The sequence below is a fragment of the Camponotus floridanus genome, unplaced genomic scaffold (genome assembly GCF_003227725.1).
Source record: "Camponotus floridanus strain SB8 unplaced genomic scaffold, Cflo_v7.5 scaffold30, whole genome shotgun sequence".
NCBI classification, from domain to species: Eukaryota; Metazoa; Arthropoda; class Insecta; order Hymenoptera; family Formicidae; genus Camponotus; species Camponotus floridanus.
In genome coordinates this window covers 1,201,007-1,273,095 of record NW_020229437.1, presented here as the reverse complement: position 1 = coordinate 1,273,095, position 72,089 = coordinate 1,201,007, and the positions used below count along the sequence as shown (strand labels likewise).

Below are 72,089 nucleotides of genomic sequence, written 5' to 3'. Positions count from 1 at the left end.
TCATTGCCGACTGATGTCATGACTCTATGCATCATCCTTTCACCATGCCTTTGGATGCACCGCTGCATCTTTCGCATTTAAGAATTGCATTTCCGCGACTTCGCTAACGCCTTCTTGCCTTCTTGCATTCTGGACATTTTTGTCACGATCGATAAAGTCACAAAAGTTCGCGAAATGTATTTTATTCCTGCATTCTTTATTGTGCGATGGTATTTTTATTCTCAATTCAAATAAAGTTAAAAAACTTGAGGAAAATAGATGAAATATGTATTTATTCAAGATCAATATTATAAAAATGCCTGTATTAATAATCTTTCAGAATTTCATGTATTAAAGTTTAAATAATATTAAATCAAAAAATTTAAATAAAATCATATTAAATATTTTTTAATATATATTTTTATATAATATAATATATAGAATATATTAAAAGAATATGCATACACGAATACTTGTTAAAGAAATCCATTCTGAAAATTTTCTCACACGATGTGAACTCCAATATCTCTCATTTTCTCGATGCATGACATAAAGAAGCGCGCCCATAAATTTTCTATGTGCATAAACTCGGAAAATTACCGTTCATACGCAATATGTTTCTTGTTAGCAAGAATCTAGCATATGTCTACGCGTCAGATATACTAAGAAAATCTCGATCTTAAAAGAGGAAACCTTTCCTCGATGATCGTAATGTCAATTTCGCATTCAATCTCCTTTCGATTTTTAGATGATTTTACAAAAGAGAAAATATCTCGTTTAACAAAATGACGGAAATGCGTCGCTTCACCTGGCAATAAATGATTCTCTCCAACCACGAAATATATATTTTTTTTTCCATAATCTGATTCGCGCGCGATTAATCACAATTGCACGCGCAGCGGATTCGATCAAAGAGAAAACGTCGACGTTATTAAAGTGCTATTTCAGTCGGTTTCAGGAATTCGTTGCGGCATGCTTAATACGGATTTGTCGTTTCCCTTTGGCGATGCACGTTTGTAGCAGGAATTATGTCGCTACATACCTACGTATGGATGCGCGAAGATCCGTGAACGTTTGCTTCGCAGATTACGTTCGGCGATTGCGAGTAGTTTCGCGCTTTCTCGCGCGAATAATGTGGGACAACAGGAGTGACGCTTTGAAATTTAAATCGCCGATGGCGAATGATAAAACTGCATATATCTCGCCCGGTATATCCTGCAGAAATAGTCGACGCGACAAAAAGATCAACTACGCGACAAACACGTATTTATTAATCAATTCCAATGCACGCGCCGCGGGCTATTAATTCTTGAAACATTTTAACGAGACATTGTCTCTATAGTATTTTTTCAAAGAATACAATCTCAATATTTATAAAATCTTGCTTTCCGATAAATTATGGTACCTTCGGTAAATTGTACTTTACGTTTTATCAAAGTTTAAAAATGTAAAGAAATTTTAAAAATGGTAATTGTACTTAAATATCAATTAGTATTTATTAATATAACATTTATTGTTTTTTAATTGAGCTTTCTCTGTCTGTTTCTAATTTAATCGCATATCATAATTTATAAAAAATACTTTGTTTTATAAATTTAATATATTTCACAGCTCTACAGCATATTTTTCCACAATATTCGTTTAATTTTACGTAAAGTGTATTATTTAATTTTTAATCCTGAGGTACGCTATGACGATAATTTAGACTAATATGAATATCAAATTTCGATTTTGGGAAAAGATTACTTCAAAGGTGAATAATTACAGCTTTCACCCTACATTTATTAATTAATCGATCGTGCAATGGACAGGCAGAATAGATAAATAAGATAAATAGCTTCACTCTCTCTTTTTCGCGCTATTTCGAGAGACTACGTTACGTTAGTTCATATAAGTTAGTTATTATTAGATTTGCGTCCAATTAGCGAGAAAATCTCCCATTGTACAAATCACATAATGCCGCGATGCATTACGAATAATTAATAAATCGAGAGCACAATCACTACGACGATGAATAAATTACGGCGCAATCAGCGCCGATTCCCTCCGATTCGCTCTATCCATTCTTTAGCTACTTCCGCAACTGCAGACTTGTCGATATTTTATATTGGATATAGTGTAAAAAATCAATAGTAAAAGAACACCTCGCAAAATTAACGCTTTTCTCGTCGACGATAATTTTCAGGCTCGGAATAAAATCGCATGTCGAGATAAATTATGCGCCGTAGAATACCGAATCGAAATAAATTACATGTATGTATGTAAAATGAATCACGCGAAAACAGCCAGGTGTACATATCTCTTTCCTTCGACTGAATAAAAAAATTAGACGGAAAGAATTAAGTGGCTTGATAAAATTTAATTTTATAACTCTTCTTATAATTATTTACACAATTACAAAAATCTGCATTTTCTTTCAAAATGTTGCAATTTTCTTTAATCCTTCATGTATTTCATTTTATTTATAAGACAATTTTAATCAATATTAAAAAAAACCAATATTAGAAAAAAAAATTTTAAATAGAAGAAAATATGTTATATTTAATGAGTTCAATATAATATATAATATATTCGAGAATCGGAATATAATATATTCAATAAGTTTCAAGAAATCTGCATAAATAATTAAAAGCGAACAAAAATTAATAGTGCATTCTCAATACATATTTCATGTATGTACATAATAAAAATAATTTTTTTACATCGTATAAGAAATTAAGAGGGAAATATTAAAAATGAAAACAAACTTGACAATTTTGCTCTAAAATTGAAATGATTCGAAGCGAAAAAGCGTTCAATTTATAATTGAGTTTACACGTGTTATATTGAATGCATTTCATCTGTCACATGACATACCAGTATAGTATCGCAGACGGATTAAACGCATATTTTTCCTGTATACAAATTTCATCATCCGTACATTTACATCTCACATCTCGTTTTTTCGTTTTTGTCGATAGAAAGTAAACGTTTTAGTCACATTTACGAACACGTGAATTTTTTCCGCCGTCAGTTCTCATTGTTTTTTTTCCTATCCATTATATAGTGTGCAGCTGAAAAGCTGTCAAAAGCGGTTGCGAGGTAGATTTTAAAAAGCGCATGCTTGCGGATATTTTCGGCAAATTTTATCCTTTCGGATTTTCTTTTAATTTCATGCGTTAGTAATCATTTATATGTTAATTCTACTTGACATAAAAAAGATGGAAATATTCGCGGGAAAACATTTTTCTTCGAAAAAAGAGGTCACTAAAAATTTAAAGCCATTTCTACTATTCTCAAAACATTTATGTGCACTGTACAGTAAAAATAAGTAAAAAAAAGTTTTGTATTTTCTCTAAATAAATAAAATATTATTTAGAAAACGAATTTTTTAAATTTATTTTTTATTTATTTAGATTTTTATTTATTTAGTATTTAAACATTTAACGTGGAAGCTACACAAATGTTAATTGTACTTTTAATTATTTAGCTTTTTAAATACTAATGTATTCATTTTATCATTTTAAATCAAGCCATATGGCTTGGATCGATAAAACAACGATTTTAAATAAAATCTTTCCTTTGAAAGAATTAAATCCAACCATCATTATCGTTGAATCCCAGAAAATGACGCGTAATTTTATTTTAACCGTGTGTGTGATAAAAAATAGTTTCTATCGCGTTTAATTACCCATCTGGACGAAAGACAGTTTCGCCAACGTAATTACAGTATAAACGTGGACACACTATGACTTACTTTCGTTTACTCTCGCTGCAAAATGCAGAGAAACTACCATAAAATTATTATCGAGTATTGTCATTTTCATAAGACAGATCTCCCTATGAAATAAATTGTTTATACTTTAAATTCTGATATTAATATTTAATATTAATTTGTTATATTTCAATATATTGTAAAATATATTGTAAATCGAATCAATTTTATATTCATAAAGGAATTTCACAATATTATACAGGATCTCATATTCAATGATTTTGAGAATAATCCGAGGTATTTTCTCCTAGTTGATCCAAATTAAGGGAGAAACGAGATTTCTGACACAGCGTACTTTGTAGCGTAGAATTACACATGCAATTAAACGCTAAATGTTGTGAGAATGGATTTAGAATAAGAGAAAATGAAGTCAAGTGTAATATTACATTGAATTTTGACAGAATTATATGAATTACTGTTGTAATGATATATGAAAAACAAATGTTTGCATGCGTCCTGTTATATTAATACGAAGCAAATTGGATATTACGTTAATTTGTACAAAATACATACGGAAAGAATTTGATTAGTTTGAAAAAGTAGATTACGTTACACGAACCAAATGAAATATGAGATTAAATTAGAAATAGATAATGTCACACATGAAATAAATACAATGTGTAATTAAATTATGCCATAATAAATTTATTTCAACCGGCAAAAGAAAAAATTAGCTACAGGATCGGTTTAATGATTTGTTAATATCTCTGTATTGTGTTTTGTGTAATATGAATTAAAAAATTTATAACGCAGTCATCAATATTCTTGTTTCGCCCATCGAGAATAATTTAAATTAATATATATGCGTTAATACGTATTACATTTGCGTGCATAATGCACGATTAATTCTTTTGTTAAAATAGAATAATTAAAAAATTGTAATAGTGACTTTATCTCAAAATATCTTAATTAAAAATATATTTTTAAAATAATTAATGCTATGAAATGATAAAAAGATTATTTAGACCGTGAGATTGATGAAAAACACATAAAGAAATTAATATTAATATTATAATCTCCATTTTATAAAATCGCTTTCTTTGTAACATAAATTAAATTTTCTTTTCATGTAGGTTACTCCGAAATTACTAGAAGACGACACTAAAATGCTAATTATATGTGACATGTGAGGTTCATCCGGAATGCACTTCCTTGAAAAACCCTCTTTACATAGTATGAGATAAGTTATTTAGATATACGTATGGGAACAGAATACACCATAATTCTGAACTGTGCTATTAACTTAACATTACAGGGAATTATTTATCATTACATACGCGTAAGAAATATGTCTAGCTTAAAATTTATCCTTTTTAAAATTTATCTTAATTATTACTCGATTAAAAAAAAATTTATTACTCAAATATATCATACTCCAATGATATTGAGACATTTTTATCTGATAAAATATAAAATAACTTTCATTTTACGAATTAAATTGATAATTTAGAACAGAGAAACTGAGAAGAATTTCTTACAAGTTAAAAAAAATAGTGATTGTGTATCCTTCGAGGGAAAAACTGTACGCCACAAAATTGAAAAATATCCAATAAATGTTTTTGGATGTGCAAACGCGCTTTTTCTTATAGATATTTCTTTTAGACTAAAAAACATATGATACACATATGCGTCAATACAAGTTGCATGCGTGACTGCGTGCGTGAAACGGGTGTGACACCTCAAGACACAAGGTATATTAATGCAATGACGATCTTGATTGATTTAAATGACGCTTTTAAATAGCTAGAGTAGATATAAACGCAAATTTTTTTGGGGATACCGGAAAAAATTGATGGCCGTTAAACACACCTGATGTAATAAAGCCGAGAAAATGCATTTTCGTAATTAAACAAAAAAAATTATCGATATCGATTACAGCTATATGAACGGAATATTATTAGAGAGTCTCGTATAATAGAATCCTAAATTTTCATAATGTCATTAATGTCATTGAAACACCCACAATATTCAATAATATAGCGTGACAAACACTAAATTTCTGTATTAATATCGGCTTACGAATCAATTTCTACTGATAATTGTTTATGTATAACAAAGCCTAAATTTTCGCAGATTTTAGTTAATATTATTTATATCATTATCGAACGCTTCATATTAAATTATAAGCTAATATTATTGAAATCTCTACGTTGAATTCTATATGATGTGATAAACTTCAAATTTTCGTGGGCAGAGATTAATATCAGTTTTGAAATGCCTCCGTTAATTTATAATATAACAAATATTAAATTCTCTAATGAGAGGTAATATTACTAAAATAATATTAAAAGTACAAAATTATACGCGTGTCAATAAATCTAAATTTTTGTAAAGTTAATTAATGTTATTAATATCCTACTCTATCAAAAATACTGTGTATTAAATTACATATGTTTCCTTAAATTGAATCAGGGAAAATGTCACTGATTAAAACAGTGATACAGGATTTTATTGAAAATCAGTGAATATTTATTGATTTTTAACGAAAATACTTTGCGTCTCTATTTTAGATTTATTAATTATAATAATATTTTGCTGAAAAATCAGATGATCATATATATTTACAAGACCTAATGTTTAAAGCCTTTTCTATATGTTTATCCTAGATTGCTAATTTTTTTAGAGAAAATCTATATATATTTGTAATAAAACACGTATAATTAATATTCAAATTTAAAATTATATATATATATATATATATATATATTACTCTTGAAATATGACAAAATCACAAAAAATAAAGAATCTTAATCAAATTAAAAATATTTCAACAAAATATATTGCTATAAAAAATCATCTCATATATTATATATAGTATAATATATAAGATATATTTTAGTATCATTAACTGAAATAATTATTACTTTAATGAGATATTACTGCGGTATTATACCTACAATTAAAATTATCAGTAATAATTCACTGCTTTTCAGTGATAATATAATGTTTCATTAAGAAAAAAGTATTTAAGATAAATATACATTCTTATCAATTAAAAAATTCCCACATTTTTTTAAGGCCCGGCTCTATTATACAAGGGACAATTAACGCATATTCACTAATGTAGTCGATAACCGTACCAGGGCTGATCATTTTCGAAATACAAACGATCGATTAATGCGATAGCGATATATAGTATCGTGACATGTAAATTGTTTACACTGTTATTTTGTCGTTTATGTTTTGATGTTTTATTATAGAAGTGGTTGCTTTCAAAACTGCATTATTGTTACATAATGCATTGTTAATTATTAACGTGAGTAATGGAACGATATTAATAGAGATGCATTGTTACGCTAGATGATCATAATAAAATTACAGAGAGAAAAAAAGAATTAAAACGCTCTATAAATAATATAAAAGAGTCAAATTTTTCCGAGGAAAAAAATCAGTGAATGCAAAAATGTACAAGTACGGTGAAAGTAACAGTGTTACATGTAATATGCGGCTGCGATAAAATGGGGAAACTAATTTAGATTATTTAGCCTAGAAATGTTCTTATCTAGAATACCTTTTGATTATACTTGCAGAACATTTTAATTCTCAATTACACAGCGTGTCGCACTTATACAACGAGCGAAATGTATAAAAAACCCGCGTTTTTTTAACGAGATCTGACATTTACGCGATGTCTTTCTCGTAAAACACATGCTATTTCTACAAAAGAAACGCATACTGACATTTTTTTTGCGATAGAAACTCATGGCATTTCTCCCATCCTCGAATAAATCGCTCCTAAGTAAAAAATATAGCCGTGCTACGGAGAATCAAATCGATCGGTATCGGGGATTACCTCGAATCGCCTCTTTACTACCCACGGTTTCTCACTCGTATTAAATACCTACACACGCGAAATATATCGCGGGCGTGTTAAATATTCCAGCGGAATGATACATATATGCATCGAACATCGCGTCTGTCATTTGCGTCATCGAGTGCCGGTCTCGAAAAATTACGCGACTTGCGATGGTATTTGAAGTGATTTTCAATGATGATGATAGAAAATAAATGAATAATTGGAAAATAAATCGCTCGATCAGACTGTCGATACACATGCTTTCAAATATACGTCATGCTTTTAACGCTATTTACCTTAGTTGCTATAAATAATTACGATCGATCATTTCCAACAGTAAATATATTCGTATTTTAACGTTGTTAAAAAACACTCGCGATTCATAATATCGATAAATACCAATTGCCTCATACATGTAACGCTAAAATTAGACTAAATATTTGCGAATGAGGATATTTATATTTATACTATAATATTTGCGAAAATAAAGATATTGTTATAAGACGATAATTTAACGTTAGGTCTGTTTTAGCCAGATATAAATGATAGATGTATGAGCGGAGAAAGTGTGCCATATCGTAACATTTAACAGCACAAATCGGCGTCTCGCGAGACAGGGTTTCCGATTTAAAAAGCAGGCTCGTGTCGCGGCGCGATACCAATCGCTGCATGCGGCGTCACGGTCATTGATCGGACGTCGTTTGACAGCCGCCATGGCCGGAATCGCGTAGCGGGGCATATCGGCACGTAATTTCGAAGAAAGAAAGGAAGGAAAAAGAGCGAAAAGTTGACGGCACACACTACATCGATCGCGCGACGCAGGGCGCCTCGCTGCGCCTGACATTTGCCTGGCTCGAGGGTGAAAGCGGCGCGCGCTCGCACACTTGTCCGCTCAAAACGGAGAACAAGTGGCGAGAGAGAGAGAGAAAGAGAGAGAGAGAGAGAGCGAGAGAGAACGAGAAAGCGGGAGAGCGAGGAGGAAGAACAATGGGACTCTTAATTCTTACCTGCACCCGGCAGACCGACAGGACGCCGAGCAGTGCGGCTAGCGCCAGCATCCCTTTCATCTCTTCTTCCTCTTCCCGGCCCGCCTACAGTCCCACGTCCTCGTTGAGAATGCCCCAAGATACTCGGCGAATTCTCCGCAAAATCCGGCGGAGGATCCCTCTTCCTGTCACCTTTCTTCCCTGCGAGGAGGACGACTTGCCGTCAACGATATCGAGAGAAACGGGACGGGACGGACGATACGGTTTTATGCGACGCACGATATTCACTCGTCGTAGATCACGGAGAGCGCAGCGAACTACTACTGTCCGCCGCTGTGGCTGGGTGGGTCGCTCGCTCGCCGCGAAAGCAAGATGGCGGTGCGCGTCGGCGGCGGCGGCGGTTAACCCGGCCGGCCAATCGCGTCGCGCCATCCGCTCGGCGGCGTGTGCACATGCGCGCCGCGGCCAGTCGATAACGTGGCGGGAACGCCGCGGGTTCAAACGACCCGTGTCGCGCGCGCCGTCCGGAATCGCGCAATTTTCCCGATTGGATTAACTGATTAACACCCGCTGACTGCCGGATTCCGATTGACTCTGTTAAAATGTAATTTGATATGTTCGACGTTACGATAAATAAATGTGTTTCCTGGATGTATACTTGATTTCGATTGTTCGATATAAGTTATGAGATACCTTATTTAATTCGTTACTGAATGATAGACAGATTCTTTAAAAACGAATTCATAAAATGTAATTATGAAATAAAAAGAAATTTTATAGCAGATATTAATTTAATTATTGAGAAAAATATTTGCGATAAGATATGATATCGATGTATCGTTTTTGAATAATCGGATGACGCTTAATTATATCAACTTGCTATCATTGTTATTGTTTTTCAATAAAACTAATAAATGTCTGAATATTTCTAATTGAAAAATTCAATTGCGTGGAAAGATATTCCCGAGAGAATACATGAAGTATATTAATTATACAACTCTACTCTTCGATTTCTTTCTTCTTTATTTTAATGGAATTATTTTTTCAGATTATATCCTCTCCCTTTCTTTTATGTATATAATTTCATATTTTTTCACTATAATAAGAAAAATATTGAAAATTGATATTGGAAATTGACGATGAATTCGTTCATGTGCATATACAGAATTAATTGTAAATTCTAATTTCCAACAAATTTCCAATTCGCACGTCGATATCTATGATTTATTGGAACTTTGACGTTCATTACGTGACATAGTACGTTCTGTTTATCGTTGCAATAAATCGCATTCGATGTTCAAGTAGCGCAATGATGCGTGCATTTAATGAATTTATTTGTGGTTCTAAATTACAGAGGTGAGAGAGAGACTGCAATTGTTATTATTAGAACTGCGAAAATCTCTGAAATCGTCAGTCTGCAGACAAGTAAAATATCCCAAATAAAATTATTACAACTTTGTTTCCTGCGTAATTAAAGCGTTTCCCGGAATAATGTTGTTATCTGTGCTATATGTCATTCTTTGCCAAACTCTAAAGAAATTAATAGAACCATTTATTTCACGGAATATTTAATTGGTTACCTAATATTTAAGTGATTAAATTGTATCCGGTAACATTAAAACGAATTATTTATACATCTCTCATTTATAAACAATTTAGATGTCCGCTTCGAACTATAAAACTGATCTCTATAAATAAAAAACTCCTTCTCAATTGACTGCATTGATTTCCTTACAAAAGGAAAATGTAATATACAAAGGAAACGTAATATTTTAATTGCTTAAAAAACGCGTGATCGTTTGTTCGCCTTGATTAATGCTGCATAATTCATTTCGAGCGAAACTCTGTGATTTCTACGTAATTCAAGAAACGAGCGCGCGTCGATCGTAAAAATGCGAGGTGCGACTCCTTTTGCTAATTAAAGAAACTCTCCGTCTTTGTGCCGGAGGAAGACGAAAGACCGTCCAATCGATGACGGAGTTTGCTGCAGTAAATTGATCTTCCGAACCTACGCAAGAAATCGAGGCGAAGACTTGGAGAAGAGGACGAGGAGGGTATCTTGAAAGACGAGATGCGAGAAAGAGAGAGAAGGGGATGAGGAGGAAAAGAACGAGGGTGAAAGGGGAGGGAGACAGCGGGATAGGGTGCGTCAAGAGGGTTGCAACGGAGCGGAAGTTGAAATGTCTGCATCAATGATAAAATCAACAACCTGTAGATACGAATACGGCTGTCGCTATCACGGCGGCAATAAGGTAAGAAGAAAGAAATCATGTTATTGCTCTGTAGAGCACCATTAGAGGAAAGTAACAACAATGATGACGAGAGGTTCATGTTCAAATATTCCTATGCGAGATCTCGGGATCATGTGTACAAGGGTGACATTCGCTTTTAGGAGTCAGGTGTTGTTTTGTTCGACAAGTCGTTTCTACGACGAGCACCTTGGTTCTTAACATAACTTAAATTCCTCTCTTTTACATGTCGCTCGCGTTCATTATTAACTCTCTTTAGAATGCTCCAAAGTTAATTGGTAAGGTAATAAGAAGAGAGAGAAATCCTTCCTTTAGAAAAATGATTAATGATGTATTTTAATGGTTTCTAAATTAAAACGAATACAAGTAGAAACTTTGGCCAAGGAAAGAGAGTTGATAACGAAATCTTGTTCTTTTAGGATTTATTTTCAATTTTATCTTGCAGCTTATCAAAGTATGTAATTTTGCGAGAACAAAGATGACAGATGTAATAATTATATTAAATTCTGACAAGAATTTTAAATTTATTCTATATATGTCTATGATATAAAACAACAATTTTCTCATTTTCTTTGGGTATCAGTCATATTTTTCAATGTATATAGAAAATATTTTCTAACAGAGAATATTTGACATTTTTTAAACAAATATTATTTATAATTATTAAGTGATAAAGATATCTCTGATTGTTTTTAGTCCATACGTAAATAAAACTGCCAAATATTCTTTATTAGAAGACATTTTATTTTCCCTGCCCTCTTTTATATGTACCGTATATAATATAATTTAGAAAATGACAAAAATTTACCAATTAAAGACAAGTCACAACTACTTAATCCAAATTATATTATCCAGACTTTCGCTGCAAATAAATCTTGAAAGGTTCTCAGAAATGACAAATTACAATAATGGCTCTTCCATTAATTTAATCTAAAATATAATTTAACTTACCGCGCGTGCGGTCTTGTATAGCCGCTTTGAACATTAACTAAAAATGCATATTTCGTTGAAAGGTGATTTTTAAAAAATATAAGCTCGGATTTTTCATAACTTACTTTGCAGGCTAAAAATAACGCCCAGTCGTCAGATAGAAATCCGGTCGAAAATGTGTTAATCCACAGCTACAAAATTCAAAAGCTAATACTTTTATATCTTTTAATATAATTTTTATTTGTACATCTTTATCATATATCATTTATATCTCTTGCGATTACACCAATGACCATTAATTAACTCATCATATTTGTGTCCGAAAAAGAAATATTATTAACAATTATTTGACTGCGGGACTTCATTGAAATTTTTAGCAAAACGCGGTTAAATAAACATAACGTTATTTACAGCATTCGTATACGAAAAAAGTGATGTTTGTCGATTCCCTCATGCGTAACTACATGCAATCGTTACAACACGTCGTTGGTCACGGTAATTGGCTCCGCGCGCCGAAATAATAATTTTGCCATTCGATGTATCGCATTCACAACATCACGTCGATACGACGCTGCAATAATACGTTTTAACGCAGCTACAGGGGATTCCGTACGTTTCAGAATCAATTGCGAGCCCGAAAATTATGGCACGATTTTATTTTTTTCCTCTTTCTCTCTTTCTGTTATTTCATGCTGATGGAAAGTACAGAGAGAAAGAGAGAAGAGACCCTTTAATATATATATATATATATATATATATCTCAAAGAAATATGACAATTATCGAGTTGTCAGAACGGACAGCGCTGATTTTCAAAGGCCGTGATGTTCTGATATTGCGGTCTTTTCTCGAAAAGACGAACTTTGTGTGACGAGGACCGGAGAGATGGTGAAATGAGAGTAGAAAGAGAGCCACCGCTGCGTAAAATAGCGCATTAAGTTCCGGGCTGAGTGCGTTCTCCTCGCAACAACGCGACCATTTTTCAGTGATAACACCGTGAGGGCCGTCCTGGCGATAAAACGTGGCGAACAATCCGTGATACCACTGCGGACAAATGGGGCAGATGCCATCCGGACCCGCCCAGATAGCGAAGACCCCCCATCGCGAACGACGTAAAGACTTGTTCTTCTTTTTTACCGTTTATTATTGTCTAAAAATCCCTGGTTACTTTAATTAATAAACTAAAATTTTGCAATGTTATTCAATTGAACAAGTTATAGACAAAAATGTAAGAAAATATAAAAATATATAAAAAAACAATTTATATATTATTTATGTTTTATGTAGAAGTAAATGTATAGAAATCTCTGAAACGTTATAAGATAAACTTCTCTGCATCTTTCTTTATACATCATAAGCTGTAAGTTGTTCAACTAATATAATTAATGTACTATATAAACTTACATTCGATAATTATGTTAATTTAATATTAATTAAGATACATTTTAATCGTAAATTGAATTAAGAGATTACAATCCATGCAATGAAAAAAGAAAAACAGATATATGAAAAGATTACTTGTGAAAAATTAAACAAGTGGTAAAAAATATCAAGACAAAATCCGATTTTGATGTTGCAAACACAGAAAAATAATTTCTTTCTCTTGAATTAACTTTAACAATAAAAATTTGAGACAAGATTCGTTAGGTATATATAATTTTCCAACTTTATATAATCAAACAATGAAAAACCACCAAAGTATTATACAAATTTCAAATATTGTCTTAAAAATTTCTCTGACTTTAAACAAAAAAAAAGAGAAAACAATCGAACCGAAAACTTTATTATGTATTATGATTGTTGACAGAGCGAATTTAATAACATGGTAGAAATGAAAAAAAAATTGAATGGGGAGAAAAAAAATGAAAAGATTTAATTTAATTATATCTTGTGTTACGAGGGGTGGTCAGAGAGAGAGAGAGATAAATGGAAAAAATACGCCTCTAGGAAACGGAATTTTTTTGAGTTTTTTAAGACCAGAGAATTTCTCGTCACTCGATCGCGCGATTCTCGCGCGAACTGACCGTCCCGTACCAACAATGCCTCCTGTCTTTTGGTCTTTTTCGGCGGGCACATGAAAATGCATGAGTAGGTAGCCTTGGCCCGTGTGCCTTCGCCTGTGTGTCAGGCACCGTACCGGTTACCCTGGAAACGGTATCGATTTCAACCCTCAGCTATGCAGTAGGAAACCAGCACCACACCATGGGGGTCTCTTCACCCTGAGTTTCGACGAGGCGCACGGAGCTCGTTTCGACAACCCGATTACAAGAGCCCCTGTCTCTCTTTTTCTCCCTCCCGCTCTTCCTACCTCTCCCGTTCTTCCTCCTTCTCCCCTTTCTCACCCGCAATGTTACTTTTTCTCTGTTGTTCTAATCCTTTGAGAGTTTATTCTACGAATAAAAGTAACAATAAAAGTATTTATCCCTTCCCTCTCTCTTTCTCTTTATCTCTCGATTGTTCGTTCCGAAAGTTATTATTGGAGCATCGCAAACTGCATCTGCAAATAGCTTCTCGACTCTCTCATAGCAGATGATGGATTCGCGAATCTTCCTAATTACAACTGCATTATCGCAGCCGAGAGAGTATCGGCTCTATGTGTATATAATTGAGATATTATCGATGGATCATGCGATTACATGCAGTGATAATGATAAGCTGAAGACTTAAAACGGTGAAACGATTTAAATAAATGTCAAGATAATAGCTTTTATTTTAGATGACGTTGAAAAAGTCTAATAATTATATTGTATAAAATCTGGCAACTATTGGTGCACTAATTTGTGTATATTCAATCGTATATACGAATCTAAAAATCTCTTTTTAGAAAAAAATCGATTAATATAAATATAGAAAATTATAAAATATATTGTAAAAAAATACAACTATTTTGTTAAAGAGGATGTTGTGCGCGATTTGCACGAGTGCATTGTCGAGTACGACAAAGTAAGTGATAACTCAAGACGGATGTAATTCGTGAAATTGAGTTGTTACGGAGAACTTGAATTCAAGAGAGAGAGAAAGAAGAACTGCGACGACGCGACGCAGTCGAAGGGGGATGACAATGCTAACTAAATGCATAGAATATTTTAACACCGAGTGCTTCGAGCTTAGTGAAAAAATCTTTTGCACAATAAATTGCTGACAAATTGTCGACTGACTATTTTATTCAAGATAACATCATTTCATGTCTTTTCAACATTGTATCCCAACCAGTAAGTTTGAATTTTTCAAGCTCATCATACAAAGTGGAAGAATAATTCAACGATATAGCAACGTGAATTATACATTAAAAATCATTATGTGTTATAATAATATTTTAAAGCCTATTGCCTTTTACATTAAGTTAATGTTTACGAGATATTGTAAACTTACAAAATGTCTGATTATATAAACTTTATATAATATTAATAATACCGCTTGATATAACATTAATAATATCACTCTCTATAAAAGTTTTAAAAAATCAAGAATAATTATGCCATTCGTGATGTATAAATATTAGTTATTAGATATACCGGATATACTATTATTCAAATAAACAATACTGACGTGTTATTACATTGACTAGAATGCTGTCGATGATTCTCACTCGCTCTTTTCTTCTTCAACCTCGTACAAGCCGCAAACTTTGTTGGACGGTACAGCTTTATCTGAAACAACGTCATATTACATTTGAACGCATTGTTGCAAAAATGGCACGATGAGAGTGTTTCCATTTCTTTTATTCGTTCTATTTATAATCGACTGATAATTATGATTGTACGTTATATGTATAATTTATTATATTATTAGTCATTGTGCGCATCGTTATTATAATTAAGTTTAACAATTTCTTCTCTTTGATTAAAATATTATTATTTTAACAGAATTTTTAAAATTTGATTCAAGATGCTGTCAAGTGAGATAAAGGGCTTATTTATTCTACATTCGATGGGATGCAATTTCATCGATCTCCTTTCGCTTCACCGACAAGATGTAACGGCGTCTCTGCTCATCTAATATTTAGGCGCGCCACGATTTATGCGAAAGCGACATAGCTGCTACAAAAATATTCCTTTCTCTGTGAAATCATTTTTATTAATCTTTCTTTGATTTTCGATAATATCGCGTCATAAATAAAGAAACTGAAATAAAAAATAACTTTAAAAAATGTAATACCTTGAAATCAATTCCTAACATCGAACATTCGAAATTCATACGTTCATAAAGAAAGAGATTATTTATATAAAATCTTTTTTATGTTACTTATTTTATTAAAAATTCTTTTTATCACTGAATTTTCTATGTCAATCACATAATTGTCAAGGAACTTTTTCAATTCGTTGCCCTGCGTCGCTTCACATCTTATTCAATCATATCCCATCGTTTCGTGCCGGAAAAAGTTACACTGTTTCCGCAAATTTGTGCGGAATTCGAGAGTTTTCACTTTTCACTCGTAAAAAGTTACGTGATCGAGCGCTTCGTCTGCACGATCGACGCTATTTTCTCACCGATTCAGCGTTCATTTCAGTCTATCTAAGATGTATCTACATCGTAATATCTCAAAGACAGCTATTAGCTTATCAGCTGATAGTAATAAGCAACTCCAAAAATAAAATGCAAATCCCAATGGAATCTGTGCAACCGAGCTTCTGCGAGAGAACCATTTTGATAACGCCTCATAGATAGTGCAACAGTCCTCCCATCCTCTCTTCTGTTGGTGCATTAATTATTTCCGACTATTATCGAGAGCGTTGTACTAACAGAATTTATAATACCACGAGAATCTAGATGGCTCAAAATTTTAAATGAAACATATATATTTGAAAAAATTTATGATGCACGTTTAAATAAAAGGAGAAAAGAGGCAAAATTAACAAATTTAGTTTTTATATTAACACACCATCAGATTTTATGACATAAATTTTATATTAATAATAAATATGGTAATAAAATATAATAAATAATTAATAATAATTATGGTAATAAAATATAAATATTAGTAAGACGTAAAGAAAAAAATTCTTTCTATATAAAAAAACTTACCAATCATCTTGGGATAAGGAAGATTCAGATTATTCATAATGTTGACGAACTCCTCGAGCGATTTGGATAGTCTGGGATTGAAAGCCTTCTCCTCGGCTACGGTGGTGACGGTTCTGCCGTTGTAATCATGCGCCGGATACAGTCGATAATATTCCGGCAAACTCAATATCTTCTCGTGAACAGATTTGTACAGGATCTTAGCGGATCCGCCCTGCGCGCAGATGGTGAAACATTTCGACCGGATGGCAATTACAATATGTCAGAAGACTACTTGTGAAACTGTATACGATGATGATCGGAAATGAAATGTATATGATCAAACATAATCAATTAAAATAATATGCACGTGGCGTTTTAAATTAATTTAATCGAAATTAAGATGTTTCTGAATGTTTATCTCGATAAATTTGGAACGAATCATTTTCACATACTTATAAAATTAGAACTGACAGAGATTAAATTAATCTCGATTTCTACACAAAGGAAAATGTATACTGTAGTCAAGTAAATATTATTTATTTTAAGTATATCGTAAGTTTGTATATCCGCAAATATATCATAAGTTCATCGCAAGCATTAAATTTAATTGAATATATTCTGAAGTTTAGTAAGTACAATATTTTAATCAAGAATATTAAATTAAAACAAAAATTTGGTTTGCTTACTACATGGAGTTGGCGTACAGTAAGTTTGATTTTTCTTTGATACAACTTTACAATATTCTTGAAGAGAAAATAAATTCTTTTTTTGAGTACATGATAATGAGATTTTCTAACACTTGATTGTGATGAATGAGTATATTTTAAGACTTTTATCAAGAATATATTCTCTGTTGAAGAAAACTATTACTTAAAAACAGAAAAATAAACCGAGTGATCGCTTTTCTTAGCAGTAGAATGATATTTTTCTCTGTGTATCAAGTCACTGTCAGGCAATGAAATGAAATTACTCTAATTTAAAATATGTTATATTGGACAAAAATAATTTCCCTCGCTTTTCCTATGTTAAAAGATCGTTTAATCGAGCTTCAAGGAGAAGGCACGTTTATAAAATGCACCGGCATGCGGTCGAACACGATGACGGACGGCTATTCATCACACGCGAGTTGCGGAAAGAAGTCTTTCATATTCCGGTTGATATATCGACGTTTACTTGTGCTACATGCGGGATGGAGAGAAAATGTTATTGCGCACGGCCGTCGACGTTTCAACGAGAATTCAGGATGCTGCCGCGACGTCCGTGTCTGTTCCAGGTCGGCATCGATCGTCGATTAGTTATGACGTACAAAATAAACGCCATTTATCGACATCCGACAATTATATCGGCGACAAATCGCGAGCGATATTTCCGGTTAAAAAAGAAAGCGTTCATTTTGATTAAGCGACAATGATTTGTTGAAAGAGATGCAGTAGTAACTTGTCGATAGGAATTAATGCGTAAACTAATAAATTCATGAGTGTAGATTTGGAAAAAAGCTTTACGAGTCACGTGCAATCTATCATTTATATAGTTTGTCAAAAATTATCACATTTTTTCATACATCAATTCTTTTGACAAATTTCATAGTTAATTCCTTGGAAATATTTTGAGAGAGAGAGAGAGAGAGAGAGAGAGAGAGAGAGAGAGATTGCACATTTTTTCCAATTCTTTAAATTACAATATTAAAATTCATTAAAAATAAATAAAATCTTAACAAACCTTAAATTAAGCAAACAAGAAATATTTAGTTAAAATAAAGTTTGTAAATAAAAAGAATTGAATCATATTTTTATTTTTGTCTAAAGAAAAAAGATTTGCTTCTAAATTAATTAAAAAATGCGAAAAATTGCGATAATTTCAGCATACTCTGCATTTGTCACATCTTAGTTAAAGTGTCGCTGATTAAAAGTTGCAAGCAGAATAAGAACATGCATATAATATTAACATGCAAGAGATTGCATATTCTCTCCAGGAAAGGATGAATTTCAACTTTACGGAGAAACTTTAGAGTTATTTTCACCGCACGTTTAACGCTAACATAGCCACCAAACTGCAAGTTTCATTTGCTGATTATTTATGATTAGATTTCGTGACAAACCACTGAAATGAAATTGGTACAGCTTAAAGTAATGACAGATTAAAAAACATTTTCGGAAAATATATAAAAATCTTTTTTATATAGAATATAATATAAAAATTTAGATTCTTCTTTTGTTTTTTGCTTTTTATGATCGTGAAAGAATATTATTAATAATGTAACTGTATTTTTACATTAAATATTATCGTAAATTTTTCAAAAACAAAAATATGATTTGCACGCGCTTTAAAGGTGGATATTCATGCTATGGAACGTGCGATAATTCCATGTGTTCGCAAAGATACGCGACTTTTCCGGCGGATTTTTCGGTCAGGCTTACCTGAAAATCAGTTCTGCCACATCCTCGTATCAAGAGTGCATCACCCGTAAACGCGATTGCCTGCTCATCGCAAACGTACGTGACGCAACCTGCACAAGTATCAGATGGAATATTTACGATATCGTGCTTCACTTCACACGACCACCATCCGGCAAGCATCACGTCGTTTTTTGAACGGAATATCTATCTTTTCGCGGCGATTCGCTTCGTAATCGGTCGGCACGATAAATTGAGTTCTCGTTCGTCAGCTCGTTCATCCTATTTGCGATATTGCGTTGGCAAAAAAAAGAAAAGAAGGGAATTGCGAACAGATATATTACACTCGCTTGAAAAATGTTGAATGAGATGAATAGCTACCCTATAACATAGAAATTATGATTTGTACCTAAAGAATTGAGGTAAAATAAGATATGATTGCATAAATGCGTATAATGAGTTTCCAATGATAAAATTACATACAATAGCCATTTCCTTAATAGATTTAACTAAAGATTAAATTAATATTCGTCATTGCAATAATTTTATAATAAATATAATGTAATATCTATTTTATGGAAAAGATTGTTTGTGATTCGTTTTGTTTTTAATGACATAATTCCAAAATAATAAACGTTCCGATATTTTAATCAAAAATAATAATATAGAAAATTACTCAGCGATTTTTAATTTATAAATTGTTGAAAAGGTTTTTGAAACATTCTGCGTGTATCGGAATTATTTATATAAATTCTCATATAAATAGTTCTTCATATAAATATTTAGTTTATCAAATATTTGTTGATTTTCTTTTCTCGTCACGTACATTAAATGCGTACAATAAATGCGGCCCACTAATATTGCAAAAAAAATTGAAATATATAAGATATATATAAGAATTTGGTGTATAAAAATTCACATCGTATGAGCTTTACTTTTTTAGGGGATGAAGCTGGTATATTTAACTTATAGATATTTAATGTATGCTATTCATGTGCTCAGCACGAAAAATTGAGCCTATCGAGCAGATACGATATCGAGATAGCTTAGGCGCCTTTAGGATTTCCTTTGGACAAACGATTGAGTCAGTCACGACGAGTAGCAAATCTGGCACGATCAATAAGAACCCTCTTTTTTTGGCCCATTCCATCGTGTAAATTCCGATAGCATAGCAATATACACATGTATAAATATAAAGTACTCTAAAATTACCGAAAATGTTAAAAATCAAACTTAAAAAAAGGGCTATTTGTTGCCAAAAAATTAATTTATTAACCAATTAGAAATAATAAATTCAAAAACAGTTTCCTAAGTTTGTGTTAAAACTGAAATAATATAAATATAATAAAAAATTATTTTTTATTTCATAATAAAGTTTGGTGAATTTCAAGTATAATTCAATTTAACAATTTCAAGAATAATTACTTTAAACAATTAAATTTTTAGATTAATTACGAAACGCTTAAGTTGAATATATTAAAACAATTATCGGGAGTAAAATAATATTCTATTAATTTTTTGTTAAAGAGAAATGAACTTTAAGTTAATCAGGAAATATATAATTTCCGATAGGAGCAGTAAGTTCTGGGACATCCGGTGAATAAGATCATCTCGGCTTGAGCGAGAATACTTTCTTAATTATAAGAAAAGATATTGGAGTAGCTACGAATATGCAAGTTAAAAAGCTACAAAAATATTGCATCTATAATATTTTCCGAATAAAGAAGAATTTTCAAATTAAGCTAGGAATATTATATTTTATACACAACACACGTGTGAAATTCAGAATGCGACGTAATACATTTTGTTCTGAACATAAAAAGATTATGAAAAAAAGAGATAAACATATGAGAGACAGATTAGACATAATTAAAATACTGAAATCAAATTTTAATCTTGAAAAAAATATGTTAAAAGTCTGGAAAAATTATATTTTTATGTCGTTAGTATATATATGCTTTCATAAAAATAACATAAAAGAATAATGTAATAAAATATTAAAATTACAATAATAAAATAAATTTTTACATAAATATTTAATATCAGCTTTTTACAACTCGAATTAAAATCGTAATCATAAATATTTTTCATATTTCTGTTTTCTTTTCTTTGCGTTTGTATTAAATATCTTTATTTCATGTTAGAAATTATTGAATTTACGTCATATTTTTAAATGCTTAAGTTTTTAACTTCATCTTCTGTAGTTCTCGAGAAAGACGCGCATTATATCCTTGATCTTTTCAATCCACGTATAAAATAGCGCCGCCTCTCACCATTCTCACAAGAAAGTATTTCACCACTTTTCTCGGCATCTCAATTAATAAAATAATAGACCAGACGAACGCGATCGATTGCGCAAGAAATGTAACCCGATAAAATTATGAATTTATCTGTAACTTATCTGTTGTAATTTCGAGATGTTTGCGTCACTCGAAAATTGTATTCTGTATTATCACGCGAATGTATTAAGAATTGATTAAACTAGATTATTAAATATATTACAAAAACGTAAAATATGAAATATGTATAATGTGAAAAGTACACGAAATATAATAATATATACAGTATCAAAATACACAACATAAAATACATATATAGTGAATCATGGAAAGGAAAGATTAAAAAATAACAGATTTTATTTTTAATAAATATAAAGCTTCTTTTTGAGCGAAAGATTAAGCTAAAGCTCAAAAATACCTATTATTTATAAAAGATATATCAAAGAATATGAAGTAATTTTAAAAAATGGAAAAGATAAAAAAGAGAAAGAGAAAAAAAAATGAATATTCATTTTTCATTTAGACTCGACGAGACAACAACATATATCATGTATGTTTATCGTAACGCGAAATAGCTCACAGAACATGTCGAGAAAATGCTGAAAATCCACATATGTATCAAATATGATACACTATGCACTTAGTCCTTTATAGAGCAGCGCTGTTTTACCACACCATGTAGTTGACACATAGGCGATGGTAAAATGCTAAATGGGCAATGGTATATTTTACTATTCAAAAATAAATAAATAAAAAACAGAACTACTATCGCAATCTGTCTGTCAAGAAACATCGTACATTATACTTCTTCGATAATATAATTTTTGCAAGTTATTTTCGAGATTGAAGATTAATAAGTTGCAAAAAATAAAACTGTATACAAGGTGTCCTGCGAAATACTTAAAATATCATTTGTATTTAAGATATAAAATAAACAGCTGGAAGCATTATAACCATTAAAAAATATAATAAAGAAAAATATGATAAAAATTATCGATTCTCGTAAACTTAGATTGCAATCAAATTTTCACATTATTTTATTTTAGTAAATATCTAAATATATATTTATTATATATTTATTCTAAAATTGTCAATGTTATAAGGTCGCCGGATATCCTGTATACATTTTTTAAAATCTATGGTAAATTAGTTGATTTAAGGAGAACCTCACCTTCGGTGTGACCTGGGGTGGGCAGCACTTTCAATTGATATCTGCCGAATTGGATATGATCGTATGGCTCCAGGAGTATGTCCGCCTCGGCCCCGCTTCTGCGTGATATCATGGATCTGCAATCAGGTAACAGTGACTTCAGTCGACCCGACCCGGTGATATGGTCTGCGTGCACGTGCGTGTTGACTGTAACAGCGAGAAAGATTGCCATGGAGCAAAAATGCTAGTCATTGTTACCGGTAAATGCATAATCGATAAGTATTGCCGAGCTCGCCCGAGATCATGTCGCTGTATCATGCTTCCGTAATGCGCTACGGAACATCCCAGAACCGACGAACATGCTTTTCAATAAGAAAAATAGCTCATGATATGCTAGCTCAACACACATATACACACACGTATATATAAGACGACATAGAAAATTATATAAGATAGGAAATTTAAAAAAAAACATATATACCTTGACGTAAATGTCAATTTATTAATTATTTATAGAATTAATTTTTAAATATTTAATATCGATTTAAGATAAGAAATTAAAAAAAAACATATATACCTTGACGTAAATGTAAATTTATTAATTATTTATAGAATTAATTTTTAAATATTTAATATCGACCTTGTTTAAAAGCTTATAATGCTCTGATATTGATCGAAAATTCTAAACTCATGTCGAAAGAACTTTGGAATATTTTATTCTTTTAAATATCTATACAAACGTGTAAATAGAGAATAATTATATTATGTTAAATAATCTATTTAATTAATTAGTTATTCTGCTCTTTACACAGTTGAATTACGAATAATTCGCATAGTTTTATGGAAGTTGAATGGTATTAATAGTGTATGCATTATTGGAAAACAGAGAGAAATGCTTTATGGAAATGTTCGTTTGTTCGGAACAGAATTGGCATATGCAGAGCTTCGCATAAACAAGTGCATATGCTCCACTTGGCCAAAGAGATTCCTCGCAAAAACCACTTCGCGGTCTGATAACACAATAAGTAATGCTAATTCTATCTACCCTGATATACGATACAGTATTATGTATCTTTTTACCGAACCGAAAGTTTTTGCCATTGAGGATACAAATTTCGACTGAAAAGGATTAATATCTTTCGCGAAACAAAAACGTTGATTATTGATTTTTCGGAGAAAGAGAAAGACAAAGAGAGAAAAAGAGAGAGGGAATCTGCATAATTATTAATAAAAATTAATGTTGAATAAAGAAAAAAACATTGTGTACATCTTTAAATAAAAATCATAACATATGCTTAAATTTTAATATTGTGTTTTAATAGTGTATATTTACAATACATATTTTCATATATATATTCTCAAAGTTAAAATGATGATAAAAAAATATAATTAATATAATATAAAATAAAATATAATTATAAAAAAAATTTTTGCAATAATGACTATTAATCTATCCTTGATTCTTACAACGTTTCGATGTAATTTATTTATGTTCCTTTTTTCATTGTTATATTTTTAATAATAAATATAATATTTCTGTAATTATAAGATTTTAAAGAGACATACTGTATTAGACAAACACAAAGTACTTTGAGAAAGAGTTAAGAATTAAACTTCATTAATTTCCATGCAGATCCGCTCTCATACGCGATAAGCACAACGAAATAATACATGATCAACGAAATAATACATTTATCACGCGATATTTTCGAATATTATGGCAAAATTGGATCGTAATCTAAAGTCGAAGTTCTTTATCGATATTGGTAAAGTTCAACGATATACCTGGACACACTCTCAACCGGGTTTATGGTCCACGGCCCCGTGTTAACCCCCGGAACAATAGCAAAACTATGCGCGACCGTCCTTAGGCAGCATGGTGGGATTGCATGCCAATTCATTATGAAGTTCGGCAAATATTGGTCGGTTAGTAGGATAGTTTGCAATATAATTCTGCGCTCGGCTCGTAAATCACATTACGTGGCATCGTGTAATTGCCGACAAGTACATTTCCGACGAATGAGTAACGATAATAAGATAATATATTTTGTTATCGTATAAAGTAAAATATATATTAATTAATTATCGATTAAAGCGTTTTATGGAGAACGTCAATAAATTTTAAAATGTTATATTTGTAATATTGGAATATAATTGATTTCGCATAATTAATGTTAAATACCTCCTAATTATTATTACAAGTATCGCGTGTATACAAGAGAGAGAGTATAATTTTTATAACTCATTTTTATAGATTATTATAATCTAGTCAATACTATTAGACAATTTGTTCAAATTTCAAAGTTGTGTCAAATTCAATGAGACTTAAAAATATAGGAAATTGGAAAAGCATAGGAAATTGAAAAAGTTCTAAAAAACAGATATAATATTGTAAAAATAAAAAGAGAGACACTTGTCAATACATATCAGTTTAGTATTTTGCGAGTTATACAGTTGTAAAAATAAATGCAATATGCAATATACACTTAATACATCTGATATTTAAATATCTTTAAAATTGCATATATATATATATATATATATAAACTTAAGAAAAAGCTGGTATCTTATCGCGATAATGGCGCGCTTCAGTAATTAATTTCCTCAAATAAAAATGATAATTCGATTTTCGAAAGAAAGTACGTATAAGAATGTTAGAAATATATTACTTTAATATACTTCAATTAAGTATGTTCCTCTAAAATTAAATTTGCAAAGATGACTGACGCAAAATCAATATATCTACTCTAACAGTTTCTATATTCGGTACAAATTAAATTTCAAAAATTAAAAAATTGCTACTATAAATTGATATGTTTTTTTAACGTGTATTTTGAAACATTTAAAGTTTTTTTCAAAATATATAAATATACTTCGTGCATGGATAATCTAATTAAAAAACATATAATTTTGATTAAATAATATCAAATGAAAAATATGAATGTAAATCAGTTTGAAAAATTTTGTGATTTTTCGATGTGTTTCTCTCATATCGATTTTCCCAAAGAGCAATATTTATTTGCGAGATAATAATATGTTAGATAACAACTTACGGGCGTATTTTAATGTTAATCCCAGTTCTTCGATGAGATTTTTATCACGTTCAACCCATTCGATGACTGGATCGATTAAAACTGCTTCCTTATCATTGATATCGGCTAGCAAATATGTATATGTGCTCGATATTGGATCGAAAAGCTGGAAATTTAAAAAATTATTTATATTGTTTAGCATTATAATGCGGATATGCAACGAAATTACATTGTAAATAATAAGTTGTCGTTTATAATATATCATTTTTCTGATTTTATCTTCATAATTGTATTATTATAAATAAAATTAAAAATAACTAATAATAAATAATACGTAGAAAAAATAAAATTAAATATATATATAAATAATTAATCAATACATTAATGTCTTAATTAATTAATCAATACATTAATGTATTAATTAATTCAAGAATCAAATGCAAAAAGATAAGTGAGGTAATACTAATCTCTTATCTCTTATCATATGTTATATAAAATATAGAGTTAATAAGATATAAAATATAGAGTTAATAAGATAATAAAAATACAAAGAAGATAAAAAAATTTCTGAGTAATACTTTTCAATTATATTTACTAGTACGTTTTCTATATTTCTAGACACATTAAATAAAAGTTGATCAATTTAATAATAACAAGCGTTTTTTCACATTTACAATGTTGAGCAAAATGTATTTTAGATTTTATATATATTTTGTTTTTTCTGACTTTTGATTCTCTATATAACATGTGCGTGCATAATAATTAAAGATATAACTTTTTGAAAATGTGCGGTTGCCCGGAACCATTATCACAAAATATAAAATATTTTTTTTATCTTATCCAATATTAATATGCCATATTCACTAATCCTGTTAATAGCAAATGTTTTCTGGAATAATTCAAATGTATAATATTTCTCTTTTTTTATTGAAATATTTCATTTACATTCCCGTACACCACTCTAAGTAAAAATAAAACTCGCTTTACACATAAATCCGTATAAACAACGAAAATGTTATAATATTATTTTTGTCACAAAATTATTTCTTTGTTAAATCAATATACGTTTATAGACATTTAGTCGAAACAAGTATTAATTTTATTCGACAATTTCCAAATAAATAGCATTATACGTTATAACTTATTACCTTATGTTACATTTTGTTAAAATATAATATATATATAACTTGTTGTGCTGTATAAATTAAAACAGTAAATATCAAAATAATAATAAATGTTTTACTTTTATTATCTCAAGATGAATCCGATATCAATTATCTTTTGGTCGATAAATCAAATTTTCGTCCAAGCCATTTTCAAATATTTACTATAATTAAATGGAAAAAATTGTATCAACGTATCCATTAAAAAAATTAACCAATACAGATATGTATAACAAAAACAATACAGATTTAAAATAATCGTCAAATCATCATCAAAACCATATATAAAACGTTGAAAAATGAATATAACTTCATCTAATTGATCAAAATAATTTGTTTGTTGCATGTACAAATATTTCAAAAACATGTATAATTAATAATGTCTCTGAATATTTTCGTTAGGAGACTATTTATTTCAAATTTGCATCCATGTATAAAAAAACTCGTTTTTGAAATATTTAATTAAACCTAAAATATCATTCATAAATTTTACATTAAAATCATAATAAATTTTTAAATTTAACATTCAGTATGTTCTGCTTAATTTGAAAAAATGCATACATATACACATTTACTACAATTCTTTCTTTCCTCTCTTTATTTTGTTCGAAATTCTGTATTGTTTTGTTTTACATAGAGTATAAAACTATCTATTTTCTATCTATTTTGTCTATCTATTTAGTCTAGTCTATCTATTTTGTCTAGTCTATCTATTTTGTTTATACAGCTATAAAGAACAGAATTTAGATCTTTTTAGTTGCATTTTTTTTCATACAATATCTCTCCTCTTTTTCGAAATATTGAATTCGCATAAATTTTATTTGAAATACAGTAAATATATGAGAGAAAATACAACTAAAAGAAATATTTATATTTGTGCTTTATATCTGTTCATCTCGCTCTTTTATGATATTGTTCAAATATTTTATTTTCTCCTTCTATTTCAATATCTTGAGTATATAAAGATGTAAGAAATATTATTATGTATTATGTATATTAGAATATTCTATATAATTATATATCGATTTATACTTTTTAAACTATCTCGATATAATAATTTGAAAATATGTAAAATTAAGCAAGAAAAATAGTTATAATAATTTTGGAGTCTGGCGGAAAGATTTTGATTTTTAATTTGGCAATTTTTTCCACAATCTTTAACATATATTACACAAAATGTAAAAAAAATGCAACCAGTCCCCCATTAAGTGTTTTCCATCTATAAGATATATACAATCGATACAATTTTGTATTCCTACAGGATATATCTATCCACTATCTATTGAACGAACCACGATGAACTTAAGTATCGATTAACTTAGAATAGAATGATGAATAAATTATGATAAAAATGGCGCTGTCGATAATTCCGCTAATTAATCAAAATTTGATTCAAGTGACACTAAAGTCGATTTGGCTAAATTGAAAAGCGGAAATAAGTTGGCGTAGGAAATTCAAATTGTTTAATAAATAGCTCAAATGATTTCTCCTTCATTGCCATCAGAATCAACAATTGCTCTCGTTCGATAAAATTAATATTTTTTAAGACATTTATTTATAAAAAAATGTCAAATTTATCATTTTTATTGGGAAATATATTTTTAATAGTTCTCTCTTCTTCTCCCCTCCCCCTCTCTCTCTGCAACTATGTTCAATATAAAATGATTGCTCCTTAATTGCTCGTAATTTCATCATTAATGATTTATTGCATGTTTAAGTGAAAATTAATAAATTAATCATTATTACAAGTGACGATATCATCACCTATCGGCCATCTATTGGAACTTGCATGGTTCAGTCAACGGTGGGAATATTCAAATGTAATATTAAAAAAACAATAGAACCTCTATTGTTTATAACTTTATATCAAAGAACTTGACTAACATTTTTTATTGGTTTTTTTTTTGGCAGAATAATTGGTCTTCATTTGCTCTATTAATTTACATTACGTTTATATATTCCCGCCATTGACCGCTCTGTTATTCTAACAGCGACCGACAGGTGACGTCATCGCTTATAAAATGATTAATTTGTTAATTTTTAATTTGAACAATTCACTAAATCTTATTAAAGTAATAATTGAACAATAATAGGCGCAATCGTTTTACGTCATAGTTGCAGAGAAAAAATATTCTCAATAAAAATGACAAATTTAACATTTCATATAAATATTGCAAGAAAAATATGAATCGTAAAAGGGAAGCAAAAATGGAAGCAATTGTTGAATTTTGATTGAGCAATTTCAGAGCAATCGCTGGAGCAATTGTTCGTTAAAAAATTCCAACTTATTTCCGGTAAGCGGAAAGCGTTTATTGTCGTCGAATTGTAAGTGCCAGGTACCGCCCGTAAGATGACAGATACAGCTGACACACATGCGTAGATCGCGCGAATTACCTGGCGAAACAGAAAATCCCTCGAGAAGGGCACCCGCTCCATTAGAACGTCGGACATGGTGTGATTCGGACGCGTTCCAATTCTCGGCGCAACTATTGACGAAGTCAACACTCGACGGAGGTTACGAATCATTATTTAAACAAACGTCTTTACGTGTCACCGCGCACTTATTCATCCCGCAAATCCCACGATAGATCTGAACATGACCGACGACGATGACAACTCATTCGCATATCGTATCTGTTGAGCAACATTATGCAATATGTACAGGAGATAAAGATATTTTCTACACAACAGGCTGCGTAACCTCTTTTTTAAAGCACAGCTGTTTGTCGCGTCACAATGCATTAATGACTGATTGTCGAATTAATTTATGAACGAACTTTGCTCTGAATCACGTAGCTGTCATTGAACAATCCGCTGTCAACGTCAGTCGTGTCATTTTGGGATAAAGGTTGCCCATCTTGAGAGATTGAATAATCTTAGCCGTTCTGTGAGGTTATGCTCTTTCCGGTTAACGTCCTCTTACGAAGGTGTGTTGTGGTGACAGTTTTCTGCCGAATTAACTGTTTTTAGTAAACGAAACAGGAAATTAAGATAGAAATGTATGCAATCGGTTTAATGACTTGTCGGACTTTTACTGGTCGAAATGTCAAACCTAGAATGTTTGGAGCATCGCTTTAATTCGTTCATTTATGTTACACATGTGTATACATACATGTGTAACATTTTACGTGTTGATTATTTTATTTTTTATAAATCAAATTTTCTTTCCACAGATGCCATCTGTAACTTTAAAAGACGTGGATCAGCAAAAATTTGTAAAGGCCTTTGCAGCCTTTCTCAAAAAGTGAGTAACAAATATAACTCGAATCTAATCTAAATAACATTACACATTTTATTATGCTTAAGACATACTAATATCATTATTAATATCATTTATTATATATATATATATATATATATATATATACTCTGAAATATATAGTTTAAAAAGACAGTTAAAAGTTCTCGTTCAATACTATTCATGATAATATACAAGTATAATTTACATATAATTTACTGTTTAAAGATATTTTCTAATTCTATGTCATATTTTGTTATAGGACTGGCAAAATGCGTGTGCCAGAATGGGTGGACATTGTGAAAACGGCCAAATTCAAGGAACTGGCTCCCTATGATCCCGATTGGTATTACATCAGGTGCGCAGCCTTGGTGCGTCACATTTATATTCGTAGTCCTATTGGAGTTGGTGCTGTTACAAAGATTTTTGGTGGACGCAAACGCAATGGTACTCATCCCAGCCACTTTTGCCGATCAGCGGGTAGTGTTGCGCGCAAGGCTCTTCAAAGTTTAGAACAGCTAAAATTAATTGAAAAGGCACCTCTTGGTGGACGTAAATTAACTAGTCAAGGACGCAGGGATTTGGATCGAATAGCTGCACAGGTTAAAGCTAAAAGTAAAAAACAGCTTAAGCTTCAAGACACTGTACTTTAATATATAATTTCATGTTATATATAATAAAATTTTTATAAAAAAACATATGTATAAACCTTTGAAAACTCTGCTTTTTGAGTTCTATTTAACAAATAATATAATTTTATAGTAACAGTATAATATAATTTTATTGTTATGATCAAATTTATACTTTTATCATCAGATTTTTTATTGAATCAAATGAATTACTGTAATCTTGTTTATTTCCACTAATTTGAAAATAATTTTATCTAAATTATGTAAAAAACTTTTATTGCAAAACTGTAACAGAAATTAATGTCTGTAAAAGATCTAATTATTGACTGGTTTGAAAATATCTCAAAATATTTTCATATAAATTGTATTTTTTAATATATTATATATATATATATAATATTTATATATATTAACATATATAAATCTTAATAAATCTTAATGAATAATAATATATAATATATTAATCTCATTTCTTTATTACGACCGCATCAAAAATATATATATATATATATATTTTTTTTGTAATATAGTGGATCTCATTTCGTTCTTGTTGGTTGCCGAATGTAAACAAGGATGAAATGATTGATTGTATCATACTATCTTCTGTGTTGTTTATTGAAAAATCTTTTATATATATATGTATGTCTATACATTTTTTTTCAACAAATACAGAGGACACAGTATAACACAGTGAATCATTTCATCCTTGTTTACATTTCGACAACCAACAAGGATAAAGTGATTCACTGTATTAACTGTGTCCTCTGTTCCTTGCCGAAAACCACGTATATATACATATATATCGCCGCTATAAATATTAATTCGATATCTCGAATTTAGTTTCGACGCGCCATCAATCACGTCGCGCATCCCCACTCTAGGTACGCTTTGTTTCATGACGTAGGAGGCCTGGTCGCGCGCGCGTCGACAGCGCCGCCTCAGTGGAACTTCGGCCGCAGTCGCGAGCGTTTCGGCGGTACTCGGCACCGACCGAATCAGTGGCTGATGCGCGATTTCAAGCGAGATTAGCGTACGAAGGAGCATCTCGCGGACGCAGCTGCGTACGCGCCCGCGCGCGAGTGTCCTGTCGTGCGTGTGTGTGTGCGTGCACAAGTGAAGTACGTGCGTGCGTCGGTCGGTCCGTTCGCGGTGATATGCATAATATGCGCGCATGGACGTATGCGTGGTGACCCGCGCTCTTCGCCGAGAGCGAGCTGTCGTTGCCGCTGCTGCTGCCACTGTTATGCATCCTCCTCGCGACGACTGGTAAGCTCGCCGCGACCATGTCGCGAAAATAATCGCGCCGGTCTCGCGAGTGTGTGTCTCCCTCTCTCTCCCCCCGTGCGTAAAATACGAAAGGTGGCGGCTGCCGGATACGCTCGAGCCTGCCGTCTGTCTCGCTTCCTCGGTCCCTCGTCATTCATTTTCCCCTCCGTTTTTCCCTCCTTCTCCCTCGGGCTCGCTTTTCCCCGCCCTCTCGCTCCTTGTCACCGGGACGCGTCACGGGAAGCAGCGCGGATAAGAGAGAGACGAAAGGAGGGCTGATCAGGGTGTCCCGCGGTTATTCATGGTGAGGGACAACGGGTGAAGTGAACGGTGAAAAGTGCGCGCGATCGTCGACAACGACACGACGAGGGCGAGGGCGAGGTGAGCGAGGGGGAGAAGGGATCCGCCGAAGGGACAGCCTCGGTTGCAGCTGGGCGCTTGGGGGCGGCTGGGTGGGGTGGGGTGGGACGGCGGGAGACGGAACAACTGACGGAAAACAAGAAAGAGAGAGAAGATGCCGGGCCTAATCGCCGTGAGTGAGTTCGTCGAGGAGACGAGGGAGGACTATAACTCGCCCACCACGTCCACTTTCGTCTCGCGAATGCCACAGTGCAGGCAGACCATCACGTCCCTCGAGGAGGTGAGTAGCAAACATCGTTGTATTGTGCGACGTTCTCATAAATATTCATTCAAATTACCTGCCAACCTTAATTCCGTAGCCCTCCCATCGCGGGGGGGGCCCTTACCTCGACTCCTGTCTTTACAAAGGGACGGAGAGTAAATTATCACCGGCGTTAATTAATAATTATGAGAATGTCGGTGTAATATATAGTCCCGATCGTTTTTTATCCTGTCATACTTGTCATATTTTAATCCGCGAATCACATTTTTCTCGGGAGAGAACTGTCATCGACTTTTCTCGCTTCTCTCTCCATCTTTGTTCGTCCTTCGCAACGAGTCCTTTTCTCCTCTCTCTCTCTCTCTCTCTCTCTCTCTCCCTCTCTTTCCTTCTCGGTGTCAACGTTGAACGTACCGGATCGCGCGCGTGTTTTCCTATGCGTGGGCGTGTGTACGCACTACTATCGCACAGTGATTATGCGCCGGGAATACATCGCGAACGTCCTCGGTCAATCCTGCGGATGCCGATTATTGTGACAACTCGTACGTGTGGCATCAGGATATGATTGGGCACTTTTCGTAACACTCTTGCGGTAACTTATTTCTACGTAAAAATAAAAATCGGAAAAATCATAATAATACGTAAAGTTAATATTTTAATAATGATTTATATTTATGTGTGCGGCAAAAATACTATTAATACTCTACTAATATTTTTTGCAATATTTTGTTATAGTTGAGATCGATTTGATAAGAATACTAATTATACAATTTACGTAGATATAATAAATATAATAAATATAAGAATTATTTTTCATTTTTTATTCGCAGTTAATTTTGTTTTCTGTATTTCGATATGTTTAATGTGAAACATTCCTCAGGAAAAATAGTATGACGAATTTTATTATCTTTCGTTATCGTTAATGCTTTAAAAATGATGCTAATACCGAGGCATTTAAGCTGCGAAGTAGTCGATGATGCTATTATTATTAACGTCGCACGTGCTTTGAAATCCGATTTCCTTACCGAGAAATTAGCTGCGTTATCGGCTTGTATTCACCGTTCGATAGTTCATTTCTCTTAGAAATAAGTATTAGCAACGCAATATAAATATTTCTAACAAACATGTCCGATATGTCATCACTTTAGACGTGATAAAATGTTGAAGAAGATAAAAATTAAACTGACTTCTAAAGAAGTTCCAAGAAAAACAAACTGGACGTAAAAAATTACAATATCCATAGAAATAATGGATATCACATTTTTTAAAGTCGTTAACATCTGTATGACTGTCATTTCGCCAGCTGCCGGTATGATTATCGCTTCGCGTCGACGTTCTTAATTTGCGGATGCGTGAATGACTATGATACTGTATCTCTGTCATATAGAATCCAACTAATAATCCGCGCGTAAAATCCCATGCTAAGATATAGCTAGCGTGTAGTAAAAATGGAGCAAATATTATATTGAGCTCAATAAATCTTTTTTTTCGTACAATAAAAAATGCAATGGAATTGATTTAAATTGAGATATTTTAATGAAATATTTTTAATTTAGTACAAAAAAAAAAACGCTGAAAAATAAATGTATGTCAATAAAAAATTCTCCCCTTCAAAAAGACTTTATATAAAAATATAAATTATTCTATTGTTTAAATTTATATATCGCTGAATTGTTATAAATTTACATGTTGAAAACGCATTTTTATTTTTAAAAATTGAAAATGACTCAACATTAAGCAAAATAAAGATGACCTTTAATAAAAAAAATATAAAGATAAATATATAAAGATAAAGATAAAAATAGAAAATATAATAGATAAAAATTCATTTTAGATAAAAGAAATAAAATTTATTCATACATAGACACGAGAAGTACACGAGAAAAAAAATTCTCACACTACATCATTAATTCTGTAATTATTCTTATTGAACGTGTTGCTCTAGATGCTTTTATAAAATATGTGTAGTATTCTATCATTTCACATGGCTGATCCATTTGCAGTGGTGGAATGTTAGTTTAATAGCCAGCAATATATCTTGCCATTCAAAATGAAAGGAAGAAATACTTAATCGAAATAACTATTCAACTAAAAAATACTTTATTTCCTAATATGTCAATTAATTTCGTGTTAAACAATGTAAATGATAATAATAGTAATGGTATAATAATAATAATAACAATAAAATGATAAATGTGTGTGTGTGTGTGTGTATGTGTTTGTGTTTCAAAGAATATTAGAGAGAGAGAGAGAGAGAAATGAAGGCAAATGAAATTCTTTATAAGATGACATTTCGCATAATTACATCGAGCGCTCGCAGACTTTATACGTAACCCACAAAACTAGCAATCAAAAATAATGGCTTCTTTTTATTACTCATCCAATATCATGCCACTACTCAGCGTTTTAAAAATTCCGGTTTGTTCTTACATCTCTCTTTTTCTCTCTCTCTCTCTCTTTCCTTAAATACCTAATGAACAATAGATCTCATATATTTAATGAATAAGATAAATTTCGAGATAAAATAGCAAACATAATTCTTTTTGAAACAAATAATTTGTACCACTTTTAGACATATCGATCCAATCAATAAATTCAAGGACGATTTTGCGGACTAACTTGTGCGGGACTTTCACAGAGTTATACATGTATAATAAGCTCATAAAAAATTAATTTTCGATTGAGAAACAGTTATAATTGTTTTTGCAAAAGTTACTTAAAATGAATTAAACTATTTTGATTTTGATATTACTTCCAGAAATTATAATTTAAATTTCACTTATTTATTTAATTCGGGCATAAAATTTAAATTAAATTTTGTTAGAAAATATAAAAAATACAAAAAATTAAAAAGAGATATAGGTTTAATACACAAAGATAAAAGAGTCTTAAAGATTGAGTATTGAATTGGAAGAAATCTGATTCAACATTAACCTATCAATCATACATTTTATGGATATGCAGCAATTTTAATAGTATCTGTTTCAAGATCTCCCTTTTGACATATACTTATTTCAAACGTAAATCTATGACCGAATGCTGGAAATCATGTGTAATATTATTACGCAATCTTGAGATAAAAAATTTTTCCGACCAGTAACATAGAAGCTTAGTCTGCCTTAGTTCTGCTTGAAAAAGTATGTTCAATATTCACTTTGGCGTGTCGGAATTTCCGGGTCACTCGCCCTCTTTTCCTGCAGGAAGGAGAAAGAGAAGAGATGCACAACGTTTACATCTCTTTAACGATCCAAAGAATTTTCGCGAGGAGAAAATTCCGCCAGAAGCAGATTCGTAGATCCGGTTTCCTTTTCGTCATCCTTCTTGTTCTTCTTTTCTTCATCGAGGATTCTTTTCTTATCATGATGACAATTATAACGCGGTAAAACGTTTCTCTTACAGTTATGAATGTGTTAACAGACAGTGACGAGTATAATCGTCGCGGTGAGATTAATTTTTTGACGACATTCTTACATTTTTAATACGTGCTAAATTCAAATTTTGCTTTATCATTATTTTTGAAATACGTATATGCGTGAATTGATTCTTAGGGCGCACATATTTTAATTTTCAATTGTTAATGTTGTTTCAGTTTTTAATATTCAATAATATTCAACTCTCTCAGTATTCAGTTTTTAAATTTTGACATTTATCTCTTGGTCAACTTTCAATTTTTCAATATCTCAAATTTTAACTTACACTACATATTATCATTACGCATGAATAATACAATTAACAGTAAAAATTGTGTAAATAAGAAATATATGATACTCTGCAAGTTGCAAGTTAATTTAACATACATACCTTAAATTTTATTCTAAATTAAATCATACATACCTTATTCTTATGAGCAATTTATTTGATATATAATAGTGTAAATCAAATTTCGAAATTATTTAAAGATAAATGGATTTATGTTTTACTTAAGTTTTTTTTCACTCTATCTCTCTCTCTCTTTTCCTTTTACTAGTAGCGAGAATAGAACGTGATGGGTTCTAAAATAGCGATGCTCGAATTTCGTACGGACCCTGGTGTCATAAGTTCCAAGTGCTAAAACGGGAAAGTGGGTAACTCGAAGACAGTCAGGGTCAAGAGTATGGGAATGATCGGACTGACTTTTTAGAATTATATTATATTATAAATATAAAATAATATAAAATATTATAAATATAAAATTATATTATAAATAATGAAAGCTCGATATGTAAATATATATTTATCGATATAGATATATATTTTGTTCCAGCACAAAAAACGTGTCTTGTTACTTTAATAATCTCGCCATGTAAATTATTTATTTCGACGTAACATATTTTAGAATAATTTTTTTCACATAAGAAAAAGGCACAATATCTGCATTAAAAAATAAATCTATGGAAAGCGTAACCTTGTCTGTGTGATTAAAATTTTTTAAGAAATATTTTCTAAAAACAATTATTAGTATATTACTTACACAAAAGACTGACACTTATTTGAATAAAAAATACCATGAAAAAGAGAGAGAATTTTTAATCGGTTAATTATATATGTAAAAATAACACTGTTCTCTCAAAATATTTTTAGTAGGGCGCCGTGTAGTTTTAGCGATTTCACAATTTCTTCTCGGTAACAGCTACGCGAAAGCAGCAACACTCCTTGCATCGCAAATGAGCGATTCTATTAACGCGGAATGATGTAAGAGTCATTCAGGTACTCGAAGGCGTCAAGGAGACTGGCAGGATCTATTACCTTGCATGCATTTGATTATCAGGCGAGCGTTAACCGCTCGTAAGGACGACATTTTATGATCTTAAGAGCCATTAGACACTCGGAATTGTAGTTTGGCGAACAATCTAGACTCTAGACTGATGGGTGCGATACAATCAATTTCGGTCAAGCGTGAATAATTCGACCGGATTAAATGTACGTTTAATTCTGAGAAAATCAAATTCTGACTAAAAAAAAAAAATTAAAAAAATTATATTACTATATATATTATCTATTAGACAATGTGCTATTAATAACAAAATAATTTTTTTATAAATTTTATTACTAATAATAATAATAATAATAATAATAATAATAATAATTATTATTATTATTATTATATTATTATTATATTATTATTATTATATCTTACTACGACACGTGTAATTGTACGTTTTTAATGACGCAAACTTTTACGAGTAAAGAATTCAAAATAAACAAAACAAAATAATCAATGTCACGAACTTTATAACTGTAAAAGCATAACCGAATAAGCGGTGAGTTAAATGAAATTAACCGATCGAATTGAATTCGACGAATTAAAATGAATTGGGCGTACATTAGGTTGTGTAGATGAAGGTTAAACTGAGTTAAATAAAAAATTATGGCAGATGATTTTAATTGCGCTTATAAATGAGATCAATAGGATGGGATCTGACAACGACTATGAAATATTTGCGGAATATTTCCTCATATATTATTTTATAAAACATATATAAAATAAATGCAAGAATAGTTTTAAAAGTGCTTAGTAAAGATTAAAAACAAAGAAATCAAGTAAATAGTAAGAATGCAAGAAAAAAATCTAATAAAGATTTCAATAGTTATTGAAACGCGCAGTGCTAATTTAATTATGAAATTTTTCATTTTAATGATTTAGTGAATTAATACGTGTAGGATTAATACATCAAGGACAAATGTCACGAATCACACTTTAAGGAAAGAATAATTATTCGAACTTTTAGATATGAAGATATTAATTCGGGTCGACATCCGCGCGATTGAATAGCTTGCTTTCTGCTAAAGATTTCCCGGGTGACCCAGTTCATCGTCTAGCTTTCGAACAGGAAATTTTAAGGGCTGTGATATTTTATACGTTTATCTTTGCATTATAATTAAGAGCAGAAAATGCGGATTTACGATTTAAAATCGCGAAATAAATTTGTTGAAAAAAATTTTATATCAAACTAAAGTAATTTAACGCTAAAATGAAAATAAATTACGTAACATTGTAACGTGCGTAACATTGCGATATGTATAATTATACAATAATGTTCAATCTTGTTCATTGTACGATGATATTATACAAATTTAATTATGTATATTAATAAGAAAATAAGAAAATATATAATTACAAGGAAAAAGACAATATATATAATTTTTCTTGAGACGATTTTTTATTTTTTCTCGTTTTATAACATTTCCTTTTGTTTTATAAAGTTTATAACGATTAGAAATTAAATCGCGTGCCGCATTATGATGCTGGCGATGAAAAATCTTCCTTTCTCTCCGTGACTTTCACTCAGACTATTGCATCTCGTTGCAACGCTGTTTCCCGTACACAAATCTCGAAATAAGATGCGTACATTTAGAAATTGCATTCAAGTATCACGATATTAATTGAGTAATTAGGATATTATACATTGTTATAAGATGTTGATAGTAATTGAGACATTATACGTTGTTATAAGATATTTCTCTGAAAAATTATCGTAATCGATGATAAATAAAACAATAGAAAATTAATTAATGAACATTATTTTCTTTAGTACGCGCTTTCTCTTTCTTTTTACTTTCTCTAAAAAATAGCTGTAAAAAATGTAGATATTATGAATAATTGGAAAAGGCAAATCTTTTTCGGTATTTGAAAAAAATTTTAATTTCTTATTTTGCGATGTATCTTTATATTAATTTGAGAAATATTTTTTCACAGTTTTGTTTATAAAGGAATAAATATATAAAAATGATTAATTTTGATTTGGAAAAATGATTAAATTTTTTGTATTAAATAAAGAAAATCGGGATATTCGTTTAAAAAAATTTCTTTCCATTACCAGGATAATCTGTACGTCATTGATGCTACATCTTCATTACGAAAATTATGAATTATCTCAACAGCAGCTATTATCGAGATCAAGTTCATTGATTGTATAATGTCCGTGCATATCGTCGCAGTGAGCCCAATAAGCGCAAACACATTTTGCAATTGAACGCTATATAATAGGGTGTTCTTCAAGTCGTTGTTACGTGGTGCTAGGGCGTTCTTAGCAATCGAAACGAGTACATACTTCGATAATGGTCGCCGACAGGCCGCTTTTGCGAGGACGCTCGCCAAAGTGGTCTCTCGATTGTGCGCGCTCGTTAGTGTTGAAAGTAATCGAATGCATTTAGATTCGTAGTCAGAGATTAATCTTGGCTCTCTTGCTACACAAATTTTATTATTATAATAATATGTAACAAAAAATTATATTTGATTATATATATATTACATATTATTATTAATTATATTATATATTACATATTTTATTATTAATATTATTATATATTATATATTTTTATTATTTATTATATATTATATAAATTTTCTCATAATTTTTTTATGCAAGTATAGAAGGAAAAAGAGAAATATATATTTATATAATTACGTGAAGTTTCAAATATCTCTCACTCGTGGATAAAAAAAATGCATTCCCCAAATGTATCGCTTATGATTATGTCCGTAAGTGCATTATTACTTCCGCGGAACGAACACTCGCACGACCTTTCTTGATATAGCGGCAAGATACGCGGAGCGCATCCTATCAAGATGCAATTTCATGCAAATCATTCCGCGCCGAGCCGCGCCCGCGGCGAAAGCGGCCGACTTAATTATCGACGTCGTCTGCTATTCTTTGTCTTATAATCGCTCTTACGTCATCGCGTAATATCGCCGCGGTAATATTCTTTTTTTTTTTTTAAACTTTTACGAAACGTCGAGACGTTGTTGCAGCGAGATTCGCGACGCGTAGAATTGTTTGAGAGATGGCAAGCGATTTCGCGGCGCGCTATATAAACGCTTGCAAATCACGACGCGTAAACGTCAACAATACGAATGAACGGTTTGTCAAGGCCGGCACATGGGATGGCACCGGGAATACCTTTCGTTCTCTCTGCGAAAACTCAACGAGTGTGCATCTGTTCGCAAACAATTGGAATGTCTTGATATTATTCAAATATTGATATTATTTTATTAATATATATAATTAAAATATAAATAATATAACGAAAATAATATATAAATAATATATACATATATATAACTAAAATATAAAAAATAAAGAAATATATATGCATAACATCTTATATCTTCAAGCTTTATATTGTTAGATTGTTTGATCAATTTAAAGTTTTTTTTTAACGAAGTTACTGAGGAAAATCATCATTTTAATAATTTTTCAATTTATCATAAGTAATATATTCGAGATAGCGTTTAATTTTATTTCGCTTGAAATTAATTAAAGTATCTAATTTCATCGTTTAATTTCTCTCTTGGGATTTAATAAGTTTGTTAAAAATATAAGTATCTTGATGTTATCGTCGAAAAAATTAATTCTGGATTATTTCTTAGATATTCTTTATATTTTTAAGAAAAATCTGAATTTAAAAAATATTATAATACATAAAAAAGAGAGAAAAAGAGAGATTTCTCTTGTACAAGTTAATGACTTATCAAAACTTGGTATATATAAGATATTTTTGTATTATTTTTATAAATATTCGCGTGATCGTCACGATTTATTAATAGATATATATTTCTCTACAACATTTCTATTTATATACGTTAATTTATGAAGGTGATTGTACTTGTTCTCGCGCCGATTTCTGGAATGATAATTCAATTCGCTACGCTTTCTTGAGATTGTGTTTAGCCATTTACGTTGGAATGTAATGAGCACTCTCGCTCGCTTAACTTCCAGTTATAACTTGCAATTCAATACAGACATGTAATGTTATAGCGAGCAAATCCTAAGGATTGACATGCAAAAGAATTTACGATACATAACGTTAAATTTATGTTGCTGTATCTGATCATTCAATGCAATCGCATTAAAAGTACAGAGAATAGTCAAAATGCAGATTTATAAAACAGATATATATGTTTAAATATTAATTCGATCGATGAAGAACAGATTTGTGAACAAACTTATAAAAAAATTAAATTTTATGAAATTTTATATCTTATATAATACATTATTAGAACACATTTGGAGCACAGTACTATTATAATAATTTTCATAATAATCTAAGTGAAAAAAAACATAAACAAATAACAAAATAAACTCAAGAAAAATATGGTTAAATAAAATAAAACATTACAATTTATAATTCACTACTTACATCTTTTCGTAAAAAATATAAAAGCAAAGAAGCTTTTTTTAAAATCTTGAGAAGTTTTTACGGCACAAATTCTTTTTATAACAATCATTTTAATGATCGCTCCAGTATAATGAAGTCTGAGGAAGTAATCCTATATCATCGGATATTGTTATGCGATAAGCAACTCGCGTTATCTGAACGGAAGACGATATACATACGACCTCACACTCAAAATGCTTCGTCAACCGTTTATTCCTTATGTAATGAATAAGTGGCCAACACATCAAAATATTGGGATTATCGAAATCTAAAGAGGAAGCGTGAGATCGAAAAGCATTAAATAGAATATGCGCGTGAAATTAAGCTTTCAAAAAAAATTATATACTCGACTAGTTTTATAATTTACAATTTAATATCTCGTTTGAATCATAAAATAATATGTTCGAGAAAATATTTTTCTGTTAATATTTTGTACATATAAAATTTTTAAATTGTTTTATACATAAATGTATGAATTTAATTTAAAAATCTATCCGGATTTTCATTATAATGATTTTATTATGCCTTCTGTGACAAATATTCTCATTAAAATATGATTAATCTATTTCAAATTCCAGGCGACCTTTTCTTATTTACTTCTGCTTAATTTTTAGCAACAGTTACCATATTATGCTTAAGAAATATTTAGTTCATTTTTATTCTCGAGATATTACATGCAATTTTTATTAAATTAAATAAACGCAAATGTTGTTCAAATTAAATTAAATAAACGCAAATGTTGTTGAAAGCAAATAAAAATGCAAGTTAAAATTTCGGAAAGGTCTTGCATGAAATTTTTAATTTGAAAATCATGCATGGATTTATATGAAATAATTATATGGAAAGATATCGTTCGATAGTGACAAGATGAAAAGAAACTTACGCGAAATGAGCTGTGGCGAAGAAGAATGAGTACAGTGATGCATCCTCCCGGTGCAGCTGCAATCTAATTCTAGCTTTATTGTGCTTCTCGAGTAAGACACCAAGCGTATCGGCGTATATGATGAAATCTAATCTCGAAAGGGAGAAGGACTAAACTCAGCTGGCGCCTTCCCAGTGCAATTTTCCGGGCTCGTGTTAATTTTCCACTTGCTGAAACATTGGAGGGAAAAGCTGATTAAAAAATTGAGAAGAATAAGCAAAATATTAGTTAAATGTTTGAAACAATATTTCTTTTATTTATAAAAAAAAATATTTTGTTTATACAAAGAGCGTTTTATTATTTCTTGAAATTTTGCTTAATTAATTCACGCTATTTAATATTTATCGCTTTAATTGTATCCATCTTCATCGGCTGTCGCAGGCTTTGTATAAACAAAACTTTATTATAAATAAGAGAAATATTGTTTCAACATTTAACTAATAATTTTAAACGAGAAAAATTGCGCGAGAATACGAAAGAAAGCTGGAATAACGTCCCAGCCGAGGCGGAAACGTTATTACAGATATAGGTTTATAGAAAATCGATGTCACATCACGCGTCCGCGTCGCCGGAACGGCGGGCGTTCTGGATAGACCCAGGCAACAGCAGCCTGCTAGAACGGACGGCCTAAGCCAAACACGTCTTACTTCTTCCGGCGCTTCCGGAAGTCATGCGCAATCTTAACGCTCCGCCTCGACATCTGTCGCTTTATGCGAAGAAAATTCATCTAAATGGATCTATCATTGAACTAAAATAGGTTGCCCAAAAAATCTAAGCTATTTGGGAGAAATAAATTAAATTTTATTATTTGGGAGAAATAAATCGAAGTATTTGTGCAAAAAATTTAATTTATTAATATTATCCAGCTAAGATATGTTTTTTATATTATCATATATATGAGGAAAATTAGTACCGATTGAAAATCGATTTCACGATCTGAATAAATCCGTGATGAAATATTTCGACCGTGAACTCGAATGAATTATTCATAACAAGCATTCCGAGCATTTCATCAATAATAAAATTAACGTTCAATTTTTATCAATACGCAGATTCTCAAAAATCGTAAATTAAATGATTTTAAGAGGATGTAGAAATGTGCATTAATCTTTAACGAAGGATTTCCACATGTGTAAATAATGTACGAATTTTAATTCCCATCGTAATCTCCAAGAATCGCCATTCGAGGCATTAATTGATAACTTACCGGATATATTATCTATGGCGAGTTTTATATCTCGGTGATTTTTCACCGTGAATATATTACACAGAGCATGTGGCGAATACTTATCATGAGCGTTGCGATTATTATTCTAATTTTGTTTTTTTCTACCTCGTTACTTCGCTCTCGAATGAAAGCACATAATTATTATTGTCATTATTATACATTCTGTTTTATAAATTAAATAAATAATTTATTTATTCACAAACAATTCCATCAAAATATGGATAAAAGTTTTAATTGCTTATAAATTCCATAATATTATCAGCATATTCTTTGTTATAATATGGCTTTAAATTTATTTTCTTAGTTTTATGGGGGACTTAGCGTTGCGGTTAGCATCTGCATTAACGAATGGCATTAGTATTCTAGCGTTAATCAGTTTTAGAAATTATCACGGTAATGCAAATGTTCTCTGAAACGTCCCAGTTGCTGTTATTTCCTGTTATTATTCGCCGTTATCATGTTGAATAATAGCGCAATTTTCTTGTAAACTATTACTGTTTTCTGACATTTTTAACGTTTATCTTTAAAAGTGCGCTGAACGATGTAACAGAAACTTAAGCATATATCCAAATGTCAAATAGTTGCCAAAGGCAAATATGTTTGGCATTTACGTTTAATATTTATTTGCATGACTTAAAAAATGGAATCCACGATATATTTAAATATAACAATTTGGAAAGAATATAATTTATAATATAATACTCAGAAAAAAAATTTACAGAAAATCGCAAAATTTAAATAATTTTTTAAACATTTTTATTATATATATATTTTTTTAATATTAAAATCAATTAATTATTAATATTAAAATCAATTAATTATTAATATTAAAATCAATTAATTATTAATATTAAAATCAATTAATTGTTAATATTAAAATCAATTAATCGTTAATATTAAAATCAATGAATTTGAGATATGCTTGATAAAACGTACTTTTCCTCGTCCCTCTCCTCTCTCTCTCTTTCTCTCTGTAACGCTTTTTATTTTTCTTATATAGAATAATGTTATATGTTTTTAATATATTTTAATTTATATAAAAATAATTTCTAATACGATTGTAAAGATATATTACTGATTTTTGTATTTGAGTTACATGTTCTTTGTCTTTAGCTTTCCGCTCAGAGTTTTGGTTCCGATACAATGGCCTCGCATAAGTATCCCTCCCTCATTTTTCCTCGAGACCGCACTTCCTCGACAGATTAACCCTTTAACAGAGCGGAAACGTGAACGCGCGCTTTGATACCGGCAATTATTTTTCGCGCAAAACAGCGCGAGTGAATTCTTTGAGCATGTAGCTGGAAAAACCGACGTTCGTCGACGCCTAATAAGCCGTAAAAATTCGAAACGTGCCTAAGATGGCTGTAGGAATAATCACGTGTTATATATATCCCGGAAGTATGCGCGAGGCATAGGTACAAATACGACAAGAAACATCGTAAACATTGTAAATGTTGCAGACTATCTTGTCAGTTAAACGGCATAGATACGATATTCGTTAATTGTCAGAAAATTATTATGTTTATTTTGCTTATTTAAAATATATATAGAATTTGTGTGTAAACAATTTTAAATTGTTGGTTAGATTTTTTCAGAAAGCGAAGTCGGTAGATTCACAAAATCTGATTAGAAGGGTATTTTTGCACACCTTGTTTCGTTACAAAATGCAGAAAAGAATTTTTACAAGGCTGATTGGTTCGCGAAATTCAATACGAGTGTCATACCGATGAAATCCGATGCATTTTTCCGCTGATTAGAAATAATTGTCGAATATCGTCGACATATTCGAGATTGCATGTGTGCGTTCCTCTATTTCGCTCGTTCATCGATCCTCCAGAATTCGCGAACGTGACGTTCTTGCACAAGTTACATAGACAGACAAGCTGCATTCCGGTGATCGGCGAGCGCGTAATAGTCCGTTGCGTGTTCGCAAGCGAGAAAACCGCCGCGGGAATCGTTTTCAGGTCGTATACACGCGGGTTTATTTACCTGGTAATTCTCGCGCGGACGCGATACAACACATTCTCGTCTCGTCATCGTCCACCGTCATTTTTGCAACGCCGTAGGTGGTGTCGTTAAGAATTTTTAACACTCGCACGATCGCGTGGTCAACGATGATAATGAGATTCCGCTGATTATCTTTACCTCGTCGCGACTTTCTTCGATTCTCGTCCTTTCAAAATTTTTTTTAATCATAAAATGCGTTATTTTAATATTACTCGATATTTTATTATATTTATTTTATTATATTAATCTTATAATAAAAATATTAATAAAATATTAATAAAAAATATATAATATTATATAATATTTCATATTAAGTATAAAAAATATATATTATATAATATTTAATATTAAATATTTAAATTTTCAAGGCGGATAGATTAAATTACATATGAAATTATTATTGTATTTGACGAAAAGAATTTTTTGGTAAACTTCTAAGGTCGAGAGGAGGAAGCGAGGCGGGCATTTTATCACGTTTGATATTTGAGCGCGTGTATCATTTTTACGAGGGGAAACTTCTCTCAAAGAATAGCGGGAAAAACACTTAGCACCCTCTGAGAAGAACACGCGTTGTACGTGCACACATGTAAAAGTGGGCACGCGACACGATGGGAAAAGGCGGGGTCATTAATTGCGCTTTGTGAGGCTCGCACAAAGCGGGATCAGGCACGATTCATCGCTTAATGTAAGCGGTATACCAGCCTATACAGGATACTCTCAAACGGGCCGCAAGAAAAAACGTTTTTCACGATGTATTGTGTACAAACTGACACACATGTACTCGCGACGAACGGATAGAAGCACGTGCGAGAATTATGGCGCAACTTGAGAGGAAGTTTTCCCGTTGTGGAACTTTACGAAGCTTGCAATATCTCGGCTGCAATATGTTTTATATTGTATTGCAGTGAGAGAGAGAGAGAGAAAAGATAGTTTCGAAGTTATTTCTTAATCTCCCGATTATATATCACGCGGAAGATAAATATTCTTGGCCAGGCTTACCTAGTTTCTAACTTTCCGTTCAATTTAGTGATAGAAATGCACAGCGGAGTCCGATAATTCCTACGGATATCGATTGCGTCTATCGCGACTACGTGCAAAAAATATTACTTGAACTTTAGTAACTTTATATTTATTTGCGATTAGAAAAGCACAGTAATTTTAAAATTTAATCTACTAATTTTATTGGCAATATCGTAGAAAAAAAATAATATCGTTCATGTTTTATCAAGAAATTTCTTTTTATATTTTATTACTTCATATTTAAAAGATTCTGCACAAAATTAGATTCTCCACAAAAGCAGATTTTTCTATCATAAAATGATTATATAAGTCCTACCAGTATAATTGGATTATAAATTTGAAAAAAGAGCCGCATCGAGAGATATTACGTTACATATCAAATTTCATTAACAAATTGAAAATTCCAGCTTTGATAGGAGGAAAAATTTGAATCAATGAATATAATCTATTGCATATTCAATCTCGAATATTTTCGAAAATATTGCTTGCATATGGTGGAAATACAAATATACATATATGTATGCATAAACATATAGCCATACTTTCCATAAATATTATGACGTATAATAACCAGCATTAAATTATTATTGGAATAGAATATTATATAACAGCGCGTCTAAATTTTATTCTTCTTCTGACCATTATAAACTAAAAATTTATATAAATAAGTATATAATAAAATTAATATAGATATATTCTCTCTATATAAAACATACCCATCCGTAAAATATTAAAATAAATATCTGAGCATTCTGTAAAAACTAAGAAATATCAAACTTACATTTTATTCTTAAATTGTTCGAGAAAGAAAAGAAAGAGAAGATTCTGCGCTCCCAAAAATTAAATAATGATAATAAAAATTTAATAATAATAATATCAAAAATTACTCATTTATAATTATCGGAAAAAAGGCGTTTAAAATGAAAAACGCAAAACGATAGAAACGTCGTATACGACCACGTCAGACCGCTTCCGGAATACTCTGCGGACCACGTAAGGCCACAGAGACGATCGATTCCCCAGACATTCAGTATGCCGACCATATGCTTGCTGGCTTCGCCGTTGCCAGCAGCGTAACCTTTGCGCGCACACCCGTTCATACCGCGCATTAATTAGAGAGAGAGAGAAGCAATTACAGTCGAACGCGAGGTTACGCAGGCATGCGGGCGCCAACACGACTAATTATCCGGCAAGACACGTGCTTGCCTTTTGATTCGCGAAAGAAATTCGATTTGTCGAACACGCGATCGGATCGATCTCGGTTGATCATAATATTCAAGAAAATTTATTTAGCATTTTTTATATTTGGGATTACTTATAAAGCAACACATTATTTTTTACGCGATATAGTGGCTCTTTAAATATATTATTTATTGAATATATTATTTATTGCTTTATATAATAATATAAAAGAATAAATAATAAAATTATATAATAATATATACTTTTTTTTATAAAAATATATAATGAATTTTAATTGCATAATAAAACTTCTTAATGTGTTATTTTATTATAAATTATGTTTTTGCGTTCTAATGATTATTAATAATATTATACCACTCTTCCTTTTGAACTATTTAAAATTGTGATATAATCGGTTTAGCAATTTTCTCAATTTCTTAATGGTAATCACAAAATTCCGATCGCAAAGTTCGGTCATCTGCGCAGCTCGTTTATTTCGCTCGTGAGATAAAATTTAAACGCCTCCGATAAGAAGAAATATATCAAGTCTCATCCCCATACTAAATAAATCACACTTTGAAACGCCTCTTCGATTTATCAAGCTTGTCATTTATCATTCTGTGTATTTTCGTAATAGATATTAATCATTTACGTTGCTTTTCTTAAAGTTATTATATAAAAGATTTTTTCTTAGCTTTAGAAGAAAACAACGATACTGTATCAAAATAACGATTTAGAAAAAGTAACGATAGAATTTTTCGGGACAGGCGCATGAACTATCCTATTAAATTCAAGCGTCCTTGATAAGGTATAAGGCTGGGTGTGCAACACAATATAAGGCCCGCATCCAGAAGCATGTGCAAACAATCGCTTTCCTGGACTCCCTCTCATTCGATTCGGAGAATAGGGGGGAAGAGCTAAAGAAAGAGAGAGGTTCCAGGGCGTGGTAAAGGCGAGTCTCGATCTCGGCTGAAGCCGCGAGTCACTTTGCTCCGCGGGCTCGTGCGCGCGGCCTTCTCTGAGAGCTTCAAGGACGGCGAAACGCATCGCCGGCCCGAATGCCGCCGAGGGGAAGAATCCGGCAAGGTCGACCGGCAACGTATTCTATTTCTTCCACTTGGATTTTTTTAATCGCGTCCGTGCGGACGAAAATAATTGAACGATAAACGCGACGATGAGCATCACGCGTTTGTTCGCACCTGGCTTTCAAAGTAGAAATTTAACGATTAAGAGCCCAATTTTATCGAATATATAAAAAAGAATGTAATTAAAAATTAATTATTAAATTATTCCAATTATTCTTAATCGCGAAATAATTAAATGAAAGACTTCTAAGATTAATTATTATAAAAAAAAATTCCATATTAAATATCAAATAAAAACATTCGATTTTTTTATCTATACTTTTGCGATTATATATAAGAACACACGTGTGTTATTTATATCGCGCTGCATATTTCGACATCGTGAAAATTTGCACGGGAGATAAAACTGTCTCCACTAGATATAATGGACGTTTGGGGTCCATATTAATATCGACAAATAATTTAATGCACCGATAATCCCGTGCATTCCGCGATGCATCTCATCGACGGTACCGCTGCACTCTGTTCATTATACGCTGCGCATTAAATTTATACGTGCGTTCCTCGCACTCGCTCGTTTATTAAATCCTTATCGGCATTCGTCGTCGCTATTTCAGTATAGCATCTTCGGCATCTTTTTTTTTCCCAGTTATATGCCGCGCGAATTCCCAGACCGCCCTCGATCCTTTCCCCCTTTTCCCCCGCTCCTTTTATCTCCCTCTATTCTTTTCATCTTCTTTTTCTCGTCTCTTTGTTTTTCGTCCACTCGCGATTTGCTTTGCACTAGAGATGCCCGATGCTTTCTTCTTTAAATCAGATATGCCTTCCGATTAATGAATTTATTGATGCCTTTTATTCGATATTTTTATCTTATTCTTAGATATCGCGTTCTAGATGCGTTTGTTATGTTTATAGTTTATCTTGTGCTTTTCTCTTTCGAAAGCTGCATCTTAGCATCTTTTTCTATCCATTAGATATATTACATATAAACTATAAACTATAAACGGAAAGAAAAAATTCAAGATGAAAAAAGATTATCTTATCTAGATTATTTTATCTAATCTCTATTTTTTCTTTCCAATATTCAATATTCTGTGTCTCAAATTATTGCTTCGATTTTTTTCTTCGTTTCTTCGTTTCTACTCTGCAATCAAGAGTGACGCGACCATGAGTGTCAAATTTAGCCTGCGAGGATGCAATGTAACATGTGATGCATCGCACGTGAATGTATGTCAGGTGATGATTCAGGGGTCGTTACTGAGATAAGAGGTTAAATACATAGTGCTATAGTGGAGCAAATATCTTTGTTTATTTATAATCTCTTCACTAAAGTAAATAAACGAACGGTAACACTTCCGGATAACTGCAAGCGTTTTCATTTAACGATGAATCACGTTTAATGCTGATCATGAGTATACGATAAAAATTGATTGACATAATCTAGCGTAATCTTGTTTTTTATTTTTTCTATTGATAAAACTAATAACTTGTTTTTTCGATTGTTAAAATAATTTTTTTAAAAGAATGAAATGCATCTCAAAAATCTTAAAATTATATTTCTACGCCATATGTATTAATATCCCAATCCTATAATTAAATTATGATTGAAAAGCGGAAAAGACTCATCATAATTTAGTTTAATATTAAACGGGAAAATATATTTAAAATTTAATTAATCTATGTATTCTTTATAATTATAAGTCAAATGTATAAAATCTCTATAATTAAGATTTCAATTAGAAAAGCTTGAAGATTATGTGCGATTATCGAAAACATTCTTTTAATCGAAAACTTTAGGATCTAATTACACATTACAATTTTAAAATATATTAAATAAAAATATATTTGTAGTGTATTATTCAAGTAAATTAAAAAAAATTAATTAAAATACAATATATTATCTAAATAAATTTAAAAATTATCAGTTCTTAACAAAATCTCAAAACTAATTGTTTATATTGGAACATATCTTTAAATATATTTTATATTTATATCGCGTTCGCGTTCATTCTTTACGTAAACATTTTTTTAAATGCCACACCCTATTATAACAGCCTGGTTCAAAAGCTTCGCAAATGTGATTTAAGAAATCATCATTTTAGATTTAAGATTGCGAACGTTATAAATAACGTTATAAATATTATCACTGTTTCTGTTTCAGACCTTGGACTTTGATAGAGATGGTCTCACGAAGCTTAAAAAGGCTATCAAGGCTATCCATAATTCTGGAAATGGTAAGTCAAATATCATTATCAATTTTTACGTAACTTGATTCTCGATTGTTAAAAACAATTTTCTCTTGAAAGAGAAAATGAACTTGCATCTCATTGTCAGATTAGAAACAATCACCATAACAAATCGAAGCTATAAAATTATATTTCTACGCTATATATATGTATTAGGCGTATCCGAATCTTTAAATCTCTATAATTAAATTCTTAGAGCAGATTCTTTGATTAAATTTCATTTAATTTTTTTAACTTTATTAGTTTTCTTAATTCTTTTTTATTCCATTTTATGGAAATGGACATCACCTGAATAAACTAGAATTTTCGAAGAAGTTAGCTTCGATTATTCTGATGATACAGGCGATGAACAAGTCTCCCGTATCACGGCCATTTATTTATATTGTGGGACATTAGATTCTCATGGGTATTGAATGTCATTATCAGCTCGGATAATAGCAATTTAATCATTCAATAAATCTATGATTATTAGTGATACTTACTACATATTAGTTGCGATAAGCAATAACCGTGAGATATACTCGTACATACCTATCTTTTTATATACTAAATGTGAGAAATTTCTCTGAATCAGAAAACTAATTTTGGCATAAAATTAAAAATTGGCGAGAAAACATTTTATATTGATACTACAATATAAAAATTAATATAATATCTATCTAAATTTTCTAACAAATTAAAAAATATATATATTTATAAATATTTTTATATTTGTACAAGCATTTAAAATTAATATTTAATATTTAATATTTAATTAATTTATAATTGACGATTTCGAACTCCTCCATATTCTTATAAAAATTAATGAAATAATAAATCAATAAGAATTCCTTTGCGAGATATAAAAGTATGTTCGAAACGATTGGGGCGTTTACTTGTCCAATAACTTTTTTGATCGCCTCGAGTGAACGTAATTTAACGTATATTATGTTCTAATTCTATGGGTGGTGGTCTGGATTTTTTATTGCTTTCGAATGGGGAAGTCTTGTCGAGGTTAACATCCGAAAGGTCTATAGACTCAAACTGAACTGTGTGCACTGACTTTTACGAGTCGAGTTTGCCGGCTTTCTGCCACTTCTCCATCGCAGACAGATCGATTTCTCTGGCGCCCCTTTTGTTTCCTCGGGGCCAAGCCATCCTGCGGGAGAGTCTTGGAGCTTATATTCCGAATACTTCGCATTCTGGATTCTGCGATCGGCATCTTTACGACTGTAGTTATATTCACGCCCTCAGTCTATAAACGAACGGACGATCGATAACGTGTCGTTGATAACGTCGACATATCACAAGCTGCATTGCACGCAAAATACATCGCAGTTATATTAGCCTGTGTCATAAAAATATACACGATATGTGATTTGACATGTTAAATCGCTAAAGTTCTTTAAAATATTTATGTAATATTTTTAATTAATATTTTCAATTAATTAAAAGTTGAAAAGATAAATTAAAAGTATGTTATTAAAAACAAAGTGTGTCAAAAATGACACACTGATGATTGTTATACTCATTTTTGAAGAAGTTGGTAGACGTACACGGTCATGAGAAACGATATTTCAGCCAGCATTATAAAATCATTATGACAATGTTTTTAACGAGTTTGAAAAGTATATTATTTCTCGTGTAAACGTTTAACATTTTTTTTTTTGCTTATTGGAGCAGGTAAATGTCGGAGAGCGCGTTAAACTGATGTAACTTAATGTGAACATCGAAGTTACGAGACTTTGTTGTCGAGCTTCATATTATTATTTATCATGCACGCGCTAACGTTCTACGCGCATGTTAAATATACTTATTTATAAGTTTCATAGTTATGAAAGGATTACAACATAGGTTGAATAATCTTGCATCATCCTCAGTCCTGTTACAAGAATAACAAGAGTAATGCATCGTACACATTCTAAATTATTAGATCGAAATAATAATATAATTATAATTAATGATTATACAAATATATTTATTAATAATTGTGAATATTATGATTATATAATATATTTGACGTCATCTTTTGTACTTTAATTTTCACGAATTAAAATTTGATATTATATTTTACCATAAAAATGTGCTTTACATTAGCAAAAAATAGTGGATCTTGATGAGAGATCCTGACTTGAGTGTTTCTCTAACAAGAATAAAGCGGCAACGCGTGTCGAGCGTTAGTCGCGAGACTAATGAGAGATTAAAACGACGTTTCCTTTCCTCGGATCGATAACGCTCGTGTTATTTCGCGAAAGTTGCATGCTCAGGCCTCTCCTTCCACAGCGAACAATCGCTCTTTCGTTATCCTATTCTATATATATATAATATATTTTCATTTAAAACAGTTTCACGCGCACGTGTTTCTTTTTCCTTTCTCCTAAAATTATTTTAAAAAATCATAACTTAAAGTTACGTTATATTTTCGTAAATCATGCCGAAGAAATGTATATATTTAGATTGGCATGAGCTACATATGTTCGTACGAGACCAAATAGTTTTATGAAAATAAATATGTCTAGTATGAAATAAATTTGAATAAAAGAACGTAATTTAAATCGACCATGGGTTTTGGGACACTGGCAATTTATTGATTGGTAAAGTATCACAACGTTTCGATCATGGGTTTTTAATCCAAGTGAAAGTGTCTTAGTTAACCAATATATTGTGAGAAAAGAGGAAATCACAGGATTCCGTCATATCAACCTCTCGATCAAACACAAAGAAAAAGACTGTCTTTTCGGAATATGATACTTTATCAATCAATAAATTGCCAGTGTGGTCGATTTAAATTACGTTCTTTTATTTTTTCTACTGGCGACATTCAAGAATTAAATTTGAATAAGCATGTCTCTGAGACATTGTCCTTTGTGAACTGAATTTTGAATTACGGATCTTTCGTGACGCAACGAGTAGATAGCCGAGCAAAATTGCTTCCTCAGGTCGCGAAATGTCGCTGAAAACCCTATAACTACGTGGTAAGATTCTGCTGTAATTGTCAGGAGCCGCGGATGGCTTGTAATTATATAGCATAATGGGAAGATGCCTCGTGAGAGGCTAGTATTATGAAATTGTTTTTTGATGAGAGCTTTTATTCTTGTCTTATTCCCTAACTGGGACGCGATAATAATACATATGCATAGTATTTCTCATTAAATAATAATTATTACGTGTCAGTTTATTTGCTTTTGATTAATTTCATTTAGAAAATAATTATCATTTATTAATAATATGAAATAAGCAACGCCTATTTTTTACGAAATTAATACATAATTCACTCATGATATTATATTGTTAATTAAAAGCGATAATAGGCATATAGATTAGATGTTAATTATTAAATATTACTCGATATTAATATTTAATATTTATACTTTGTAATTTTTATAATTTATCGATGTTACTATGAAATCTCTATAATAAAATCATATTTTTGTAAACAATAAAAAGCGAAATTTATCAAAATATGCGACAATATTTTTATCGATGAAAAAGATTGAAAAAAATATCTTTTTTATATAAAAAATGTTTTATCTTATAAAGTTATAAAAACAAATATTCAATTTCAATTTAAATATATAAATTTCAAAAAACTAAAAACAATTTTTAATCGTTTAACAATTAAATAGTGTCTTTTAAATAATGTCTTCTTTGTTTCCTTTAAATAATATCTTCCATGTTAGCATTACTTTGTCCTTAACTTAATCCTTCCGCAATCTCTTCATGACATCCCCACGTCACGAAGGCTCTCATCTTCGCCGTGTGCTTCATTAGCTTGTAATTACCCGGAGCTTGTTAATTGTCATCTTATCTGCGGCATCACTATCACTTATCTTGTTTAAAAAAAATTGTTACATATTATATGTGTAAGTAATCTTTTAAAAATAAATTAAATATTGCATAACAATATAATTTTATGATATATGAAATGAAAATAAACTGCGTGCGCAACAATGCATAATTATTCAATTCATGTTTACTTTTTTATAAAAGTCAAATAAAAAAGGAGTAAATATATTTCTTCAAAAAATATTTGTTTTTATTTAAATTATATAAAATAGTCACATTCGCTAATGATTATATTATCTTAATATCTTTTTATTACAATCATTAGGGATTAATTATTACGATCGATAAATTTATAATTTTTAGATATTATAACATTTATATAAATATCAATATTTTATAATATTTGCATAAATATCAATATTTAAATAAATATCATATTTAACAATAAAAGTTTTTGATTTGTTATTAAAAAAATAAGCGATAAAATGTAACACGAGTAAATTACGTAGCGATATTTTTACAGGATTAATAAAACATTGAAAATATTAGCTGTATAATTTTTTCAGATTAATAACAAGTCAAAACAACAAATTGCTGTCGCAGACGCGAGCAAAGCGCGACGTGTTAAACGCTTGTATTCGGTCACCCGTGACACGGTATGTTTTTCACGAGTTTTCCGGCCATTTTTCACCCGTCAATCGACCCCTGGAAATCGCGACTGCATCCGTATCGGATCGGTCAGCGTTATTTCCGCGTCGAGCTACAATGGACCACATTTCTCCAGATACCGTTCACGCACATGTCCAATCTCTTCCCTCTCGCCTGTAGTTTCTTTCTCCATTCACCTGTTACCGGTCCTTTCTCTTTCTCTCTCCTGTCTCCGGCTACCTGACGACGGGCAGGATGTATCGCTTCGAATACCCCGGGTGCGAATCACGTGCCGTGACGCGTGTTGTCCCCAGGAGACAATGAGGGGGGTCCGATATTCGCGAAACTCTTTCTAGCGGAAGCGACTCGCTGACAAACACAGGGAATGTGCTGAAATTCAACTGTTCGACGAACAAGTACAATTCTACAAAAATTGTCACAATAAAAAATACAATTCTAAAAAATTGTCACAATAAATTCAGATAAAATTAGATAAATAAATTCATATAGTATAAAAAAATTATTTGGATATTATTCGTATATTTAACTGTAAAATATATAATAATTTTTTGATAAATTAATTTGCCGCTCCATTTTTCGCGATAAATAATCATTGTTGACAAATAAAATACAAGTATAATAGTGTATGATTCTCTGCTTTATGCTTGCTCATGAAAGATACAATTCCAGATATTTTCGGGGTAATATCAGGCGTTTGAAAAATTCAAGGAGGCGATGCATTAGCATTCCCGATGCCATGAAAAGCTACGACACTGTTAGGTCATAGGATCACACAAAATTCTCCGGGAATTTCTGTATAATCTCCTGGCGACGCGGAGAGAGCAATGAGGCGTTGCGATAAATCTCACGCTGAAAACAAGAATGAGGAGGAAATGGTAACGCGAATCGCATGGGTAGCTCGCGAAAAGCTCTACAGAGTTATCCCCCTCTGATAAATTCCAAATGTGATACTTTTCGTGAACTTTAAAAGGGAGAGAAATGCACGGAAGACGAATGGACTCGGTGTAAAGGAAGTCGTCCATGCCAAATGGGAAAGAAATATCGGGACGCTTAATCGGAAGTTTGATTTACAGAGACTCGTAACAATATATATATCACACTCAAATGGGAATTTTTAATTTTCTTCTTTCGTAGATTTTGTTTTACGTACAAATTTGATGACTAAACAAAGTATTCCAATAACCATGTTTCACGCGAAATTTTAAAAAGAACACGATATAACACTTCCATGTCGTAGTCATGTTTTCGATAAAAGCAATTGTTTTTACTTCCTCTGGTAATGTAATTGAAAGTTTCATCAACCGGAAGTGAACAAACTCCCGCCAGCTTATCCATTCGGATGGACCACGATTATATTCATTGCACTGCGGGTGAATCGAATGTCACTTGACACGAGGACAATACCTTTTAGTCCCTTTCGCCTCCACGTCTTTTGGTACATCCTGTTGAAAAGTTTCCTTCAGCTAATGAAATTTCTCCCAGAGGATGCGCTCCCTTCAGTCGAGCGATAAACGCTTTTCGACATTACTCGGAGTCAATCAGATTGCAGTTCTCCTTCAAGAGAGAGAGAATGCAGTTATATTAAATGAAAGAGTTTGGAAACAAGTTGGAAGAGGAAATTGAAGCATCGCTTAGAGGGACGGGACAAAGGATTCGATGATTTGAAAATGCGAATAACAAACTATGGCATTGTTTCTATTGCAAGTACGAAAAAGATTGTCCGACACAAGATTGATAGAATACTTGAAACTATTTCAAAAGTAAAGCCCACACAGAAAAAAAGGACATTCTTATTTTGAAAATATATTTAGTTTTAATATGGAAATCTTGAAATGAGATTATATCGCGTTAATTTAAGAAAAATATATTGCTTGAATAATTGCTTATTTGAATGAAGCCATTTTATATAGTTCAATTGAGAAAAATATATTCTCATGACTTAAGATTTAATTTTCTTGAATGGAAAAGAAACAATGTTGGATAGAAAATAACATTTTTAAATCAAAGATTATAATTTTCTTAAAGTAGAATTAAATAATTATATATTCTTGAGGTGACAATTACAATATTAAAATAAGACGATAATATTGTTGAAATTTAAAATTATTAAATTCTTCTAAGAAAATTAGAAATTGTTGCGTATATACGAAACAATGAACGCGTTAGTTGAAGTATATAAGTTTTGATTTGACACTTCTTTTTTTCTGTGCAAAAATTCTAATATATTTCTTTCTAGAAATTCAATTAGTTTGTATATTCTATAAAGGGGGGAGGAGGATAATAAAATTATTATATTACACAAGTTCGATTTACAAGAATAAAAATATGAAATATTATTCAAGCTGGGAATTTATAGAGTTTATATCATTCTCTGATAAAATTACACGCGTAAGTCTCCGACAAAAACAAATGAGCTTCTCCCACTGAAAGAGAAGCCGTTCATCGAACCGGACGCGAAACGTTTTTATTTTCACTTTGCTCTCCAGCGAGATTCCATACTCTCGGTCATATATGTATGTACTTGCATGCGAGAGGAGATATCGGTCGAGCAACTTTGCAGGAAGTTGGCAGGAAAGGCAAAAAAGAGAAGAGAGTTGGCAACCGACAAGAAAAGAAGAGGAAGGAATTATTGGAATATTGGAAAGCGGGATGCGAGCTTTTCGCGCTGAGATTGTGCAGATCTTGAGAGATTCGGGAAGCGAAAGGGATCGCGCGAGAGGAGACAGGGAAGGAAGAAAGATCCCTTTCCGACATCATAGAACGCGAAGAGAGAGTGCAACGTTTAATGCACGAGTGCATTCCACTCAACGTCGCAACCTTGCAAGGCTGCTTCGTAATTCAAAGCGAGGAATGCGGGATCTGCGTAAAATATGTGATATTTTGCAGTAGAAGAGGGTAAAATTATATACTCCTAGCGTTTCTCTCGTTTTATCCATCTTTCTCACGACTAATGCGTGAGATTCAGAATACAGACCGTACTGCGTGTAAGAGAAAAGCGTAGGAATTAACTTCGATTGCGGGCATTTAATAATGCAATTATATATTTGTCTGAATTAATATTCGTGTAATGCGTAGAAATTTTACGAGCAACGTAAACGATTTCGAGAGGAGAAAAATACGGCGTGCTTTTGAAGATAAAGCGATAAAGCTACGTATGAATGAGAGAGATCTGTCTGTTTTATAATAGATTCGTTAAGATTCAAGAGGAAAATGGTTTTATATAAATTTTTTAGATTTTTTCATCCGTAGTAAATGTATAAAAATTTGCATATATTTATGATATGTACTATTTTTAAAATTCCTTAATATTTTTATGAATAAAAAAAATATTTAGATTAAATAAAATTAAAATAAAATATTTAGATTAAATAAAATATTTCTTTTTATAATATTTTAATCTAATAAATATAATATTTTAATTTAAGTAATATGTAATCGTTATTTTTAATTAATTATATATGTTTTTTTGCAGCTCACGTGGACAATGAAGTGTACTTAGGAAGGGCGTTGGAGAGACTCGGCGATGCCGCTCTAAAGGAACAGGAACCGGACATAGGCGCGGCCTTCCTCAAATTCGCGGTGGTCACGAAGGAACTGAGCGCCCTCATGAAAACTCTGGTACGTGCCTCACAAGCGAAATTTATATTAACATGTCACATACGCGAGTCACGGAATATTTCGTGTTTTCCGTGCTGATGATCCTTCGCGACCCACAGAATATTTCGCTTCTTGTCACTTTTAGCCGTGTATTTTACCGGATTAAATTATTCCAAAAATTTAAAATAGCAAATTTCACAGGGAAAAAGGCATCGAAGAGATGACACAATTAAAAGGATGCATGATATTAGCGTAATTAAACATATAAAAAAAATCTTCAAATGACTGCTCTCGAAGAAGGATCCCGGAAAATGCACATTGTTGGCACTTTCATCGAAGCGTTTCGACGTTCCTTTAATTTTACGATTCATCAGGCGGAGATATTAATAAATGCGACCTCGATATATTGCAGTTTATGCGCGTTATTGGAAAAATCTCTTCACGGTCCATCGTCAACCGATGGCAACGACCCTAGCCTAGCATAGTACGTTCTTCGTACGTACGTACGTTGGTGTAGGTGCAAAAATAGAATCTCTAAACCGGCGATCAATATGAAAAGCGTGCGCCGGTCGTGCGCTGGCGTGCGCGACGAAATAAAATTTCGCGCCCGCGGTAAGATTACATCGGTTGCACGAGAGATTTTCAACTTTCCCGATTAACGATCGATCATGCTGCTCGAGAAAGAGCCTCGGATTTGCGGCCGCGTTTCCTCGGGAACGTATGACATTCACGGCACGCGTCCTGTCAGGGAAGCAAATTGTTCCGCTGAAACTATTTTCCATCACCGTGGGATTATACCTTTGAACTCCTTTTCATCCTCCTGCTCCTCCTCTTTGCGATTGTATAGCCTCGTATACGGATATCTGGGTCGCGATGAATGATGAATACAGGATGAATGTAAATTTGTACGACGGTAAACTCCCAACTCTCGATGCTTAATCTTCTCCGCGTCCAACATTCAACTAACTCCCAGCTGTCGAACATACGAGACTTTTTGTCTCTGGATTCCCGACTTGTCAGCTTGATATATTTATTTATGACTTGCACTCAGATTGCAGTACTCGTATCGCTATGAAATAAATTAGAGAATTTCATGCATCGTGAATTCCAGAATTACTATCTGCATGCACATGGTGAAACATCGACGATCGCATCGTTGTGTACAAAACGAAATATTTATATGCACCTTTTTTTACATGCCAAGTAAATATTTATACTGCACCTTTTTTACATGCCAAGTAAATATTTATACTGCACCTTTTTTACATGCCAAGTAAATATTCCCATTGCAAGTTATGTCGTTATATTTGGAATTTTTTCTTTTCTGAGCAAAAGTAAAACTGCTTGTTTTCTCGAGAAGAAGAGATACTTTTTTTTTTATTCGCAAGATGCACTCCGTCTATTATATCATTCCACGACAAATACTAAAAATCTCTCCGCGCTCGTATATTTTCACTTTTCTGACGTCTAGCTATCCCCATTATTATACGCTGACACGAGGCGAGGACTCTCTGTGCGCTCGCTCGTAATTTCCTGCCGCAGTGGCTCCTCTCTTATTCTTCAGGCTTCGCCTGAGGTTACCCGTCGTTTCGTTGAATTAAGAAACTCGATTCAGCGACGTATTATACAGCAAGTCCACGTTAACAGGATGTCCCGCGTAAAAAGGTCCGGAAGACGCGAATATTAGAGACGGAAGAAACGCTCCCACGTAAAGAGAAGTATAATACCGAGACCGGAACACGTGCCTATAACGTATCTTTTATTTTAATCATATTTCATTTATGCAAAAAGAAAGTTCAGAGAGTTGTAGTTATGCACAAAGTATGCTTTATACAATAAGGATATATTATTTAAAAAATTGCATTGATAATTTATATTAAATTCTAATCATACGCATGGTATTTTATTTTATTGGCAAAAAAGGACGGTATAATAATAATAAATGTGTTTGGATAAAACATCTCTTCCGATGAATTAGCGAAAAAATAAGAGAGATGGAGAAAAGGGTGTAATTACATTTCCGGGCGTGGATTTAAAAGCCGGACGATGCGGATTTAAACTGGTTCTGCGTATCTTCCGACAATTTCCTAAGCTCGCGGTTAGTCTATGCAGCGCAAATCGGAACGTCTCACGGTGGGATAATTACGTTTAGTGAAGCGTGCACGCTTATAAGCCATGGGAAAGAGAGAAAGAGAGACAAAGAGAGAGAGAGGGCAAATACTAAACTCTCCTAGATTCTATCACGCACGAGCGACCGCGAATTTATATTTATCAGGGCTTTAAACGTGCCACTCGCCTCGGTTGCGATTTCAGAATGGCTCTCCGCGTTCCCGACGTATCGAGGCCGATCGCGGATTGAATCTAAACTCTGCCGTTTAAATGCGATTCTTACTTTTTTTTTTTTTTGTTACCGCCGACCGCCTGGAGTTTCGAACCATTGCGTTCGACCATCTACAGGCATCGCGATGACGTCACACGTGCAATTGGTTCGAATTTATTTGCAATCGATGTTGACTTCGATTTAACTCGCGCATTGCATCCAACGAGAGCAGGAAGTAATATCCAACGCTTGAATACTGCGAGCCTTTTCAAAATTGAACTCGGATTATCGGATATTATTTCTGATCGATGTGATTAACCGTAATTGGAATCAGAAGAATAGTTTCTTCTCTCTGACGTTTACGTTCTCGAGATAATTTCACGGAATTAAAAAATTTATTGAATTTATCTCTTTGAATTGTCTCTTTAATAAATAACTTCAATCACTCTAATATTTACAAAAATATACAAAGATTATTGTACATCTCGTAATTACCTCCGTAATCTTTCTTTCTGAATAAAAGACAAGCAATATTAATTGATTAATCAATTATACGATTTAAAAGATTAACATTGATCATTCTTATCTTTTGGAAGACCTGATAATCTTTACAATAACTGCTAAAAAAATTAAATATTTTATTTATATAAAGATGATTACAATTAATTAGATGAAACCTTGTTTATTATTTTCCGGATCCGATTTAATAATAATAAAGAAAATGCAATTCATCATTTTCACTTGTGAATTCCTGCCACTTTCTTTGCGGAATAGGGTCAGATCCACCATTGTGTCTCATTATGCGGCGCGTTTGAGCGCTTTCCAGCCGAGTTTTCACAAGAGTCCAGAGTCGTGAAGCGAGGGATCGTCCTAGAGAGGAAGAGAAAGAAAAAGAAAGAGATGGAGAGCAGGTTCCGAGAGGAAGCTGCATTCTATTCGGGGTGAGGCGACGGGCTAAGCAAAGTGCTGACGTGAATCGACGATGATTCACTATTTACTGACTGGCTAGAATCAGACGGTGATCGTGATTACCGTTCCAGATTCCTGAAAGCTCGTATTTTTCATCACTATTTCCCATCCAAGTCTTGTCAGGCTGGTTATTCCGATAAATAGATAAAATATCGTACTTCACTTAATCTGAAATAATTCTTGCTCTTCTCGCGGCGCAGAGATAAGAAGAACCAATATTTTCACGTCTATATCTAATAGATACTGATGCGGCGGTATTTTTATCGCAGTGTCAACCGTGCTGTTGGATCATGTAACTACTGTGTAGTGTGGTATAAAACTTGAAAATATTTTATATTTTTAATTATATAAATTTTATAAAAATAAATAAATAAATATATTAATTTCTACTTTAATAAATAAATAAATAAATATATTAATTTTATGTAATTAAAAATATAAAATATATTCAAGTTTTAGACTGCTCTCTCCAAACTATTTAAAAATATTTATACTGCAAGAAACTTTTAATTGAAAAATACATTAAATAGTCAGATTAATAAAAAAACTAGACTCGGAGAGAGTCGAAACGTCTGTAAAATACTTATTGTATGCGATCGTGCTTTACATTCTTTGCGCAACCTTTTTAAATTGTATATTATGACAGTTCTTTTCTGTCTATTAATTTTTACTTGTAACTAATTAAATTGTTTGATACGCTATTCCATCTAGTACGGGTTCTTAGCCTTGATTATTATTTTAATTTTCTTTTTATTTTATATATGAACCTTTGTATCTCTTTATAATTTAAAAATAACTAGTATTTAATAAAAACGTCTCTGCTCTTTGTTTCACTTTGAGATTTATGTGGTTAGATTTTTTTGTGACTTAGATATGCCAGTCACGGTATTTTATTAATTAATAAAAATATATATTTCCTATCCACTGAATTTAATCATCGATCCTTTCTTGATTTTAGATGCAAAATATCAACAACATCGTCATGTTTCCGCTGGATTCAGTGCTGAAAGGTGACTTAAGGGGTGTAAAGGGAGATTTGAAAAGGCCCTTTGAGAAGGCTTGGAAGGATTATGAGGCTAAGTACGCGAAAATCGAGAAGGAGAAGAAGCAGCATGCGAAAGAGGCCGGTCTGATTCGTACGGAAGTCACACCCGCTGAGATCGCCGATGAGATGGAGAAGGAGAGAAGATTGTTTCAGTTGCAAATGTGCGAGGTAAGTGACGTAAAGAAAAATCCGAACAGAAAATATAAATGGTCGTACCCCAGTGACATGTATATATGTACTATCAATGTATGTACGTGCATCGAAATCCGATCGTTTAGAAACTGTCGTGTGTCGGATTGAAAAATGTATATTTTCTAACGTGACAACTTTATTTACATTTTAGACAGCGGAATCTACGTAGTTTTATATTTTGTATTCGATAGAAATCTGTGCAAGATGTCAGACATTTATATTTTCTTTGAAAATCGCTGAAAAATAATACAGTGTAGATATTAGATTGTAAATATTAAAATTAATAATTAAAAAAAAGATGAAAAAATTTTTCTATCATTCTAAAAATAAATTTATTTAATCTATTTTTCTTTCTCTCTTAACAATATTCAAAATATTAATAGAACTTCAAATTATACAAGATAAAAATAGTAAATTTTTAGAAAACTAAATAATTAAATATAAAAACAATTACATAAAAGGTATTATAATTGAAAATCTGATTAACAGAATATTCAATGCTGAAATTTATTCTTCGTAAAATGGATGGAGTTCGATCAAGTTGTGCTTATGAAGATTAAAGAAATGATGAGAGATAGTTTGCAGATTGCTTTTAAGATAAAAGTGTATTTGAGGAACGAGCGAGAAGATAGAGTTGCCAAACTGTGTCAATCATTACTTTCTGTTTGCTTGCAGTATCTGATCAAAGTGAATGAGATCAAAACAAAGAAGGGTATCGAGTTGTTACAACATCTAGTCGAATATTATCACGCGCAAACGAAGTGAGTGTAATGCAGTTAATCCATTGATCTATGTATTAATCTCGATTATAATATTAAATTCATTCTGAATTATTATCATAAAAAATATTTATCTATCTCTAAATCTTAATTTTTGAAATATAAGATATTGAAGAATGATCAAAGCCATTAATTTAGTTCTCTGGCGAGATTTAATCTGTTCGGGATTTTAGTTATTTTCAGGATGGTTTGAAGACTATTGAACACTTCGGCTCGTACGTAGCCGATCTCAGCGTGAAGCTGCAAAAAATCAGACAGACGCAGGATGAAGAAAGGAGACGACTAACGGAACTTAGGAGTCTTCTTAGGAGTTCTGGATGTGACAAGGAGGTAACATTGCCGATAACCAAGTCTCTTTCTAACATCAATTCGTCACGGAAAGCGCGATTGTAGAAGTAGACTTAATAGCCTTTAATTGGTACCATGACTTCTTCACTTTCATCGGAACAATAACGTTCTTTTTTAAGCATTATCGTATGTTTCAATCTGTTTAATATCAAATTACATGCTAAAACACTTTGCTAATATTTTTAAATAAAACACTTTATCATCTCTAAAAAATTTTATGAATTATTTATTTTAAATTTCTGTATATCGTATGTAGATCTTAAACAACATTTATGATGTATTTCACAGTTAAACGCGAACGCAAACGTTGGTTACTCGCTGCATCAGCTGCAAGGTGACAAGCAACACGGTGTCACGCGGTCCGGCCACCTGCTGAAGAAGAGCGAGGGCAAAATGAGGCGAGTCTGGCAGAAGAGGCGGTGCGCTGTGCAAGCGGAGGGATACCTCGATATCTGTCACGCGGATGAGAACAAACCGCCCACCAGGGTGAATCTATTGACCTGTCAGATCAAATTGGTGCCGGACGACAAACGAGGCTTCGATCTCATCAGTTGTAAGTATTACGCTTGATGCTCAAGCGACTCCGTCGATTCCTCACAATACGACGGACGCCGCGTAATACTGTCATTGTTTCGATTTCAGACAATAGGACGTACCACTTTCAAGCGGAGGACGAGGCGGACCAGCGCGCATGGATGTCAGTCCTAGTGAATTGCAAGGAACGTGCCCTACTGCGGGCGTTCGATGCGAGCGGCAAGGCGGAGGCCGGCAGTGGCAATCCTAGCCTCGTAGAACTGCAGCAGGCAGTCATACGATGCGTTATGCGATTACCCGGAAACGATCAGTGCTGCGATTGCTCCTCGCAGAACGGTAAACTTTGAATGTCGTAGATTGTTAGCGGCTGGCCTTTCTCTAACGCGTGCCAAGTCCGCTCCGTTATACTCGGCGCGTGACTAAAGCGCCTTTTTCCATCAAATTGACGTATTAGAAAACTGAGAATTAATTTAGCTTTTTTGAGAGATAATTTATCTCTCCGATTATGTATAAATCACACTTCTATGATAAGAATTTTTTATTGGAATCATTAGGTAGTCGCTGTCTTTAATTTCAAAGTATGACATCTTCATCAGACACTAAAATTAAGACTTTTTCATCGAAAGAATGTTTTTGTCATCGGATGACACGAACGTTCTCCGGTTCGCTGGCCGTAGGAACATTGTCGCGGATGTTTCCGCATAACAAAGCGGCAACTTTGCTAGCGCTCCAGTTCTCGCGGATGCGTTTTGTTGTCGAATGACAATTGTCTCCTTTTCAGATGCTACGTGGCTGTCGACGAACTTCGGCATAATAGTGTGCATAGAGTGCAGCGGCATCCACCGAGACTTGGGCGTGCACATATCGCGAATACAATCCTTGACGTTGGATAACGTCGGTACCGCTCAACTGTTGCTCGCTCGACACATGACCAATCAGGCATTTAACGAAGTGATGGAAGCGACGTTACGTCACAATCTCAAACCGTCACCGACGTCGACGATGTGAGTAAACTTATTAAAGTTTTTGATGATGCGTACTCGTATCCATTAATTACTCGACATTTCTCAAATTTCCGTTTTATTCGGTATTTATTTTTTTGTTTTTTTTAGGGAAGAGCGATACGAATTTATACGCGCCAAATATGTGGACAAGAGATATGTGATGAATACATGCGCGGATGAGCGCGATTTGCTTTCCGATTTAGAGCATGCTGTTAATAATCGTGATCTACAACAACTTTTACAAGTTTACGCCGAAAACGTAGATCTTGCTGCGCCGTTGCCAACATCGGTGAGAACACTATTGACATTTTTTATAGGACTATATCCGAATGGATGATTAAGAGAAACAACTTTCATGGTTGCAGAAATAAATAATAGCGATAGAACGTGTTCTAATCTCTTAATAATTAATTTCTCTTGTAATTATAATATATAATTTACGTCGAGATAATTTTTCTTTAGATTTAGAAAATAATTCATCTGATCCTAGAAAAAAAAATTAAATAAAATCATTTTGTTTTCCACAAAATTCTATAAAAATCTATATTTATTTTGATTAGGACGTAGGCGAAACGGCGTTACACTTGGCTATTCTGCGCGAGATGGGCAGTAGTTTGCACATTGTGGACTTCCTAGTGCAAAACATGCCTAGTGGCGGCATCGATAGAGCAACTATCGATGGCGAAACGGCGTTACATCTTTCTGCGCGGCATGATAGAGCGGAAGCAATGAAACTACTTCTACGAGCTGGTGCGGATCCTTCACATCGGAATAAACAGGACAAAACTCCGTTGGATATTGCCCAGGAAATGGGACACCATACCTGCAAAGAATTGGTAATTTAATAATTTTAACGAAATAAATACTTTTCAATTTACTTTTGCTTAACATTTTGATATATATTTTTTTCCACTTGTTTTGTAATAATCATTAATTAAAATACGCTTAAAACAATTGCTGATGATTCCTTTGAAGAATCGAAAAAATTAACGCATTACTTTCAGCTCAGTCATGCTCTCCAGAGGCAGAAGACATTATTTGACAATGTAAACATTGACTGGAATCTTTCTCATGATGAGGGTTCCACGGATTTTTCTGATGACGAAACGATAATAGAGGACAGAGTAAGTGCATTAATCTAAAACAGACTAAATCACTATATTGATTTTATAATTCACATACATATCTATCATTATATATTGACAATTGCAAATGTTTCTCTTGCAGAACGGATGCTTAACGCCTGAAAAGAAATCACGTAGCAGACCACCGTCTTACGCCGGGGGTGGTGGTACCGGATCGGGTGATTCCCCAGTAACATTGCGCAGTCGGAGTAGCACCTGCGATAGTTTACAAAGCGGATCTTCTCCGAGTGCCTCGACGAATCGCCAACAAATGCCTCCGCCGCCGCCACCACAAGCGAGAAAGCCTGTAGCTGGTAAGCTAACATATTCTTAATCTTAATATTTCATATATTACATAATAAATCTATTAAATGCACTATGATTTAAAATAATTAACGAATAAAGTTGCATTCAGCAAAAGTAATAACAATAGTTGATCACTCAGGAGCATTGAATGTCCTGCTTATCTTTAAATCCAGCAAATTTTGACACATTGACTGTATAATATATTATATATTATAATAATGAATATATACACATTCAATGTGTTAAAATATAATATATGAATATATTAATATATAATAATATAATATAATATATATCATATATTAATATTTTATATTAACAAAACAACTAAGAACAGTGTTTCTTTTGCCGAACGCATTTATAATAATTATAGTAGCCTTGTAATTAACTTTAAATTTCTTTTCGTATTGCTAATATTTTGATGCCAATATTTTCACGTAGTCCCCACACCCATGGCGCCGGACATTTCACTGAACATCCACGGCTCGCTGAAGAAGCGGGTAGCGCCACCTCCACCGCCATCCACCGGAAATGCTGCTACCGCAAGCGGTGTTGTACTACCGTCGTCGCACTATGGTACGCTACCTACGTTGGCTACGTCGACGCACAGTCGTACGACCAGCGAGCCGATTTTAGCCGGCCACACTTTACACACTCTACCGCATACGTTGAACACACTAAATAGCCAACATCATAAGAGATCACCGAGTGGCGACTCGTCAACCGGACACGGTACATTCGATAGATAAATCTCACAGGCGAAGCTTGCTGATATTCTAATTACTATATTGATGTGTATCTGTCTCTTTCTGTGAATAGGTATGGATAAAATGAACAGCTCGACGCTGCAGAGACCGCGAAATCCACCGCCTCCAGCACCATCCGGCGTCACGTCCAGACTCAGCAATGGACGTAGCAGTGAATCTCTGAGCTCCATGTGTTCGGATCATGGTCTGGGCAATCCTATTCCGCCACCGCGAAAGGTAAGTTGCACTTAAATTGTCTCAATAGGAATTTCGCGATTTTGAAAAAATTGGGGAAAATATTGATTTTATATACGAGATAGGTACCTTTCTTTTTTACTAAATGTAAGCATTTTCTTCTGAATTTGATACGTACGTCTTAGTTCATTGGCGATTTGAAAGCTAACAAAATACTAAATGAAAATTTATTTAGGATTTTGACAAGATTTATCTACATCGTTCTAAAGGAGAAGTTGAGCGAGTGTTTTGTATATTGATCTCTGAGATTGTAGCTGCTTCAGCAAATGCACAAGATACCATTAATAATTCAATATATCTCGATGAAAAAAATTATAAGGTTCTTTAGCAAATATATCCTAACAAATGCAAAATATTAATAGATATCATTTTATGAAAAGATATATTCTTAAATATTCTTGAATATGATAAAAGTTGAGCGAATGTAACGTTTTGAAAAAAACTATTTCTAATATGTAAAGCTCTCGCTCATATATGATTTTTTCACTTCTCTAATTTATCTTCGAATGAGGTTGCCAGTGGTACTATTATACATTAAAATTCATGTTACATCTATATATTTTCTAACAAGTGTTTGATATCAACATTATACAACTATCGCACTATTTCACACCTTACCTGTTTGCACACATACCGGATGGCCGTTTAATCGAAGTTTATACTAATGCAGTAGGGGAAGGTATAACTAACAGGTTGTTTTCCTCCGTAGTGTAGTTTTCTCTCGTGCAGGCTTGAGTATTTCGCATATTGTAGTATTAACCATACGTCATATACATCGACCCTTATTCATACTCATCTCGTTCATATTTACAATACCATATATAATTGATCCTCGTTTATATTAATTGTGAACATAAAATAATTGAAAAATTTATCTAATGTATAATAACTAGAAAAATTATCATTTCATTATTCCAATCATTTCACTCATTGTCACTTCATATCAAATCATATATAAATAATCACTGCTAATTCACTAATAAAAGTATTGCGAGAAATAACGTCCCAAAGATACTAATATTTTTAACAGTGGATTAATTTTTACGACAAGCATTACGTGTCAAAATCAAGTTCGTTTTAAATTTAATATTTCTCGAGATAAAATCGATGAGTAAATTATTAAGAGAAGAATTTGCAGAATATCGAGCAATTTATTGCAAATGAAATAAAATTCGCTGTGATACAATTTGAAATGAATACATGGTCAGATGTAAAATATCTACCTACGGTGTATGGATATCAGAATGCATGAATTTCAAAATCAGTGTGCTTTATGGTTTGTCATTAACCATTGTTGGTACAGCGAAGGGACCGATCCAGGCTAGAGAGCTACGCCGAAGAGCCTTCATCTTTGCTCCTAAATTTGAATCTGGTAAACATCAGTCATCCCACATTACCCAGCATGTTACACTTGAAATTACCTTTTAAAAATGTAATCTCTGCGAAAAATGCAATCGTATCACATCGATACTTAGCAATAATTAATGATAAAATCTGAATTATAAGAGTTTTATGCTCTCTCTCTCTCTCTCTCTGTCAATAATACTTTCAAGTGTAACACTGTTTTGCATGATCAATCGTTCGTATCATTATTTGTATAATGTCGAAATTTCGGATGTGATATTTCCGCGTTATAATCATTTCGACCTTGCTGCAGTTGAAGTATAAAGATATTTCTTATCGGTTAAGATACTACTCGATTATAACAATATCTTTCTTCCGCAAGAACTATAAATAACTCTGTATGCATACTCTGTATGGTCTTCTGACCGCTGATAATAATATGAAATGCGTTGCATTGTGTGCAACTAACATCTATTTTTCTCGACCGATTATCAAATCCTATCTAATTCGTTAATCTCTCGTGTGACTTTCTTAATAAAAATTGTATTCTTTTCATGACTTTTATGTAGCTAAACTACTTTCATATATCTAGGAAATACGAAAATGTAAAATATATAACTGTAAATATTGATTTTCGCATGGATTTCCCCGAATGAATTTATGTTTGGCAACACTTTAATGCATCTGTTATACTACTTCCTCCAAATCGTGATATATCCCCTTTAAAACTCTCTTATCGTAATAAGCTATTCGAATATTAAACATCGTATAACTAGCATGATGTTAATGTTTATATTGGAAATTCTAGAATTCTTATATACGTGTATATAAAAAAATCATGTATGTATTAAAAATGTCAGAAACGTATATCACACACACAAAATTATACTCTATTAAAAGTTTTTCATATTTATATTAAAATAAAATTATATTTATTTATTATAATCTGGTTTATAACATTGGTTAATTTCGCGCGACTAATTTATTACATCTTTTCATTTGAAAAAATGTAAATAATTAGAAAGTAAATTTTATGAATAAAAATAATTATTAACGAATTAATGAATTTTAATCGACGCCGATGAAAGTAACTTTACGGCGTTTCACGAATTTATAATAACTTTCCTAGAATTTCCAATGTTTTTCTGAAGAATAAATATTCTTGCGCGCTTGTCGTCCTATGACAAAGATACAAGCAACAAAAAGTGCTTGCTTCTGCGAGATGACTGAAACGCGCACGTTAATTGTGACACTTGCCCGATTCTCATTCCACGATTTTTTCTCGTGTAGCCAACATCGTCCACCTTGACCGGTCTTCGACGCTGTCGAGCCCTGTACGATTGCGTGGCCGACAACGAGGATGAGCTGTCATTTCGTGAGGGTGAGATCATCATCGTGACGAACGAGCAGACCGACGATGATAATTGGATGGAGGGCGCGTTGGAACGAGCACCAGAACGACGGGGAATGTTTCCGATCAGCTTCGTGCACATGTTGCAGGATTAACATTCGGTAAGCCTCAACTCGTTAACGAGTGTCACGAGCACTGCCAGTTCGATGAGTGTCGCCAGTCTTGGCCGAAGAAGCTGGCTAAGGAAGCCGAGGGAATGAATCAACATGATGCGTTCAAGCAATCATCCATCGTCTCTTCAGAACTCGACTGTCATAAACGTTCAGAGAAATGAACGTTAGGCATTGACGAACACCGTTACTAAATAAAGAGTTTAATCTGTATTTTAACTCTCGTTCCCGTTGCGTCTCGTAGAGAAACTGATATCCTTAAAAAAGAAGTCAAAGTG

The 72,089-nt window shown here is 32.3% G+C and overlaps 4 protein-coding genes and 1 long non-coding RNA gene across 11 annotated transcripts in view; 2 read left to right on the top strand and 3 right to left on the bottom strand.

The window, feature by feature from the left end:
* Positions 1–8,859, bottom strand: part of LOC105248956 (amyloid-beta-like protein) — a 41,716-nt gene extending 32,857 nt beyond the window's left edge. For all 3 annotated transcript variants that reach the window (XM_011254060.3, XM_020026800.2, XM_011254061.3), the window contains exon 1: positions 8,537–8,859. In XM_011254060.3, the coding sequence (XP_011252362.1) occupies positions 8,537–8,596 (60 nt within the window). In that variant the 5' untranslated portion in view covers positions 8,597–8,859. The remainder of the gene's footprint in view (positions 1–8,536) is intronic.
* A 5,968-nt stretch (positions 8,860–14,827) lies between these two features.
* Positions 14,828–29,354, bottom strand: LOC105248959 (persulfide dioxygenase ETHE1, mitochondrial). The gene is made up of 6 exons (XM_011254066.3): positions 29,108–29,354; positions 25,572–25,716; positions 22,540–22,725; positions 19,114–19,202; positions 16,718–16,928; positions 14,828–15,342 (listed from the first exon to the last, which is right to left on the bottom strand). The coding sequence occupies exons 1-6, from the start codon at positions 29,237–29,239 to the stop codon at positions 15,278–15,280; spliced, it is 828 nt and encodes a 275-aa protein (XP_011252368.1). The 5' UTR covers positions 29,240–29,354; the 3' UTR covers positions 14,828–15,277.
* On the top strand, positions 29,065–30,622 carry LOC105248957 (40S ribosomal protein S19). Of its 2 annotated transcripts, none has more exons than XM_011254063.3 (3): positions 29,065–29,227; positions 29,887–29,957; positions 30,214–30,622. In XM_011254063.3, the coding sequence occupies exons 2-3, from the start codon at positions 29,887–29,889 to the stop codon at positions 30,602–30,604; spliced, it is 462 nt and encodes a 153-aa protein (XP_011252365.1). In that variant the 5' UTR covers positions 29,065–29,227; the 3' UTR covers positions 30,605–30,622. The 2 variants fall into 2 exon arrangements, with proteins under 2 accessions (XP_011252365.1, XP_011252364.1); XM_011254062.3 differs by lacking the exon at positions 29,065–29,227 and adding an exon at positions 29,426–29,640.
* Positions 30,623–31,469: 847 nt separating this feature from the next.
* On the top strand, positions 31,470–71,884 carry LOC105248960 (arfGAP with SH3 domain, ANK repeat and PH domain-containing protein). 4 transcript variants are annotated; one of them, XM_011254069.3, is made up of 17 exons: positions 31,470–32,486; positions 51,209–51,281; positions 59,200–59,345; positions 63,572–63,826; positions 64,526–64,611; positions 64,803–64,959; positions 65,266–65,530; positions 65,620–65,847; positions 66,293–66,515; positions 66,624–66,804; positions 67,076–67,351; positions 67,520–67,639; positions 67,743–67,953; positions 68,387–68,521; positions 68,765–68,928; positions 70,250–70,318; positions 71,581–71,884. In XM_011254069.3, the coding sequence occupies exons 1-17, from the start codon at positions 32,361–32,363 to the stop codon at positions 71,794–71,796; spliced, it is 2,931 nt and encodes a 976-aa protein (XP_011252371.1). In that variant the 5' UTR covers positions 31,470–32,360; the 3' UTR covers positions 71,797–71,884. The 4 variants fall into 4 exon arrangements, with proteins under 4 accessions (XP_011252371.1, XP_011252369.1, XP_025266001.1 ...); XM_011254067.3 differs by having other exon boundaries at positions 31,473–32,486; positions 68,387–68,677; XM_025410216.1 differs by lacking the exon at positions 70,250–70,318 and having other exon boundaries at positions 31,509–32,486.
* LOC112638444 lies at positions 56,034–60,176 on the bottom strand. The gene is made up of 3 exons (XR_003123001.1): positions 60,123–60,176; positions 57,132–57,281; positions 56,034–56,107 (listed from the first exon to the last, which is right to left on the bottom strand). It is a non-coding gene; the product is annotated as an uncharacterized LOC112638444 (long non-coding RNA).
* Positions 71,885–72,089: the final 205 nt, after the last annotated feature.

What these genes read in the sequence shown, in the direction of transcription:
- LOC105248960 (XM_011254067.3), top strand. Translation starts at nt 32,361, where the DNA reads ATGCCGGGCCTAATCGCCGTGAGTGAGTTCGTCGAGGAGACGAGGGAG. An exon ending in TTCAGTTGCAAATGTGCGAG is followed by an intron (nt 63,827 to 64,525) that starts GTAAGTGACGTA and finishes GTTTGCTTGCAG; the next exon opens with TATCTGATCAAAGTGAATGA. An exon ending in GTTCTGGATGTGACAAGGAG is followed by an intron (nt 64,960 to 65,265) that starts GTAACATTGCCG and finishes TGTATTTCACAG; the next exon opens with TTAAACGCGAACGCAAACGT.
- LOC105248957 (XM_011254063.3), top strand. Translation starts at nt 29,887, where the DNA reads ATGCCATCTGTAACTTTAAAAGACGTGGATCAGCAAAAATTTGTAAAG. An exon ending in TTTGCAGCCTTTCTCAAAAA is followed by an intron (nt 29,958 to 30,213) that starts GTGAGTAACAAA and finishes ATTTTGTTATAG; the next exon opens with GACTGGCAAAATGCGTGTGC.
- LOC105248959 (XM_011254066.3), bottom strand. Translation starts at nt 29,239, where the DNA reads ATGATTCGTAACCTCCGTCGAGTGTTGACTTCGTCAATAGTTGCGCCG. An exon ending in GTGGCAGAACTGATTTTCAG is followed by an intron (nt 16,929 to 19,113) that starts GTAAGCCTGACC and finishes ATCTGCGCGCAG; the next exon opens with GGCGGATCCGCTAAGATCCT. An exon ending in TCCTTATCCCAAGATGATTG is followed by an intron (nt 15,343 to 16,717) that starts GTAAGTTTTTTT and finishes ACGTTGTTTCAG; the next exon opens with ATAAAGCTGTACCGTCCAAC.